We start from the raw sequence: 72,089 nt of genomic DNA, 5'->3' as shown, positions 1-72,089 counted from the left end.
CAAAGTCCTGTATTAGGTTTTAGGATTTCTATATTTGAGTTCAGAATGGACAATCTATGGAATGAGGATGACAGACCATTGCATCGTTTCTTCAGGTTGCGGATCTCTAGCCGTAAACCGCTCAGGAGGATCTGGTGTTCCTGCTGCAAAAATGCTACATTACGCTCAACGCTCTCCACCTGTTGGGTAAGTGTGGATCTATCCATAGAAGGCTCCTAGATTTTGGCGGGTAACAGCACCTGTTTACAATAAAAGTTAAAATTGTTAGTATGTCAATACAAAGTAAACCATTTCTTTACTTGGGCCTAACAATTCATTAAAGGTTGAAGCACACTCATTTTTATAACATCAAACAAGTTTCTGAATGCTTAGGTAATGTTTAGTGCTCGCCTGCATTGACTGAATTCTGCACTCTTGCGTATTCTGTCATTATAAACAACAAAGTGCATAAATAAAATTCATTTCGTAGTGTAGACAGCTTCCGCAATTTTGAGAGTGCTTACTCATGCTAGACTGAAGTCAATGATGGGAAATAATAATTTTATGCTACTATAAAGTCTTGATATACTAAAGCGGAAAAAGACAAAACAAAAATGTGGTTCTTAGTTTTTGTCTATGTAACCAGAATTTGACCAAACACTAAAATGTTTTGTATGTATTCTAGTAAACATTATTTTCAATATTAACAATCATTATGACTATATCCAGAGCGATAATCAGCAATAATGTAATTTTTGTCATAATATTGCAGCCCTGTAATCAACTCCTGTTTCTCTTCAATAATTTATATTTTTATAATAATGTGTATATACTGTAGGCTTTTTACATTGTTGTGTAAATACATTTATGGCACATCTGAGCAGCATTAGACAGCTTGTACAAGTAAACATAAATGCCATATCAGGTGTTTCGGTTCTTTGCAGTGTAAAGATGGCTGTTGTTGATGTTGATAAAATTTTATTAGTAATAGTCTATGGTATTGTATTCTTACTGATTGAAGAAATTATTTAAATTGAAGTATTTAACATAAAAGACAACACAGATACATTTATTGAGGCAATTATAAAATATCCCCTCATGAGTAAAAAAAAAAAAAAATCAATTCCTACAAAAAGCAGTGCAAATGACACAACTGAATTGAAAATGATGGAGAAATATAAAATTACAACAGATATTTAAGCAATTTGAAATAATGTTCCAAACGAAAGTGGACAACAGAATTCCTTTACGAAGGGCCCTTGCAGAAGTCTGTTAGCAAAGGGAACATGCGATCCATTTGTGATCACTAGATCTTGAATTCACCCACATTTTTTTCTCTGGTGGCGATTTCTCTGCAGAATCATGAGTAATGCAGGGACTCCAACATTGAACATGTTTATTCAGAATATAAACTGACATAATGCAGGCTGATGGCTTTAACAATAGCATCGATTAACAACCTTGTAGCTCACATTAGGCCCGTCTTCAAAATCAGTTCCCCTATGGAGAAAATGAATGGGGATTTTACTTCCAGAACCTGACTGTTGCAATGCCACTTGCTTTGATGAGCTATTTTGTGCCAAAACATACATTTTTATACATTTAAAAAAAATACTCTTTATGGCCACCAATAACAATATTTCAGATGGCTCACTATGGATCTTAAAATGCCTCGTTTGTTACAAAATTCAGCATCAGCAGATTCAGGTTAAAATCAGCATGATGTCATTGGTTCATCCGGGACCTTCAGACCAAGGAAATGCGTACCGGCGACAGGCCCATGTAAACATCGCAATCTATCGTCTTTAAGGCGAATATATATATATATATAGGCAAATCAAGGTGTTTTCTTCATAAAAAAAAAAACACATAATCCTCATGTCGATGTCTTAATTAATCCTTGACTATGTTTATGCCGTTTTCACAGCGATTTCAACAATAACTACCCACCCATCAAACTTCACGCACTGATTCATGGAATATGTCAACAAATGATGGATTAACTAAGTGTAATGTTATACGATACACTGATTATGTATGAACGTATGAAAATAGCATCGTAACGGTTCATTTTTAATCCTTACAGCGCTGACAATCTCGACTATTTCTTTAAACCAACCAAATACACCATTATTACGATGTCTTGAAATCACCGCACCGTTTTGACCGTTTCAAGGTCAGAAATCTCAAGGACATAAACATGCTGGTGATATACATCACGCTTTGTAATGCTACTTACGGTTTGACTGAACAGATGAATGATGCAGGACACCTCCAGTGCAAAGCATCGCCACCAAAGCAGTGCGTCAGGGACACGAAAGGGTTAGTTAGCCATCTGCCATATCCATCCCAACATCTCGTTCATATAACCAGTGAAGTTGACTGAAGTGAGAAGAAGTCCTTAAGTTTTGTGTGATTTATAGCGCAGTGACGACAAAGCATGTGATCAGGTTTTGTATGGAATCTTAAAAAACACTGCCACTATAGGCAATTAAATTATTAATACAAAAAAAATACAACATGTTTATTATATGGCAAGAGTTGTGGAAATACATAAAAGTTTAACTGCACATGGATCCATATTTATGTAAAAACGTGGTGATATATTTTTGCTGGCCAACCTGGAAGTTATCAGCACCCTCAAAAGATAAAAACCATGCCATCCCTGCAGCACTCTATTAGCAGTTTTGAGCACAGAAGCACACACATTTATTAATGCCTCTAACGCCACTGTGTGTGATTCTTCAGTGATCCGTTTATAAGTAGCTTCTGTTAAGTTGATTTATTTAATCTTTTTCATCACAAGTTTTAATTTTGCAGTCCTGTAGAGACTCAAGCTTTATATGATTCCTGTAGCTGATGTGATTACAACAAATTAATGCTATCACCTTCATTGAGATGGCAGCATGATATGGATGACGTCACAAGCAGAAATCCTATAGCCATAGAATTCTCATTTGTGCAGGACTGAACAAAAAGAGTGAGGACATTCACACTCTAGAGAGTGTTTTCTCTCCACTTAATCAAATGTGCTTGAATTGTTTATAGCACCCCATCCAGTCCTGGCCTCCATTTAGATTTGTAATTGTTAATCACTGTTAATGCCTTCTATACACACACACACACACACACACAAAATAATAAGGAATGTAAAACAGTGTGTTATCTTACAAAGCACATAATCAATGACACACACACACACACATAATTATTTGATCCCCTGCTGATTTTGTACGTTTGCCCACTGACAAAGAAATGATCATTCTATAATTTTAATGGTAGGTTTATTTGAACAGTGAGAGACACAATAACAACAAAGAAATCCAGAAAAACACATTTCAAAACAGTTATAAATTTATTTGCATTTTAATGAGTCAAATAAGTATTTGATCCCCTATCAATTAGCAAGATTTCTGGCTCCCATGTGTCTTTTATACAGGTAAGGAGCTGAAATTAGTAATCTCAGTTTGTTACCTGTATAAAAGACACCTGCCCACAGAAGCAATCAATCAGATTCCAAACTCTCCACCATGGCCAAGACCAAAGAGCTGTCCAAGGATGTCAGGGACAAGATTGTAGCCCTACACAAGGCTGGAATGGGCTATAAAACCATCGTCAAGCAGCTTGGTGAGAAGGTGACAACAGTTGGTGCGATTATTCGCAAATGGAAGAAACATAAAATAACTGTCAATCTCCCTCGTACTGCGGCTCCATGCAAGATCGGTGAGGAATCAGCTTAGAACTACATGTGAGGATCTTGTCAGTGATCTCAAGGCAGCTGGGACCATAGTCACCAAGAAAACAATTGGTAACACACTACGCCGTGAAGGCCTGAAATCCTGCAGCGCCCGCAAGGTCCCCCTGCTCAAGAAAGCACATGTACAGGCCCGTCTGAAGTTTGCCAATGATTCAGAGGAGAACTGGGTGAAAATATTGAGGTCAGATGAGACCAAGTCCAAGTTCTTTGGCATCAACTCAACGTGTTTGGAGGAGGAGGAATGCTGCCTATGACCCCAAGAACACCATCCCCACCGTCAGGTGGAAACATTATGCTTTGGGGGTGTTTTTCTGCTAAGGAGAGTGGAAGCTACAGCGTGCTCTGCAGGACATGGAGGCACCAGCCCAAACACCTGCATTGTTTTCAGTGAAAACAAATTAAAATAGCCTACGCCGTCATTTTATTATTTTTTTTTGATAAAGGTAAGAGTAATACATCATCCAGAACTGTAAAGGGTCTACTTGTATTTGTGTGCACTCACAATACCAACAAAAGGTAGTTCTTTTATAAAACAAAGAAAACAAACACGATGCGCTTTCTGCCGTCTTGAACAGGAGCGCTTCATAAAAAGGAACCGAAGCTGAGCGAATACATGCCTCACAGACATGATAAATATATCTATAGAAAGCTTTAAATTATTAAATTAAATTATTACTTAACGGAGAAAAAAAAAAAAAAAAAACTCTTTTATTATAACCTTAATCATATAATCAATAAAGATGCATTTCTCTCTAAAGGCGCGTCTAATGAGGAGTCGGCGAGTCAGGATCAGCAACTTCATCCTTGCGACACAGACTCAGAAAACATTAGTTTATTAGTAAATAATTCAAATATCTCCTTACTATTTCCCGCAGATACTCATGGTTATGTTTGCTGGGGTTTTGCAGCAAGCTTTAGTCTATTGCGTGCATTTGAACGCAGAACTATTCAGCTGCGCTGAAGTCACTTGCGCACCTGATGCTGCTGCTGCGGGACACTAAACACCATCGAGCTGCTCTCAGTCGCGGCACAGTCTCGTGTTGTTTCCACCAGCGCGGCAATTTTTTTCCTTCACTAATCGATGGATGTCTACAATATAAAAATAAGGAGAAACCCAAAACAGGCCCGAGGCCCGGCCTGTGCCTGAACTATGACGTGAAAATTGGCCCGAAGCCCGGCCCTAGAGGCGTAAAAAAGTCGGGGCCCGTTGGGCCCGGGCTGAAATGCAGGGCTCTATCTGTGATTGCCAACAAGGGTTTTGCCACCAAGTACTAAGTCATGTTTTGCGAAGAGGTCAAATACTTATTTGACTCATTAAAATGCAAATCAATTTATAACTTTTTTGAAATGCGTTTTTCTGGATTTTTTCGTTGTTATTCTGTCTCTCACTGTTCAAATAAACCTACCATTAAAATTATAGTCTGATCATTTCTTTGTCAGTGGGCAAATGTACAAAATCAGCAGGGGATCAAACTATTTTTTCCCCCACTGTATATATGTATATTAGGGCTGTCAGTCTGTTAAAATTTTTAATCTGTTTGGACCAAGCAGACACACGATTTTGTATTTGATTTAACAAATCAATTAGTTATTAGATTAACAAATAATCACAGACCCCTCACCCAATACACATATTTCTGTGATGACTCCAGGCCCCCGGTTCCATGGCAACCAATCTGATAACACCAGTTTTATGCATGCTTATGATAGATCACTAGTTAATATCACTTTAACTGTATCATGTTTGGTCTCTATCAATTCATCTTCGGATGATCTAATTGAGAGTGTATTATATATCGATACCTATGCAACATACAAGTGTTCTAGGAATCTTTAATAGTTTATATATCAAATTCCAATCCAGTTCATATGCAAATTACCATGCATGGAGACAAAGAGTCGTAAACTTTCCCTCCAAAAGTTCAAGTCACCATAGGCTCTTTGACTCCCCAGAGGTGTGACCTCTATAACAGATAAAGCTCTCACATTTAGTGACGCCTCTGGCAGTCTGCGGTTCTGTTAGATTCTGAGAAGATGAGGATGTGAGCTAGAACTCTTCTACACCTCTTAAGTTTTGTGCCAGGGCTTGCGGCCTTGTCTTTCCATTCAACCAAAGCTCCTCAGACCTCAGCAGATCTCTTTCTTAGCTCTTTTTCCACTCTCTACCTGGAAGAACATCTCTACCTCAGAACATCTTTGGAATTCATCACTCTTCAACCTGGAAGAATGTGATCGGGAGTCCAAAACCTTGAAACCATTTAGACTTTCATCTGAGACTGCATTCCGGACACTCATCACGACCAAACGCATTGCAAGTATTGTACATTTAACTAAACGAAACAGAGGTTATTATTACAAGTTATAGACCCTGTTATAAATGGCGCTGATGGTTTTACTCAGGAGGTTAAATGACTTTTTCCATAACTGCATTCTCTGGTTTTCCTGATGGTTTCATCCATCAACTCTCATTTGCCCTTTCCCCATGTATGAGTGATTGTACATATGTTTGTTTGTTTGAGTAGTTTGCGTTAGTGTTAGTCGTGTGCACAAATTACACGAGTTTCTGATTCTGCCTTGCAAATTAATGTCCCTTTACGATTTTTGATACTTACTACATGCTCTAATGTATTAATACTTAGGAAAGTATTTTCTGTGGCCAAGGAAATATCCTTTCTGTTGATATGAACTTGCACTGAATGTTCCCTGGACGGACAGATCAGTTGATGGCAATTTAATTCTGCTACAGTTATTACTGTCAGCCGATATAAATAATTGTAATTATTTATAGGGCTGTGCAATTCATCGAATTCGATTATTATCGATTATTATATATTATCTAGTCAGTAAAACCGGTTTCTTGGTTGGTAGTTAATCGCCATCACCTGCTTTCAAATGGAGCGGGAATTACTACATAGAACCGTAATTCACTGACAAGCTAGCCAATTTCGTGTTCATAATCGAAGGCGATTCGTCTGTGATTATGAACGCGATATTGTCGGTGAACTACGGCTCTGTAATTCCTGCTCCATTTGAAAGCAGGTGATGACGATTTACTGCCAATCACTGAACCGGCTTTACTGACGAGATGAGCATGATAATCGAATTCGATTTAATTGCACAGCGCTATTTATTTATATACAATTCCATTTTAAGCTAAAGATTATTACAAATCTAATTAATTACATGATGTTTCAATTTATGAATCTAATTAATCGCAAAATAAATTTGACTGTGAAAATACCCACAAAAGATTATTTAAACAGCTATTTTGTGTTAAATGAGAAAGTATCAAGTAGACATTGCAAATTGTAGATTTAGAAATATTTTATTTGATTCAACATAAAATTTATTACACATAAACATTTAGGCTACAATGGCCTAGACTATGGAACATAAAAGAAGATAATTTGAGAAACATCTCAGTATTTTTTTGGTCATACAATGAAAGTCATTGGTAACCAAAACAGCTTTGTTGCCAACAATCTTTAAAATACCTTCTTTTATGTTCCACAGAAGAAAAGTCACTGAGGTTTGAGTAAATGATGACAGAATTAAATATTTTGGGGCGAACTATCCCTTTAATGTTGTATTATTACTATTATTATTATTTTAATTAAATTATTACATTTTAATTAAATGATACTCTAAATAAGAAACTAAATCTGCCAGCACGTGGCGGTAAATGTCATTCATTCGAACGGCTGATTCATTCAGGAATGAAGTAAACTGCTCTTTTATGAAAGGTCTTTGAATCATCAGTTCACACGTTTCGTTCAAAACGCGGATTCATTCAGAAAATAAACACCCCTGTGTTGCTCGGAGACGCACAACAGTTCTGCTATGGTTTTAAAGGTAGTTATGGTCTCTGCAAAATTCAGCAAAAACACATAATATCCTGTTTAAAATATAACACAATAACAGCTTCTTATTTACTGAACTGTTGTATAAAATCACATTTGCACTCACATTTTGCAAATCAGGACAAAAGCGCCACTCATGTGATTGCTCTCGCTGCTCGTGTGATATCGCTTATATGGTATGAATATGAGACAAAAAGATATAAGAGATTTGGGACAGGGGCATTTTTTGCCCCAATATCTTGAATTTTAGGGCATAACTGCATTTATGTAGTTGTTGCCCTGCATCATATTTGTCAACAGTCAACTGTATGAAATGTAAGATGATGTACAGGTCTGGGGGCAGGGCCAGTGCGTTAACTGCGTTAAAATATTTTTATTGCGCTATTTTTTCATAACTAATTATTACAATTAATGGCTAAATGAATTTTTGGAAATGTAAACTGATATTTCCTACTGACACACAACAGCAAAAGATAGAAGTAACTGACTTAAAACCATTTTTTTTAGCTGGTGAAAATACTAGTGGCCTAAAACATTTGCACAGTACTGTATATGATATAAAGAGTATGATAGTATGATATCAGAATCATATCAGAATACCTTCATATCAGAATGAGCTTTATTGGCCAAGTATGTTTACACATACAAGGAATTTGTTTTAGTGACAGGACACAGATAATAAAGGAATAACAACAATTAACCAAAAGGCAATGTACAAAGCAGCAAAAACACAATATATAATATAAACAACTATGTATGTACAGGTCAAGTATGTGTAAATAAGTATTTGACCCCTCGCAATCACAGAGGTCAGACGTTTCTTGTAGTTGGCCACCAGGTTTGCACACATCTCAGGAGGGATTTTGTCCCACTCCTCTTTGCAGATCCTCTCCAAGTCATTAAGGTTGCAAGACTGACATTTGGCAACTCGAACCTTCAGCTCCCTCCACAGATTTTCTATGGGATTAAGGTCTGGAGACTGGCTAGGCCACTCCAGGACCTTAATGTGCTTCTTCTTGAGCCACTCCTTTGTTGCCTTGGCCGTGTGTTTTGGGTCACTGTCATGCTGGAATACATATCCACAATCTATTTCCCTATTTTGCCCCATCCATTGTCCCTTTGATTAAATAATTTTTCCCCACTGTATAAGCGGGCATTTCACCATAGGATCCTCAGATTTCTTCTCCTTCGGCGACGACTCTAAATCTTCACTCTACGAGACTCAAGCCTTCTCCGTGAACAAGCCTCGCAGCGGATCAAGACCACTTCCTGCTTGGCTGACTTCGCCGCTTCCCACCGCCTTCAGCATCTGCAGCAGCTGAGGCCTTTCCGGTCCCCTACCGCCATCCGGTGATTCTAAAAGAGCAAATTTCCACGGCGTTGTTCCAAATGCCACACCGTTTATGTGACTCGTGCAGGGATCCCCTGCACACCGCTGAGGGTCACGGCGAGTGTGCTTGGGCATCATTGCGAGGATATGAGTCTGGCCTCTTTGCACTCGCGGATAGCTTTCTCTTCAGAGAGCGACTCCGCCCCTCACGCTGTCCCGCTTTCTTCCTCCCAGGAGCCTGTGAGGAAAATGCAGTGGAGCAGAGGAACTCGGCGCTCATTGATGAGTGATCCCATGCCAGCTGAGCCCCGCACGTGCTTCACACTCTCCGCCTAGAGAGGCTTCCCCCGTCCTGCTCTCCCACCCTGACCAGCGTCCCTCTGTGGCTGCGAGCGATCTGGTCTCTTTCGGTGGGAGTGAGTGTGACGCCATGGACGATGCCAAATTATTCCACATCCTGTCTAAAGCTGTGGAGGAGTTGGGTTTGGAGTGATCTCCGCCTGAGGAGCCCACCCGCAGCCGCCTGGATGAGTGGTTCTTGCCGGGGTGCCGTTAGCCCCCTCATCAATGAGCTTTGCCATTCTTCCCTATGGTCCATGATGAGATCACCAGGTCATGGCACGCCCCCTACTCGGCCCGCCTGCGTTCCTCCTCTTCGTCTGCCCTCACATCTGTCGACAGCGCCGAAGAAAAGGGGTACGAAAAGCTGCCTCCCCTGGATGAGTCGGTGGCTGCGCATCTCTGCCCGCCCACTGTCATCGGTTGGAAGGCAAAGGCCATCTAAGCCATGTAGGACGACTTCAGCCCTCGCTGGATGAGCCTATTTGTTGGCTGGACAAGCGGTCTCGGCGCTTCACTCCATGGTGGTCCTCCAGGTCTTCCAGGCCAAACTCCTCCTGACGAGTTCCACCTGTTATGTCTCCAAGCATCCCGTTCGGTTCCGGGTGCCGAGAGCAATATGTTTGTGATAAGCACCATTGTGAACCCTGGGTCCTCTCATATAGTGCCCACACAACAGATCACTGTTATAGCGAGAAAAATAAAACACAAACATTCTCAAAAAGAGAGCAAATTTCCTCTTCCACATATCACAAGCATCGGGTCCCCACAAGGCGGCCCGTTGCTCAAACCAATTAAACCCCTTGCCACACGGACCGAAGCCTGGCAGGCCATCCCCGAAGTGTCACGCCGGTTTCACACTGCAAGCGTAAGCAGGGCGTACGCAGCGCGCAAGCAGGACGGAAGCAGAGCAGAAGCAGCGCGTTTCCATTTTGCATTCACACCGGCAGCGTTTGCAGCGCGCACCTGAACCGCGGATTTTGTACAGATTTCTCAATAAAGGGTAATACGTTAGCTTTTGAGGTTGTCATTAACCTTGCATAGTAATTGCTTTTACATATTTTATATATGTGTAGAATAATTTAAATGCTAATATTTTGGTATATGAATTATGGTATAAATTACCTATTTCATTACAAAAAAAACATTACTAAGAAAATCATTTGTAGTTTTTATCTATCTTATAAACAGAAAATTTACATACATTACCCATCAAAAACATAGAAAATCCAAAAAATGTCTATAATAAGTAACCTTAAACTTCTTAATAGACACGTTTTTTAATGATCAATTTATGGAGAATTAAGTCTAAAATAGACATACAGTAGTCTACAGCTTAGATGTATGTAGCATGTGTGACCTTATTCTGTCTATTGTATTTAGTTAATTAGCTATTAATTTGTTCGTACGTGGGCATGCTAAAAATTGAAAACAAAAAAGTAAGAAAGGTTACTTTCTGCACCGAGTGCTGATGCAACTTCCTCCCATGCTTTTCCCTTCGCCTGCAAGTCTTTATGTAGTAAATTATGAGGATCATAAATAACTGTATGCTTCTCAACCTCCACGATTAGACAAGTGTCGTCCATGATTGTCTTCTTTGCATAAGCACTAGTAGCCTACCGTCATCATGATGTCAACATGACACCTGTTCTTACGGCAACTTACTATATAGTTATAACACATATAGGCTAACATAATTAATACAATTAACTAGTGACTTAAGCTGAAATAACAGTATAAATTATTTAAACAAATTTTAGTGATTAGAGCAAAAACTTTATTTTATTTAGTTTTTTTGTAATATAGGCCTATAGTATTATTTTTATTTTTTTTTACTGAAGTTTATACTCTGTTTACAACATAGTAGATGTCATTAATTTACATTCTGGGGAACAATTTCACTTTTTCATGTGTATTTTGTCCATAATCAATGCTTTGTCACTTTAATTGAGCGTAAGCAGCACAGCAAAAATAGACTCGGCGCCGAAACGATCGCGGCACTGCCGCTCCTGCTCTGCTCCTGCTACGCGCTGCCGCGCCGCCCCTGCGTGCTGTGTGAACGCTCTCATCCGTTAACATGGGCGCCAAAAAAAATACGCGCTGCTTACGCCCTGCTTACGCTTGCAGTGTGAAACCGGCGTCAGACTGGGTTTTAGGGATAATAAAACGAGGCTATACACGTCAATTTGCTCGAAGACCCCCTCGTTTCAGCTGCGTGGTCTCCACCTCGGGTTTAGAGCAAGGACGCACACGTCTTGCGCACCAAGGTGATGAATCTCATCACGTCTCAGCAGATCTTCCAGAATCTCTTCACGTCTCCACTGGCCATCCAGAGTCTCATCACGTCTCCGCTGACCATCCAGAGTCTTGTTACGTTCTGTCTGCGACACCCAGATATTCAAGGTCAGTTCTTCGATTTCCCAGTCTGGTATCCAGTGTGAGTGATGCACCACTGGTGTCTGCACGTGCAGCTGGTATACCCAAACCAGCTCACTTTAACCCTCCTGTTCCTGCACCTTTTCCCCTGTCCGAAGCGCTTCCCATGATGGGGATCGTTTTATGTTGCATTTGGGCTGCGTGCACCACTTCAGAACTTCCCCAGGCGATGACACTCACTGCAGCTTCTCCAGAGGTGGTGGCACATGCTGCAGAACCTCCCGAAGCGGTGGTGGTCGCTTCAGCTCCTTGTATGGTGGTGGCGCCCAGCAATGTACTCTCAGCCTGTCGTGTCGCAGTCAAAGAGACTGTTACCACTGTAGAACCTCCAGAGGTGGCGGCAACCGCTGCAGAACCTTCGGAGGTGTCGGTAGTATCCACTCACCAAATCTTTGTCTTTCCTGTCACAGCTAGAAGGGCTGTCCCTGAACTACTGTCCTGCCCTGTCACGGCTATGGAGGCCGTCTATGAATCCTCGTCCTGCCCTGTCACGGCTATGGAGGCCGTCTATGAATCCTCATCCTGCCCTGTCACGGCTATGGAGGCCGTCTATGAATCCTTGTCCTGTCCTGTCACAGATAAGGAGGCCCCCTGCGAACTCTTGCTTTGCTCTGGGCTGGCCGATGGGCCCATCTTCGAACTCTCGTCCTGTTTTGAATTAGCCTTGAAGGCTGATTGTGATCTGTTTGTCTGTCTGGATGCAGGTTTTGAACTCTCTGTCCTGCCCGTTTCTGTCAATCTGTCCGATCATGAACTGTCAGTCTGCCCAGGATCAACCTATGAATCTAGTTGTTGAATTGTCTGTCTGTCCCAATTCCCCTCATGAGTCTAATGTTGAACCACCTGTCTGTCCAGTTCCTAATAAGAGACCTGTTATCTGCCCCATTAGTCCAGTTGTGAGCCCAGAAACCGTAGATGCACTACATGGTCCCGTCTGCTCCGCCTTGGTGCCCTGCTCTGCCGGCTTTGCCTCAGTTCCGGGTCTCTTCACTTCCTCACGAACCTGGCCCTCCGTCCCTCTCCCTCCCTTTTACAGAGGGAGATGCTCCTTGGGTGGTGGTGGTGGGGGAGGGGGTGCTCTGTCACGAATCTGGTCTGTGGACTTCTGTTTACTCACCACCAGAGGTCACTCTTCCATCACATTGACTCTTGCCCCACAGTACTGTTGCACTTCACCCACGAACTACAATTCCCATCATCCATTGCACTGACGACACATATACAGCTGATTGCACTAATCACGCTCACACCTGAGAATTATCACACAATCACACACCCTACTTAAACCACGGACTTCCTCTTCCTCTCTGCCGAGTATTGTTCTGCATTTCCAAAATTCCAAGATGGCTTTGTTCGGACCGCTAAGATTGTGTTTTTATCTACTTTTTTACTTTGTTTTACTTTCTCTTTTTACACATCTCACGTCGGCACTGATCACCTATAACAAAGAAACACTTTTGGACATTGGAAACCGCTACACCAAACCTGTTTCAGGACACTTTATCCAGGAATCCAGCATGGCCTCTGGAGATTCTTCGGAACGCAGAGATGAACAATAACCCCCCGAGGCGAAGGATCAAGAAACACCGTGGGAAACGCACTGGGATTCGAGATAGACTCAGGAAAAGGGCTCACAGTCCTCCTCTTCCGAGCATTCTGCTCGCAAATGTCCAATCCTTGGAGAATAAGATGGACGATCTTAGAGCCAGGATCAGTTTCCAACGGGACATAAGGGACTGTAACATCCTTTGATTGCCAGAAGCAGAGCAGAAGCAGCGCGTTTCCATTTTGCATTCACACCGGCAGCGTTTGCAGCGCGCACCTGAACCGCGGATTTTGTACAGATTTCTCAATAAAGGGTAATACGTTAGCTTTTGAGGTTGTCATTAACCTTGCATAGTAATTGCTTTTACATATTTTATATATGTGTAGAATAATTTAAATGCTAATATTTTGGTATATGAATTATGGTATAAATTACCTATTTCATTACAAAAAAAACATTACTAAGAAAATCATTTGTAGTTTTTATCTATCTTATAAACAGAAAATTTACATACATTACCCATCAAAAACATAGAAAATCCAAAAAATGTCTATAATAAGTAACCTTAAACTTCTTAATAGACACGTTTTTTAATGATCAATTTATGGAGAATTAAGTCTAAAATAGACATACAGTAGTCTACAGCTTAGATGTATGTAGCATGTGTGACCTTATTCTGTCTATTGTATTTAGTTAATTAGCTATTAATTTGTTCGTACGTGGGCATGCTAAAAATTGAAAACAAAAAAGTAAGAAAGGTTACTTTCTGCACCGAGTGCTGATGCAACTTCCTCCCATGCTTTTCCCTTCGCCTGCAAGTCTTTATGTAGTAAATTATGAGGATCATAAATAACTGTATGCTTCTCAACCTCCACGATTAGACAAGTGTCGTCCATGATTGTCTTCTTTGCATAAGCACTAGTAGCCTACCGTCATCATGATGTCAACATGACACCTGTTCTTACGGCAACTTACTATATAGTTATAACACATATAGGCTAACATAATTAATACAATTAACTAGTGACTTAAGCTGAAATAACAGTATAAATTATTTAAACTAATTTTAGTGATTAGAGCAAAAACTTTATTTTATTTAGTTTTTTTGTAATATAGGCCTATAGTATTATTTTTATTTTTTTTTACTGAAGTTTATACTCTGTTTACAACATAGTAGATGTCATTAATTTACATTCTGGGGAACAATTTCACTTTTTCATGTGTATTTTGTCCATAATCAATGCTTTGTCACTTTAATTGAGCGTAAGCAGCACAGCAAAAATAGACTCGGCGCCGAAACGATCGCGGCACTGCCGCTCCTGCTCTGCTCCTGCTACGCGCTGCCGCGCCGCCCCTGCGTGCTGTGTGAACGCTCTCATCCGTTAACATGGGCGCCAAAAAAAATACGCGCTGCTTACGCCCTGCTTACGCTTGCAGTGTGAAACCGGCGTCAGACTGGGTTTTAGGGATAATAAAACGAGGCTATACACGTCAATTTGCTCGAAGACCCCCTCGTTTCAGCTGCGTGGTCTCCACCTCGGGTTTAGAGCAAGGACGCACACGTCTTGCGCACCAAGGTGATGAATCTCATCACGTCTCAGCAGATCTTCCAGAATCTCTTCACGTCTCCACTGGCCATCCAGAGTCTCATCACGTCTCCGCTGACCATCCAGAGTCTTGTTACGTTCTGTCTGCGACACCCAGATATTCAAGGTCAGTTCTTCGATTTCCCAGTCTGGTATCCAGTGTGAGTGATGCACCACTGGTGTCTGCACGTGCAGCTGGTATACCCAAACCAGCTCACTTTAACCCTCCTGTTCCTGCACCTTTTCCCCTGTCCGAAGCGCTTCCCATGATGGGGATCGTTTTATGTTGCATTTGGGCTGCGTGCACCACTTCAGAACTTCCCCAGGCGATGACACTCACTGCAGCTTCTCCAGAGGTGGTGGCACATGCTGCAGAACCTCCCGAAGCGGTGGTGGTCGCTTCAGCTCCTTGTATGGTGGTGGCGCCCAGCAATGTACTCTCAGCCTGTCGTGTCGCAGTCAAAGAGACTGTTACCACTGTAGAACCTCCAGAGGTGGCGGCAACCGCTGCAGAACCTTCGGAGGTGTCGGTAGTATCCACTCACCAAATCTTTGTCTTTCCTGTCACAGCTAGAAGGGCTGTCCCTGAACTACTGTCCTGCCCTGTCACGGCTATGGAGGCCGTCTATGAATCCTCGTCCTGCCCTGTCACGGCTATGGAGGCCGTCTATGAATCCTCATCCTGCCCTGTCACGGCTATGGAGGCCGTCTATGAATCCTTGTCCTGTCCTGTCACAGATAAGGAGGCCCCCTGCGAACTCTTGCTTTGCTCTGGGCTGGCCGATGGGCCCATCTTCGAACTCTCGTCCTGTTTTGAATTAGCCTTGAAGGCTGATTGTGATCTGTTTGTCTGTCTGGATGCAGGTTTTGAACTCTCTGTCCTGCCCGTTTCTGTCAATCTGTCCGATCATGAACTGTCAGTCTGCCCAGGATCAACCTATGAATCTAGTTGTTGAATTGTCTGTCTGTCCCAATTCCCCTCATGAGTCTAATGTTGAACCACCTGTCTGTCCAGTTCCTAATAAGAGACCTGTTATCTGCCCCATTAGTCCAGTTGTGAGCCCAGAAACCGTAGATGCACTACATGGTCCCGTCTGCTCCGCCTTGGTGCCCTGCTCTGCCGGCTTTGCCTCAGTTCCGGGTCTCTTCACTTCCTCACGAACCTGGCCCTCCGTCCCTCTCCCTCCCTTTTACAGAGGGAGATGCTCCTTGGGTGGTGGTGGTGGGGGAGGGGGTGCTCTGTCACGAATCTGGTCTGTGGACTTCTGTTTACTCACCACCAGAGGTCACTCTTCCATCACATTGACTCTTGCCCCACAGTACTGTTGCACTTCACCCACGAACTACAATTCCCATCATCCATTGCACTGACGACACATATACAGCTGATTGCACTAATCACGCTCACACCTGAGAATTATCACACAATCACACACCCTACTTAAACCACGGACTTCCTCTTCCTCTCTGCCGAGTATTGTTCTGCATTTCCAAAATTCCAAGATGGCTTTGTTCGGACCGCTAAGATTGTGTTTTTATCTACTTTTTTACTTTGTTTTACTTTCTCTTTTTACACATCTCACGTCGGCACTGATCACCTATAACAAAGAAACACTTTTGGACATTGGAAACCGCTACACCAAACCTGTTTCAGGACACTTTATCCAGGAATCCAGCATGGCCTCTGGAGATTCTTCGGAACGCAGAGATGAACAATAACCCCCCGAGGCGAAGGATCAAGAAACACCGTGGGAAACGCACTGGGATTCGAGATAGACTCAGGAAAAGGGCTCACAGTCCTCCTCTTCCGAGCATTCTGCTCGCAAATGTCCAATCCTTGGAGAATAAGATGGACGATCTTAGAGCCAGGATCAGTTTCCAACGGGACATAAGGGACTGTAACATCCTTTGATTGCCAGAAACGTGGCTTTCGTCCATGGTCCCGGACACTGATGTAATGCCAAGTGATAACGTCTCTGTTTTTCGGACGGACAGAACAGCAGAGGCCGGTAAATCCAGGGGTGGAGGAGTGTGTTTCATGATTAACAAGAAATGGTGTGATCCCAGGAATATCTCCATTCTGTCGCGTTTCTGCTCGCCTCATCTCCATTATTTGCCGCCCATTTTATCTGCCCCGGGAATTTTCATCGATCATAGTGTAATGCCTGATCAGGATACCACACACCTAGTTTCAACACATTCCTGATGCAAGGATGGATCAAAGCTCGCATTCCAGCGGAACCCATCGCTCCCCTTTTCCTCCTGGGACCATAAAACCAGGATCCAGCTCAGGAAATTCACGTTTTGTCATTTTGAAAGAAAACAGAACTCATATTCCCGGAGCCTAACTTTACTGGCGCCAGAGACTCCCCTGAAACTGCCGTAATTCAAAAAGAAAAGAAATGTCTGGAAGAAGACTTTTTACGAGTAACTCTGACAACGGACAAATTCCAGAGCTCCCCAAGAACTGACTTTATGACCCGGCTATCACGCACATTCCTGAAAACACGCCTTTTCTGTGCGTCTGTATCTAACAAAGAGAAAGAGAGAGCCACACCTTTGAAATAGAAACGAATGTTTAAAAGGGGAACAAAAGTTATACTGGTTTCTGCTATTTGAAGCAAAATATACTCGAGAAAAGAAACACTATATACAATATATCTATACATGTATTAAGAAGTTTGTATTTGTGACAGTTATAAGCTTGTTTTGTTATTATTGAAACTCATGGTATTGTTGCAATCCTTCAATGCATAAAGGGTACCTGATGACGAGATGTCACATGCTCGATGCGATATGATTATGTAGAACTCAGGAGCATTTAATCAATGCCTTAACTACGAAATTGGATATAGAATCGATATATGTGTTTTGGTTATGCAAAATTATGTACTGTTTGGTTTCTTTAGAAAGCTAACCTTATGAAGAATATTATGGTTGAATGAAAATGATCCGTTACATCAATGCATGATTACAATAACGGATAGAAACTTGCTTTCAATAAGTTGTTTCATGTGACGAATGACTGAACAAGATAATGTATGCAAAACACGCAACTGTGCAGGGCGGGGCTCCGCCCACAGAAACACTTGCGATTGGATCAAACGCCCCACAGAAACACTTGCGATTGGATCAAACGCCCCGGAGGCGGATCCCAAATCGGCCCGTTAAAACGGATGCACAACCATGAAAGTTGTGTTGGAGTTGAAACTGAAAACGAGGCTCACGCACGTCTCGCTCGTCTCTCGTTCTGCTCACGCTGCAAAGCGCTTCTGGCCTCTAACATCACGGCGAAGGCATTGTATAGCGATCAAAGTTAAACTTCTAAGAGCGGACACAGACTTCCTGAAAGCTTCATCACGTCAGAACGAGACCCTCCAACCACTGAAGAGTAACCGCGTCACACGACCTACCGAGCAGCCAATCCACACGCGGTCCGTCTCGACCAAAGCAAAGGACGGAATTCACCTGAGGAAAAAGCCTGAATCTGAACCGAAGGAAAGACTGAGTTCGATCGGAAACAACTGAAGGCACAGTAAGGCAAAATCTCTGTCAAATGATTCTCTGTCTATGAGTTTCCTCAGGTTGAAAAGCTAGCATTAAAACCTAAGTCTCTCTCTCTTCAGATATAAACAACTCGCTCCCATCTGTGTGTATGTTAAATCGTCTGTTTGTGTTGTCTAGTTAATATTGTGTTAGAGTAGTGAATAAAACTTTGACTTTATTAAGAAATCTCTTGTCTGTGCTATGGATTTTGCATCTCGTAATTATTTGCCAAAAAGATCGCGTTTTACCTACGCTCATGAGTCTGAGAACTAAGTTAACTATTTGGTTATTTTAATCGTTGGCCACGAATTAAATAAACAAAGTGTTAATAGATAACTTGCTGATATCAATGCTTGCTGGACAAGTCGTTGATAAGGTATAAGTTGGACATTCTGATTAATATCAATTAATCATTGATAATCATCACTCCACAAGTCTCTGAAGCCCAAGTCAAGTCTCAAGTCTTTGTTCTATTTATTAGCAACAGTTCTTTCAGCTAGTTATTGAGGCTAAATCGGTTTTGAAATACTGATTTCATGATATGATTTTCTCATCAAAAAAACAACAACTTAGAAATGAAAAGGTGTCTATTTATTAATTAGCATACAAAATGCTGCACATCTAATTTCCATTCTAAAAATCAAAACAATTAATATAATACGGTATCTAGAATTATTCACGTATTTTGAAGTGTCCATGATAACACTGTGCATGACACCGACACTGTTGTTACACTGTCACAGCGTCTTCAAAGCGTTCACGAATGGCCAAATTCGACAAAACGCAATGCCGCAACCACCATTTCAACATCATTTTTTAAAAATCCATCACTTACCCTTATCTTGCTCACTTTCTTTCCTATTTTTACTCTTCTCTGCACCAGACTGATAGTGCCGCACTGCTTTGACATTTGCGGGGCCCTATGCAATTTGCAGTGTTGGGCTAGATACTCAAAGAATGTAATATATTACTCATTACTAGTTACTCCTTTCAAAAGTAATATTGTTACTTTACTTATTACTTTCTGGCAAAAGTAATTAGTTACACTACTAGTTACTACTAGCGCTGGAGGGAATGTCCAGCGCTCTCTCCACCCTCAATACCACGACTGAGGTGCCCTTGAGCAAGGCACCGAACCCCCAATTGCTCCCCGGGCGCTGCAGCATGGCTGCCCACTGCTCCGGGTGTGTGTTCACGGTGTGTGTGTGTGTGTGTGTGTGTGTGTGCATTTGTTCACTACTCACTGCTGTGTGTGTGCACTTGGATGGGTTAAACGCAGAGCACCAATTTCGAGTATGGGTCACCATACTTGACAATACGTCACGACTTTACTTTACTTTACATTGCGTTTTCTTTATGCCCCACGGAAGTTGTAACTGTAACTTCCACATAAAATTCTTCTATAATGTTACTGACAACATATTTCTGCCTCATCATTTGACCAAAATCTACATTGGATCGCAGTCAGAAGTTATTACAAACACTCAATAGTGATTGATAGTGACATTCAAGTAGAAGTGTTGTTTTAATCTCATTAACTGTAATGTGTAGCTTGAAGCTAATTGTAATTTCTCCGTTACCCATATACGATTATATTTCATTATGCATTTTATCAAATCACATAAGTTTGTAAGAAACTCTTTAATTTTCCAAAAAGATTTTTAATTATAGTAATATAATGTACCACATGCTGATCCCAGGGATGTGGGTGGGATGTAATGCCAGAGTAATGTAAAGCCACAGCTTAAACTACAGCATTCAGATCATCTTTTTCCTCACAAAATCAATATAATTTAATATTTCTATCTGCTGAATGTAAGCTTTTCCATATTCCAAGCTTGCCTGCTTCACTGAGGACATCACATGCATGTGCAAGTCGTGAAAATTATGAAAATAAATTGTTAGATTTTAAATCAGCGGGGTTGAGGCATCAAAAGTAACTAAGCTGTTTTATGGATGGTAACTGTAATTATTACTTAAATCTTATTAGTAATTAGTTACACTACTAGTTACTGCAAAAGTAATATTATTACTGTAACTAAATTATTAGTAACTAGTTACTGCCCAAAACTGTCAATTTGCGTAGTGAGCGCAGAGGCAGACAAAGTACACAACTCCATTACTTGAGTGAAAGTACAGATCCTGCTGGTCAAATATTACTCCATTACAAGTAAAAGTTGTAAAGACAGATTTTCACGTAAGTAAAAGTACAGAAGTTCTTGCTTTTAAACGTACTTAAGTACAAAAAGTAAATTTCCTTTTGTATGTCAATGCACTGTTTTATTATTGTTGTATGTAATACTTGCAATACCTCTGAAGCAACTTACAATACATTACACCTACTGAATAAACTGACTAGCTTGTAGTATCTTTGGAATAAAGAGCTTTTAGAATGTTAAAAACCTATGGGGAAAGATATATATAGTTAATACCCCTACCCACCCTTACAAAAGCAGGATGGTAGTGATCTCACACAGCTCTGACAGTGTGTGCACACATCTATGTGTAGCCATTTATCCACATTTGAACAGAGTGGACAGTGAAATTGTTGTAAATACAGAGTGATAAGGAAGAAAAAAAATAATCAAACCTGCTTTAAAACCCAGCAACACAACTGTAGCTGTATAACTTTAAAACAGCAACACTGCTTTAACAAAAAAGCAAAACAGCAAGACTTATTTGACATCAAAACAAAAATGTCAAAAATGCTGTGTAATCGCTCTCGCAGTACTTTGATGTCATACACAGAACGGTCTATGCAGTGCTGCTTCAAGTCCAACACCTGTTTTATTAGGAGACACACAACAGTTCTGTGGCTTTATAGGTAATATTTTCACTAACACAATTTAGTAAAAGAGTACAATATTTGTCTTTCAAATGTAATGAAGTTAAAGTCATAAGTTTCCAGAAAAAATTATACTCAAGTAAAGTACAGATGCTCAAAAAGTGTACTACAATACTCAAGTAAATGTACTTAGTTACTGTCCGCCTGTGAGCGTTTAGGGTTGATCGGCTCTGGCTAGAATGTAATTCTTTTTAGGGTAAGGAAGACTGCTAATCTTTAAATGTAAAGTGTTTAATAATAAAAAATAATTATGCTTTTGTGTTTAAAAGTTCTAGGCCTATTCATTGTCATCCCTGCAGCTAGTTATGGGTTTTCCAAAGGTTAATATTCAAAACGAGTGCACTAGCCTGTGATATTGGTAAGTGAGTAAATGAGGAGCATTAGCATCTAGTAAGCGGGGCTTTCTCTGCTTCTTGTAGTCCTTTATTTTGTAGTGTACTCACTATGTTTGTGTGAATTGGACACTCGTGTACTGACAGTGTGGTTTGAAGGTCTAGTTTTGTGTTGGATGTTTCATTACTTCAAATTTTGTGCTCCTTTATTCAGGAGGGGACATATTCATATCGACATGTTCTAAGTCGCTACATAGACCTCTTGAAAGACACAGAAGACACAGATTATTTTAAATGCCTTTATTAAAGTATAAAGGGTGAGATGTTAAGGTCTTGGGAGGCATTTCTCTTTGTTGTCTTCACTTGCCATTACAACAGAACTGGTCTGATGGAGGGTTTCACCTCTAGAGAGAAGAACTGTCACCTGCAGAAGACAAAACCAGTCTATTAATATACAAAGAAGCTAGTCATTCAGTTTTGGAGTGGAAGCAGTAAAGCATGTAAACCTACCAGGTGTTGTTTGTTCATGGTGAATGTCTCCTGGTCATTTATTATCACTGCACCCGATCCTTTAGGGTTTTCCACACACTGGACAGGGATCTAAATATACCACTGCATTTGTTAATGTCATGAATTACTTTTAAAAATGTACAAATATATATGTATATTAATGTCATTATTGATTATATTGGTAATCAATCTCTTGATATTTTAATCATCTAATCTGATGTCATATCAAGAGTATGATAAGTATGATATAAAAATATGCAATTTTAGTTTATTTTACCATTAATGTTATTTTTAAAAGTAAATTACTTAGGATTTAATTGTGAACTATCCATTGGGGTTAACACAATGCCAGAACTTATGCAGTAAGCATTATTAAAAAATGGTAACGAGTCAGCCATTTTTCTGACTTCATATGGAAATACGAAACATTTCACAAACAAACACAAATACCTTAATTTGACCCACTGAGGGTTGATGAGGGAGGCAGTATAATGTACCCTGAAAACAAACAAATGCAAATAAAACAGTAGTTAGAAGGACCTCAATCCAGAGTGTGAATTATAAGGAAGTTTGACCCTCGTAATGAAGATCTGAACTCCTCAAAAGAAGTCATATAGGTTTAAACTACTTGTTTTATTATGACTCTGCCCTGAAGGCACTGAAAATCCACTTTTCAACTGAACAAAAAATGTATTATTCAGTTTATCATATGCAATGACGATAGCTTATGGATCGGCCTTGTAGGTACATTCGGTTAGGGATGGGTGGATCAATCCTCACATAAAAAAAATTGATTCTAAAGTGCATTAATCTTATTTTTTTTAGCAAGAAATTCAGTGCATAAAATAAGCTTCTAAGTGGAAAAATAGACTATATTAGTGAATAATTGTGTAGGATAGAACTATTTTTCCTGCTCATTGGAACATACGCAAATGCTGAAAGGCAGAAACAATCAATCACAGTGCTTGTTCAAATAGGGCTGCATTTCCCAAAAGCATCAGAAGCATAAGTAGATCTTAAGAAACCATTGTCACCATTGGTCTCTGCATTTGGGAAACAAAGCCCAGATCAATGCTTATTTTATGCACCGATCAATTATAAAATATATATAAAATATATTTAAAATATAAAAAAATTTTATTCATTATATTTCATATTTGTTATATTGCTGTTATTACTGTATTGTTATTCAGATAAATGCAGCCTTGGTAGCATGGTTAGAGCTTTCACAAAAAACTAAATCTTACTGACTCCAAACTTTTGAGCAGTATAGTATACATGTAATATTTATTTTAAAGGGATACTCCGCCACAAAATGAAAATTTTGTCATTTATCACTTACCCCCATGTCGTTCCAAACCTGTAAAAGCTTCGTTAGTCTTCGGAACACAATTTAAGATATTTTGGATGAAAGCCGGGAGGCTTGTGACTGTCCCATTGACTGCCAAGTGAATTACACTGTCAAGGTCCAGAAATGTATGAAACACATCGCCAGGATACTCCATCTGCCATCAGTGGTTCAATCGTAACGTTATGAAGCGATGAGAATACCTTTTGTACGGAAAATAAAACAAAAATAACGACTTTATTCAACAATTAGGCACCTTAACGTCTCCTCAGTGTCAACGTAGCGCCGATGTGGAGATTAACGTTATGATTGAACCACTGATGGCAGATGGAGTATTCTGGCGATGTGTTTCATACTTTTCTGGACCTTGACAGTGTAATTTACAATGCCTCGCAAATGTATTCATACCCCTTCATTTTTTCACATTTTGTTATGTTTCTCGCCTTATGTTAAACTGCTTTAAATTCCTTTATTCCCCTACATTAATCTACACTCCATACACCATATTGACAAAGCAAAAACAGAATTGTCACAACTTTATGAAAAATAAAAAACTCAAATAAGTACATTGCATAAGTATTCATACCCTTAACTAAGTATTTAGCTGAAGTACCTTTACAGCCTCAAGTCTTTTTTGTTTGATGCGACAAGCTTTGCTCATCAACATTTGGCAATTATCTGCCATTTGTCTCCTCACCTCTTTACCTCTCAAGTTCTGTCAGGTTGAATGGGGGCAGATGCACATTTTCAGGTTTCTCCAGAAATATTGGATTGGTTTCAAGCCCAGGCTGTGGCTGAGCCACTCAAGGACATTCACAGCATTGTGTATAAGCCACTCTTGCTGTGTGTTTAGGGTGACTGTCCTGTTGGAAGGTAAACCTTCTTCCCAGTCTGAGGTTCTGAATGCTCTGGACTGGGTTTTCATTAAGGCTATCTCAATATTTTGGTGCATTGAGCTTTTCTTCTATTCTGATGAGTCCCTCAATTCCTGTCACTGAAAAACAGCCCCACAGCTTGAGGCTGCTACCAGCACACTTTACTTTTGGGACGGTACTCTGCAGGTGATGAGCAGAGCTGGTTCCCTTCAAACATAATGCTTAGAATTGAGGTTCATCAGACCGGAGAATCTTGTTTCTCAGAGTCTGAGGCTCCTTTAGGTGCTTTTTTGTAAATTCCAAGTGTGTCTTCCCTGAGGAGAGGATTGCTCAGTTTGGCCAGGAGGCCAGCTCTAAGAAGAATCCTGGTTGTTTCAAACTTCTTCCATTAAGGGTAACAGAGACTACATGCTTCTGTGACCCTTCAATGAAGCAGAATTTTTTTCTGAACTCTTCCCCAGATGTGTGGCTTGATGCAAACCCGTTTCTGAGCTCTACAGACAGTTATTTTGACCCCAGGGCTTGGTTTTTGCTCTGATATGCATTATTAGCTGTTGGACCTTTTATTAAGACGTGTGTGCCTTTCCAAATAATACCCATTCAATTGAATTTGCCACAGGTTACCTTCACTCAAAGTCTAGTAACACCTACAAGCAATATGAATTATGCTCCTAAACTAAATTCTAACTGTCCCAGATAAGGGTATAAGAGTAAGAGAACTAGAGTAAGAGTAGTATAAGAGTACTTATGCAATGAAATCATTTAAGTTTTTTATTTTTAATAAATTTGCAAAGATGTTAAAAAACAGTTTTTTCTTTGTTTTTTTTTTGCTTTACCAGTAAGCAGTTTAACATAAAACATGAAAAAAATTAAGGGGTATGAATTCTTTCGCAAGGCACTGTACTTGGCAGTCAATGGGACAGTCACAAGCCTCCCGGTTTTCATCCAAAATATATTAAATTGTGTTCCGAAGATGAATGAAGCTTTTACGGGATTGGAACAACATGGGGGTAAGTGATAAATGACAAAATTTTCATTCTGGGGTGGAGTATCCCTTTAATTAGGCTAGTTTGTGCAAGTAAACTTATTTAAACCGGTTGCTAAAAATTCAAATGGATTGCGTTATGTTCTGTAATTGCTGTTAATAAATCTGTCAGAAAAATATGTGCTAAGGTTTCACCTTTAGGAGTACAGAAGCCTTGCAGCCTTTTACAAAAATTAACCATGGTTTCACTACAGTAAACACAGTTTACCACAGTATTTGTAGTAAAACTGCAGTAACTACAAATTTACCATGGTTGCACCAACAGGAACATTAACAAAACTTTTTGTTAACAAAATTAACAAAACGGCAACAAAAAAGGCCCAAATTAACTAAAACTTTTTAAAAAACATGGTTTTCAAATATTATGCTAAGTGAGTATAATTACTGATTTTATTCTTTTAATAATTGAAAAGATCAGATTAGTTTAGAGGTATCAGTATCGATATCGACTACACTGGACTTGAAAATATTGGTATTGGATCGAAAATAAGAGGTATCGCCCATCCCTTCCTTCGGTTTCCAGACAAGAACTTTAACCACTACACCGCAAGCTGTACATAAAGCATGTTTGATACTGTATGTGCTACAAAGTAATATTCAAAACTGTAATATTCAAAAGGCTTCATTATAGGCCTCAATTTAAGCTGTTAAGCAATTTGATGATCTTGACGGATGAACAAGTACCCAAAACACAAAGCCAACAAAAATAAAAGTAAATTTAAGACTTTAGCTATTTATGGATTCTATAGACTAACCACAGATGCAACATGCAACAATTTACAAAAAAAAGGCTAATAGGCTAACAGCCTGATCTTTTATAGCCACCAAAACGTAACACTGCTGTCATTGTTACATGCTATTAAAGCTTCAGTAGTTACTCAATATTATCAATATCTTCTTTAATAGTTATGATAGAGTAATAAAACAGGTTTTGATGGAAATATGAACATATCATTCAATATGATTTAATAATGCAATATGTATGCTTACCATAACATCCGGGATTTTCCTTTGACAAGAAGATGGCGCACCATCTAACAACAGGTCCTTCAAAGACTAGAACAAAAATAAAATAATTACGAATAAAAAATATATGGCTATCAAAATAAAATTGGAATATAAATAAATAATAATTATAACACTTTATAAATTAAACACATATTACGTATATAATAAATGTATATTATATGATAATTATTTCTAGACAGAATCAGTATGAGTGACAAGATATTTAATTTTAACAACTAATATTGTCTAAGATTGTAATAGCACATTTATTACATGCCTATTACAGGCTTTATAAATAAATAAATAGCCATAAATGCAGATCAAGCAATTTGTTTCATTAAAACAAACTTATCTGTCACTTCCAGTCACAGCCACATGTTGCTGCTGTCTTCATGTTAACTTATAGAGAATAGAGGTTTCTATCCTTTAGTTGCTCTTCAAGGGTCTTCCGAAGGCTCTTCCATGAGCTTTAGTCTCAAAATCAACATGACAAATGTGAACATAGTTAATAAAAAAAGAACAACCCTGATTGATTGATTCATCAAATGAGGTGTGGTGGTTTCAGCTAAATGAAACTATTTACAAGAATGCAAAAACAGGATGCAGCAGTGATGACCAGAAACCAAACCCAACTGCACAACCCACTGAGCATGCAAATAACATGTCAGAAGTTACCTCTCTGATAGGTTCCTGAAAAATAAGAGTTAATGTTTTGAAATGCATGATTAACTATGGGTTTATTACATTATAATTATTTCATTTAAACAGCTCAATTAGCCATTTTCAACAGTTAAACAAGACTCTTTAAGCAAAGGCTGAAACTGAAATTTTACTTTTGTATAATTTCCTTGAATTCAGACTCTGAGTAGATATTGTATTGTCTTACATGAAAAAATAATAATCCAAACATGTCAAAATGCTTTTGTAACAAAGTTTTTTGGGGGAATTTTGTTGTTGTTGTTCGTTTTTGTTTTTTTTTGTGCATGATTGCTTGACTGTTTCTTTTCTCAAACTTTGTCTTTATCGAAGTTCAATACAGAAGTGAAACTTCAAAGACCTGATTCATAATGAAAACTCATCGGTCTAAAACTCCCTTCAACATCCAGTATATTCAGGTTGGCTGTTCTGCGATCACCTCACATGGCATTGAGGTGAGAACACAAAAAACTACTTGATGCTTGAAACTCAACATACCTTGAAGTCAAGTCACCTTTATTTATATGGTGCTTTTAATAATAATAATAATAATAATATATTTTATTTGTAAAGCACTTTTCATAGTTTAAAAACAATCCCAAAGTGCTACAGAGTATAAACAAAGTTAAAAACCGGGAAAAAGTCAGCAAAAAGTAAAAAATGCTTGCTTAAAAAGATTCTTAAAAGAGTCTATGGCTTGAGGAGCCCTTAGGTTTTTTGGAAGGGAATTCCAAAGGCGCGGTGCGGCTGAGCAGAAGGCTTGATCCCCCATAGTGCGGAGCTTAGTTCTGGGTGGTTGAAGAAGGGCTTCGTTTCCAGAGCGGAGGTTGCGTGAAGAGTTTTGTTTTGTGAGTAGTTCCTTTCAGTAGGGGGGTGCGTTGCCGTGAATGCATTGATGGGTAAGTAGGATGATTTTATAGTTAATCCTGTATGAGACAGGAAGCCAGTGGAGTGAGTGAAGGATGGGAGTGATATGGTCATATTTCCTTATCCTCATTAGGATCCTTGCAGCACTGTTCTGAATGTATTGTAGTTTTTGAAGGCTTTTGCCAGGAATCCCAAAGAGGAGAGCGTTGCTGTAGTCCAGCCTCGAGGATATAAAAGCATGGACGAGTTTTTCAGCATCTGACAGACCAGGGACGGAGTTTGGCAATATTCCTTAGGTGATAGAAGGAGGTCTTACACAGATGTTTTATGTGGGCGTCAAATGTGAGTTGAGCATCAAATCTTACGCCCAGGTTGGTGACTGTCGTTGATAGTGGAATTTTTTGACCAGAGAAACAGATGTGGGTTATAAGTGATGACTGGACCTGGTGTGGTGTACCAACTAAAATAGCTTCTGTTTTGGAGCTATTTAGCTGTAAGAAGTTTACCTTCATCCATGCCTCAATCTCCTCAAGGCAGGAGCTCAATGATGACAGAGTGGCTGTAGATGGGATGGAGTTGGTTTTTATATACAGCTGAGTGTCATCGGCATAGCAATGAAATGATATTCCATGCCTGTTGATTATGTGGCCAAGGGGAAGAGTATAGATGGTGAACAGAATCGGGCCGAGAACCGACCCTTGAGGGACACCGCATGTGACTGTATGTGTCTGAGACTTTGCACCTCCCAAAGAAACATACTCTGTTCTTCCAGACAAGTAGGACTGGAACCAGCTCAAAGCAGTGTCAGAGAGTCGGATAGTATGATGGAGGCGCTGAAGGAGGATATTGTGATCAACCGTGTCAAAAGCTGTAGATAGATCCAGTAGGATGAGGAGCGATGGTGTGCCGGTGTCAGCCGCCATCAACAGGTCATTTGTGACCCTGATCAGGGCTGTTTCGGAACTGTGAGCAGAACGGAAACCGGACTGAAATTTTTCAAAAAGGGAATTTGAATTTAGGTGATCCTGAAGATGGGCAGCAACAACTTTTTCTAGAACTTTGGACAAGAATGGAAGGTTGGAAACAGGCCTGTAGTTTGCAAGAACTTCAGGGTCTGAAGTGTTTTTTTTTTTAAGGGGTTTGATAACAGCAGTTTTTAGAGCAGATGGAACATGACCAGTGCGTAAAGAATGGTTGATGACTTTGGTTATTAAGGGACTAAGAGATCTGATGTGTGTTTTCACCAGGACTGTGGGAAAAGGGTCCAGCATACAGGTGGAAGCTTTCATCCTGCCGATGATGTCCTCAACTTGTTGCTTAGAGATTTCAGAAAAACAACAGAGAGGCTGAAAAATCCCAGGCTGTGGGTTGGCAGTAGGGACAGACAGAGCAGGGGTGCTGGAGAGGAAAGAACGGATGGTCTCAGCTTTTTTCCTGAAGAAAGTGATGAAACTGTTGCATTTCTCTTCTGATGTGTCATTGTGTGAAATAGTTTGTGGCTTGGTGAGATGGTTTATGGTAGAGAAAAGCTGCTTGGAGTTTCCCTGATTTTTACTGATGATGTTTGAGTAGAACTGTGTCCGTGCTTTTTTTAGTGACACTGAGTAGGCCTTTTGATGTTCTTGATAGGCTATTTTGTGAACAGTAAGTCCAGTTTTTGAAACACGCCGCTCAAGTACACACCCTGCTGTTTTCATTTTCCGTAGTTCTGGAGTGAACCAGGGAGATGTACATGAGAAAGTGACTGTTCGTGTTTTTACAGGTGCGTGAAGGTCCAAAATACTGCTCAGGGTGCTGTTATAGAAATCCATTGATTCATTTACTGATGTGAAAGTTGCTGATGGGATTTGCAGGAGGTCCAAAGCCAAATTGTCTGGGTTGATATTTTTTATGGTTCCGAATTGGATTTGGCGTTTTGATTTGATGTAGTGAGAAAAGTTCACCTCCATTGAGATGACTTTGTGATCGGACACTCCAAGATCGTATACCAGCAGATTTTCAATGGTATTGTATTTTAACAATACAAATGATGTCAAAGCAACTTCACAATATCAAAATAGGAAAATAGTGTGTCAATAATGTAAAATGACAAGATTAAACACTCAATTTTCAATTAAAGGCATTTCATTATTGAATTTAATGATGTCATCGTCCATCTCAGTTTAATTAGTATCTGTGCAATCAAGTCGACGATAAAAAAATAAATAAAAATCGCTGGAAATGAAGTGTCCCCAACTAAGCAAGCCAGAGGCGACAGGGCAAGGAACCAAAACTCCATTGGTGATAGAATGGAGAAAAAACCTTGGGAGAAACCAGGCTCAGTCGGGAGGCCAGTTCTCCTCTGACCAGACGAACCAGCAATTTGTTCCAACTGCAGCAAAGTCAAATTGTGTAAAGGACTCATCTGGTTCCCATTGTTACGGAGCCAATGAGATGTGAGGCGAGCGGATCCAAGTGCAAGCTTTTATTAGTAAACATAGTCAAAGCACAGGCAGGGTCAAACAACAGCAAACGGGTATGGCATGGGCAAGGCACAAGAGTAATCCTAGGGCAAGCGTGGATCTTCGATCGGTGAACAATATCCAGAGGGCTTGACAAGAGAGGTAATCCGATAACACGAGCAATAGTCCAGATGTGGTGCAAACAGCAGGCAAAGGGTTAATCCAAGATACAGAGGCAGAAGGAAACAGACAACACAAAATGACTAGACTTAGACTAGAACTGGAACTACAAACTACGACTGGAAACGTGATATACGCAAAAGAATGATATACGCTAGACAATACGCGGCCATCTGAAAGAGGAAGTCCAAGGCCTAGGCTGGGTACACACTAAACGATTTTTAAAATCTTATAAGATCTTCAAAATGTGAAAAACCACAAACATGAGGACAAACAAAATCCTAGATTGAACCGTTTTGCTCCTATAGTGTATTGTGCCGCAATGTGACAAAGACAGCACACCACACACACCAACAGATTTTCAACCAGAGTCCATACTGTGAACATGGGGAATCTCGCAAAATCTCTGGAGACTTGACAATAAACAAGATTTTTTTAAATAGCAATTTTAGAATAAAGAACATACAAGGGCAATAACATAGAAATTACATCAAATACAATAACAAACAAACAAAACAAAAAAAACTAAATAAAATAAAAAAAGTCAGCCGCAAGCCAGAAGGAGCCTACACCTGAGTATTAGTCAGTTGCTATTCGGACTCCATTTCCAATCATCCCTCATACCTGGGATTGATCACGCCACACACCTGCACCTCATTTACCTGCACCTCATTAACACACACACACATATAAGCCACACGATCACTCAGACTCTTTGCGAAGTCTTGATTTGCCCCGGCCATCATTTCGGAGCGTTCTACCCGTGTTTGTTTTCTTGGTTTTGATCTTGGACTGTTCTGTTTGCTGCCTGCCCCGACCCGGATTGTTTATACTGGACTGTGATTGTTTGCCGCCTGCCTCGATTCCCCGCCTGTTATTTGACTCTGTCTCTGTTTTGCCTCTACCGTTCGATCTGCTGGTGTTTGACCCTGGACTGCCTGACTACTCTTAATAAAAGCTGCAAATGGATCCCAACCTCTCTGTCGTTTCACAACAGAATGGATATACTCTACCCTTGGGGAGTTTATGTCCAGGCGGCAAGTTGATGATGCAGTCCCATGGCCGATGAGGTGGTAGTCGAGTGGCTGCCTGCTTACTGAAGACATCCTGGAACGCCCTGTAATCAGATGGGACGGAAGGAGACACACTGGATTTGGGACTCTCAATGAGAGTGGAGACAATCAGAACGGGTGATGACTTATGGGGTGGACGTGGAAGATCTGTGAGACAGTGTTGATGACAGAATTCGCTCCAGCGTATAACCTCACAGCTGTCCCATCTGATTTCTGGGGAATGTAGGATGAGCCAGGGACGTCCCAAGATGATGTCCACTGTGGGTCCCTCCAGTACCAGAAACGTGATCTCCTCTTCATGCAAATTACCAATCTTGAGCTTCAACGGAGGTGATTCAAAGTTCACGTGCCCACGTCCGAGCGGCTTTCCTTGGATAGTCTCGACTCGGAGCTCCCGGGCATGCCATCAGCAGGGCAGATGGAGACGGCTCAGGAGGTCTTTCGATATGAAGTTGCCTGAGGAGTCCGACTCGACAAGGGCGGAGGCTGTAATGGAACAGGCTGGAGTGAATAGTTGTACTGAAAGCAGGGGCAAGGTGGCAATGACTGGGTCTAACTGAAGGGTACTCACCGCAGGACGTGGGGGTCTGATGGGGCAGGATCTAATGAAATGATCGGCAGCGGCACACTCTTCTTATGATCAGTAGGACCCCTGTGGAGAGGGTGAGTAGCTTCAAGTACCTCGGTGTAAACATCTCCGAGAACCTGACTTGGACTACACACATCCAAACACAGGTTAAGAAAGCCAGGCAAAGACTGTACCATCTGCGACAGCTGAGGAAATTCAGGGTCTCACCAGCAATCCTGAAAACTTTCTATTCAGGGCCCATAGAAATTGTATTGACAGTGTGGTATGGAAACAGCTCCAATCAGGACTGCAAAGCACTACAGAGAGTTGTGCGCTTAGCTGAGCACATCTCAGGGTCTGCTCTCCCCTCTATGCATCTACCTCAAACACAAAGAAAGTAGAGCAAAGAAAGAAAGTACAAAGAACTGTACTTGTACTCTATACAAAGAAAGTAGAGCTGTAAAAATCATCAAGGACTCAAATCACCCTGGTAACCGTCTATTCACTTTGCTACCATCTGGTAAGCACTTCCGTAGCCTGATGGCAAAAACTGAGAGACTTAGGAGGAGCTTCTTCCCCCAGGCCATCAGGCTCCTAAACTCTAACTCCATGTAAATATCACTACATGTAAATATCACTATATCAATAAACTAGTCATAATTTTTTCTACCTCGTATTGCTGCTATGTTAATACCCTGTACAACTTTTTTGCACATTCCTTCTTATATTACTATTTAAGTCAACAAACATACTGACCTGCACATTTATATTTTTTTATCTTTTATTTTATTCTTATTATTTTTTTTCTACTTTTCTTAATATTTATGTACATTCAGTGTTTTGTATTCTATATAATTGCACTGTCCTTGGAGTGGACCTGACTTACATTTCACTGCTGGTTATATTCTGTATAATTGTGTATGTGACAAATAAAAATCTTGAATCAATAGAGGCAGAGTCCTGCCGCCAGTCGGCGAGCACGCTCTTGATCAGACAGCCGTGTAGAATCCACTTGCATAGGTTCTGGGGAAACCTCATTCCATCCACTAATCGCGGCCAGAGTACGGAACTGCAGGGTGTACTCGTGGGTGGAAAAAGAGCCCTGGCGCAGGTGCAGTAGCTGATCCGAGACCGAGAGCGCTCCGGTAGCTGAGCCAAACACCTCCTTAAAGTGGTTAGTGAAATCTTCATAGGAGTTAATTATGACACTTTTGGCGTTCCATATTGCTCTTGCCCATAACAGAGTGCAGCCCGAAAGGAGGGAAATCAGAAAGGCTACCTTGCAATGCTCAGTGGGAAACTTCTGCGGCTGCATTTCGATATACAGCGCCATCTGGAGGAGAAAGCCGCCACACTCAGCCGAGTCACCCGCGTAAGCAGAAGGCATGGCCATGGGACTGGCAGAGGCAGATCGAGGGACAGCTTTGGCATCAACGAAGCCCGAAGGGTGGTGACCAGCTCCTCCAGGATATCGGTGGGTGAGAAAGGCTGGGGATCCATGGAAGTGTCTGTGTTGGTCCGGTCTTCTGTCACAAACAGAGGCGGAAAAAACAGGTGAATGAAACAACAGGATTATTTATTGAACAGAGGATGTTGATCGTGCGGAGACACTAGCAGGTAAGAAATCCGGAGAGAGAAACAGTTCAAATGGGTCTTAGCTGTAAACTGATCAGAGTCCTTTCTTTGCCGGAACAACGGAGAGCGGGAATCAGGATCAAACCAGGAACGAAGACGGGGAAACTCAGGATGATCGCAGGAGAATCTGGAAAGTAAGTAGCACAGGTAAGTATAGCTGGGTCTGGTGACTGTTCAAGGTCGTGAATGGTAGACCGGACGGTGAGTGTCTGTGGGAAGCATGTACAGGTCCTTCTCAAAAAATTAGCATATTGTGATAAAGTTAATTATTTTCTGTAATGTACTGATAAACATTAGACTTTCATATATTTTAGATTCATTACAACACAACTGAAGTAGTTCAAGTCTTTTATTGTTTTAATATTGATGATTTTGGCATACAGCTCATGAAAACCCAAAATTCCTATCTCAAAAAATTAGCATATTTCATCCGACCAATAAAAGAATGGCCATTATGTTCATTTATGCACTCAATACTTGGTCGGGAATCCTTTTGCAGAAATGACTGCTTCAATGCGGCGTGGCATGGAAGCAATCAGCCTGTGGCACTGCTGAGGTGTTATGGAGGCCCAGGATGCTTCGATAGCGGCCTTAAGCTCATCCAGAGTGTTGGGTCTTGCGTCTCTCAACTTTCTCTTCACAATATCCCACAGATTCTCTATGGGGTTCAGGTCAGGAGAGTTGGCAGGCCAATTGAGCACAGTAATACCATGGTCAGTAAACCATTTACCAGTGGTTTTGGCACTGTGAGCAGGTGCCAGGTCGTGCTGAAAAATGAAATCTTCATCTCCATAAAGCTTTTCAGCAGATGGAAGCATGAAGTGCTCCAAAATCTCCTGATAGCTAGCTGCATTGACCCTGCCCTTGATAAAACACAGTGGACCAACACCAGCAGCTGACATGGCACCCCAGACCATCACTGACTGTGGGTACTTGACACTGGACTTCAGGCATTTTGGCATTTCCCTCTCCCCAGTCTTCCTCCAGACTCTGGCACCTTGATTTCCGAATGACATGCAAAATTTGCTTTCATCCGAAAAAAGTACTTTGGACCACTGAGCAACAGTCCAGTGCTGCTTCTCTGTAGCCCAGGTCAAGCGCTTCTGCCGCTGTTTCTGGTTCAAAAGTGGCTTGACCTGGGGAATGCGGCACCTGTAGCCCATTTCCTGCACACGCCTGTACACGGTGGCTCTGGATGTTTCTACTCCAGACTCAGTCCACTGCTTCCGCAGGTCCCCCAAGGTCTGGAATCGGTCCTTCTCCACAATCTTCCTCAGGGTCCGGTCACCTCTTCTCGTTGTGCTGCGTTTTCTGCCACACTTTTTCCTTCCCACAGACTTCCCACTGAGGTGCCTTGATACAGCACTCTGGGAACAGCCTATTCGTTCAGAGATTTCTTTCTGTGTCTTACCCTCTTGCTTGAGGGTGTCAATGATGGCCTTCTGGACAGCAGTCAGGTTGGCAGTCTTACCCATGATTGCGGTTTTGAGTAATGAACCAGGCTGGGAGTTTTTAAAAGCCTCAGGAATCTTTTGCAGGTGTTTAGAGTTAATTAGTTGATTCAGATGATTAGGTTAATAGCTCGTTTAGAGAACCTTTTCATGATATGCTAATTTTTTGAGATAGGAATTTTGGGTTTTCATGAGCTGTATGCCAAAATCATCAATATTAAAACAATAAAAGGCTTGAACTACTTCAGTTGTGTTGTAATGAATCTAAAATATATGAAAGTCTAATGTTTATCAGTACATTACAGAAAATAATGAACTTTATCACAATATGCAAATTTTTTGAGAAGGACCTGTATTTAAAGGGGAGCTGATGAGTGCTGATGAGTGACTGCAGGTGCGGGTGATCAGTGATCTGGTGATTGTTGTGGCCGGTGACTGGGGTGGCTGTGAATCCCTGGCACCTGCGATGATAGTGTCCAAATCCTTTTGTGCTGCGAAATGACTGCGTTTGTTATTCTTCCATCTTCTGTCAGCTCGCTTTCTGATTGGATATTGTTTAGTTTCACATGATAATCTCAACATTATATGCGCGTTTGTCCTCGGGGTCCCGTGGATTCGTGATCGGGGTGCCTCCGATGTTCTTCTGAGCAGATTCAGTCGCTCTTAACACACCTCACACCACAGGAAAATCTGATAAAATAATCTTTAGATCCACCAAGATAATCGGGACATTACCTAGGATTATCGGAAGGGGAAAAATCGGCCCAAAATGAGCCTGATTATCTTGTGGTGTGTACCCAGCATTATAAAGCATGTATGATTGGATTAAGCTGTGTATGTGTAATCAGTGCATTCAGCTGTGTGTGTAATCAGTGCAATGGATGATGGGAACTGTAGTCCGGAGTGACATGTAACAGTCTGTGTGGTGTTAGAGTCAATATGATGGAGAGGCGACCTCTTGTGGCAGTCGGACGGAAGGCCACGAACCGGATTCGTGACACCCATAGTCTTGTCCCGATGACTGACGAGGTCCTCACTGGGGACCTGTGAATATAATACAATGACAAGATTCAGAAATGAAAGCATCAGTTTGTGTCAAGTATATAAACCAGAGTTTGACATTATGAGTCTCAGGGGGGTTTTTTGCACCAGTTTTTAAAAGTTAAAACACTGGTCTCAAATGAAAAATCTCAAATAATGTGATTCTGGTCCTGGGCCCGTATTCTTAAAGCTTCTAAGAATCCTTTTCGAGAGCTCTTAATTTAGCTTAAAAATTTCTAACTAGAAATCTTAAAAATCTTCATCTTAGTGAGGAGGCAGGGCTGACACCATTGCTACTGCATTGGTATGACACATTCTTTTGAAGGCTATGATTTGTTGTCCATGAAGACAAACACACACACAAATATGTATACACTTAAAAATAAAGGTGCTTCAAAATGTTCTTCACAGCAGTGCCATAGAAGAAACATTTTCAGTTCCACAAAGAACCGTTCCGTCAATGGTTCTAAAGAACCATCTCTTTTTTACCTTTTATAATCTGAAGAACCTTCTTTTTTCACAAAAGTTTCTTTGTGATGAAAGAAGGTTCTTCAGATTATAAAAGGTAAAAAAGAGATGGTTCTTCAGATGTTTAAGGTTCTTTATGGAACCATTTAGACAAAAGGTTTCTTCTACGGCATCATGAGGCACCTTTATTTTTAAGAGTGTATATGTAGTCATTTGGGTAAATAACAAACCAAAACAACTAAATAGTCTTCATTCACACATAATAATAAAACAAAACTTATATCTTCATTAGGCTGTGATAAGAGCTTGCATTCTTGCTGACATTATTTGTATGTACTTTTCTGTTGTTAATGATGTCCAAATAGTTTCTAGTTGTTCCCAAAGACTTGCTTTTGATGAAAATTTTGTATGATCTATCTTTCAATCTATTAAATCCCAACAATAATTATATAATTAATCAAGTCAACGTGTTAAACTGACAGCCCTAATATATATATATGTATGTATATACAGTGTTGGGCAGTAGCGTCGCTACAAGTAGTTTACTAGTTTAACTACATTTCTCAGCAGCGTCGCTGCTTTCTGAATCAAATAGCTTTTCAGTAGCTAAGCTCTTTTTTTGATCAAGTAACGTTACATTATCCAAAGAAAGCATTCTGAAACTCGAGCTCAAATCGGAAATATAACTGCTATGATCACTGATCCTGGATCAGTAAGTGCCGCCACAGACACTAAAGCTCGTAACGCCATTGGCTCCTCAAACTGTCAGTCAAACAAAATGTTTAATATTACTAATATAATGACACATGCAACGATAATAAACGTAGCCTATCTGTAGGCCTATACAAATGGTAACTCTATACAATACGATTTCATTTATGTTAGCTAATGTATTATCTAACATAAATCCGGCCCTGTATTTGATACTGAATACGTTGCCAAATTGGTTTGGAACAGCTGTTGAATAAACAATTGAACTGAACATGCCTGTCTACCTGCTTGACTGACAGTTTTATTGTATATGTATATATTAACATATAGCATAGGCCATATGTTATACAGGCATGTAAAAAATGTTAATGACAACATTTGTTAGCATTTAAAAAAAAGGTATATTTTATTAGGCTATATAGCAGTTATCTCTGTAATTTTTATTATAATACTTTAAATGGTTTAACTGTGTATACAGATGGTATAAATATTAAGAGTTAATTTATTTTTGGATAGTAGAATAATTTGCCTTTTTAACTGATCCAGAATGTCTCAAAATGACATAAGCTTTTAAGATATTTTATGATAACAGTGCATAGTTACGTTTCCCATAGGCCATATCTTGATTATTATTAGCTGCAGCTTAAGCTTAAGCATTTTTTATTGAATTTTTTTTTTTTTTCATTCATCCAGCAGCCCTAAGTAAGGTTATTTCTGCCCTCTAGTGGGACATTGCTAAAGCTTATCAGTAAATGATTTTTCATGGCTGCAAAATATTTGTCAAAATTATTATTATTTTTTTTTAACTAAGTCAAAGTTTATTTCTAAACTAAACTTGTGCATGTTCCATTTAGGTCAATAAAAGCTTTGATGTCTGAAGACAAAATCAGGAGAAAAGTTACATTGATGATGCAGCATGTAGCATAAGATACATATATGCATATATGGCTTCTCATGATCATCATTAGAACTAAGTACAGAATAATGGCATCATTTAAGACTTTAATTAGGGTTTATTTCAATCTGGCACCATGAATCTGGAAAAAGTTGTGCCTGATTTGTGTGACAAATTAAAACGTTTGTTTTTATGTAATATTTTGTTGAATATTTATTAGTTTTTTATTATCTATATGGTATTTAGCTTTATGCAACTCAAATGATTCTTTGTCTGATATAATACAACAGATTTAAACAAAACTACAAAACAAATGAAATACTGTACTAACCGGAGAATACAAAAGGTTGCTTAAGAGGAAAGTTCATGACAGGGTCACTAAAATCCTGAAATTATTACATTCAAGCTTTTTTTATCCATTGTAGATGGCAAGAAGCATACAGATGGAAAATGATGATTTGTGCAACTGTAGATTTATTTGCATTTTATTTCGTATTTTGTTTAGATTCGTATACATGTAGATTCTTAATGCAAAGAGAAATACTATAACTTTTTCTGTTTTGTGTAATATTTTTGTCTGACTTCTGTGGGTGCTGACCAGTCAGGTTGTCCAAGGTGTGACATTATGATGCTTATTTGCTTTTGTTGTATTTTTATTAGTTTTATTTCACTGTCTTTTCACCTTCACTCATTTAAGAATCAGTTTGCTTGTTTAAAGAGTCAGCAATCAAATTTCGGTGCCAAAACATCAAGTTGCCATTTGTTTTCCCTTTTTCTGTTCTTTTACTTGGTGCTCCTTTGGTTAGTTTCTGGATGGTTCAAAATGGTTTCTGCACCCTCATCAGAACCATCTAGAAAGGAACTAAATGTCCTTAACTAACCATAACCAGGAGTTGTCCTCTCTGCATAACTAAATCTAAAATACTAAGTTTAAACAAACATTGGTCCACTTGCGCTGAAAGTTTCATGATTCATCCAACTAGTGAAGAAGAACAAATACAGAACCAAGAACATAAAAATAAAAAGGTAGAAAAAATTTAAAATTAAAAATAAAAAACACATTCGCATGTGTACAGTTCAGTGTCACTTAATGGTCACATTGACAAACAAATAAACAAATGAAATATTTCTGTTTTTAATGTTGGTGTTTTTAATAATTTAATCCATTATTAGCTTCATATCAACTCACAAATTCGCTGGAGTTCTTAGCCCAGTTTGGGGAAACCCTGTAATGTTTAATGCATTTCATGATGTTGATATCAAAACATGGAATATACATTCTTTCTCTTTGCTTTTTTATATCAATATGACACATTTAATGGTGAGTTTAAAACAAGTTAGACAAAAAGTCATTTAAAAAGTAGTCAGAATACATTAAATAAAACGAGTAACCTAGATTACGTTAATAACTACAGTTTTCATCATGTAATCTGTAATCAGTAATGGACTACAATGTGTATAGTGTAGTATAACCTACTGTATTATTTATAGTAAATTCTTTATGTCAGTATAAAGTCTTTAAGGTCAGTTTAGATCAATTGTATCTTGAAAGGAGCATATGAACAGTGTCAGTGTTTTAGAGAGAGGTGCAGAGTCACACACTTTGCCCTGTGCACACGTCTATTGTTGTATACTGCTTGCTCAGCCGTTCTCTCTTCTGTTGTTTTACCACAACAAATGGCATGGCTCTTCAACTAAATGCCCTCTTTACACTTTCCGCAATCTGATTGGCTTTTGGAAGCTCCATTTCCTTTTTTCTCCCCAAAACACTAAATTTGACCACCCCTTTTTGGAGTAACCAAATTCATGAGTGAGTCTGAGCATCTGAATGATGAAATGCCTGAAGGTCAGGTCTGGTCTCCTGGATTAGGGACTTGTGAACTGCTCATTACGGTCATGACAGCCGTCCCGAGAGTTTGATTGTATGACAGCAGTCCACAGAAAGGATAGTTTTTCAAAAACATTTACTGGAGAAAATCCTCTCTTACTGATCAATTTGTGATGTCTGAGGTACAATCAGGTAAGCATCCAATCATTTGTTATATCATTATTTTCTCTTGTTAGTGCTGGGCAATGATTAATCGTGATTAATCGCATCTAAAATAAAAGTTTTTGTTTATATAATATATGTGTGTATACTGTGTTTATTTATTATGTATACATAAACATACACACATACAGTATATATATTTAGAAAATATTTACATGTATTTACATGTATACATTTATATTCATATAATTTATATTATATATAAATATATTTAATATATAAACATAACATATTTTTCTTAAATATATACTGTATATGTGTGCATTTATATATACATAATAAATATACACAGTACACACACACAGATGTGTATATATATTAGTGCCGTCAAACGATTAATCGCATCCAAAATAAAAGTTTTTGTTTACATAATATGTGTGTCAGTCATCTGTCGTGTGTCATGTGTTCCGCCTCTTGTGTCCATATTTGGTTTATTTCCTGTCCTCGTCTAGTGTCAAGTCAAGTCAAGTCACCTTTACTTATATAGCGCTTTTTACAATGCAAATTGTGTCAAAGCACTGCACAATATAAAAAAAAAGGAAAATAAAGTGTCAATAAGTTTGAATAGTGTCTTTGCAATAAGGTCGGCGATATCGCTGGAAATGAAGCGTCCCCAACTAAGCAAGCCAGAGGCGACAGCGGCAAGGAACCAAAACTCCATCGGTGACAGAATAGAGAAAAAAACCTTGGGAGAAACCAGGCTCAGTCGGGGGGCCAATTCTCCTCTGGCCAAACAAACCAGCAGTTCAGTTCCAAACTGCAGCAAGTCAGGTTGAATGGGCTCAGCTGGTTCCAGTGGTCTTTTCCGATGGCTGTCTAAGTGGCGGGGTCCTCAATGGGGATCTGTCTCTGGCGTTCATCCAGGTGTTTGGCCTCTGCCTACGATCAGGGACACATACGTCATCTCCCGGCGCTGATCCTCCATCTCAGGTGTTCGGTCATCTCAGATCATGTAATGGTTAGATCCAGACTGAAGTTCTGTAATTCCTGGCTACCACGGGATGTTAATCCCGTGGCAGAAACGTAGAGACAAGCAGAGACATGATTAGCGTAGCTGCTGTTCCATCTAAGCAAAAATAAATTGTTCAACCCAAGCTAAAGAATAATAATAATGTACATTTGATCAGATATAACTGCAGTACAAGATTATAAAATGCATTATGTGTATGCTTGGCTAAAGAGATGTGTCTTTAATCTAGATTTAAACAGAGAGAGTGTGTCTGAACCCCGAATGTTATCAGGAAGGCTATTCCAGAGTTTGGGAGCCAAATGTGAAAAAGCTCTACCTCCTTTAGTGGACTTTGCTATCCTAGGTACTACCAAAAGTCCAGAGTTTTGCGACCTTAGGGAGCGGGTTGGATTATAGCGTGGTAGAAGACAAGTTAGATACGCAGGTGCTAAACCATTTAGGGCCTTATAGGCAAGTAATAATAATTTGTAAATGATACGGAACTGAATAGGTAGCCAATGCAGAGACTGTAAAATTGGAGTAATATGATCATATTTTCTTGATCTGGTAAGAACTCTAGCCGCTGCATTTTGGACTATCTGTAGCTTGTTTATTGAAGATGCAGGACAACCAGCTAACAGTGCATTACAATAGTCCAGTCTAGAGGTCATGAATGCATGAACTAGCTTTTCTGCATCAGAAACAGCTAGCATGCTTCGAAGAACGTCTGCGTGTTCCTTGTTCCTCCCTGCTGTGTGCACCATGACAGAAGACCAGACCCTACAGTAAGCGGCGCCCCTTCACTCTGTTTTGTTTTTTCGTTTTCAAAAGTCTTTTGTTTTGTTCCTGTGTGTCTGTCCTGTGGCAAGGAAGTCGCCACTCGTAATCCCGCCATAGCCCACTGCAAATCGGCGTGGGAGTTCGGCGGGATCACCACGAGTCCGCTGGCCGTGAGCCCTCCAGCCCGCAGATCGCGGGAGTTATCCACCGCCGCCCGCGGCTATCCCAAGCCAGCCGCTCACTCCAGCCCGCCGTTCGCGGTCTTCATGTCGGTCTTGTCCATGGAGACTCATTTGGCCTGCCCCCTTGTCGTGGAAGTGGAGGCGGTTGCTGAGGGACCCTGTGAGGGCCCCTGACTCCTTGTCATGCCCAGGTGAAGCCTCAGCTTCCGAGCTAGCCCAGGAGGGCTTCCTGTTCCTGTGGGCGGTCCTGTCCAGTCCTGTTCCTGTTTGTCTAGCCCCAGAGGGCTTCCTGTTCCTGTGTGGACTGTCCTGTCATTTCATGTCCTGTCCTGTTTGTTTAGCCCTGGAGGGCTCCTGATACCCCCGAGCTACCCCATGGAAATTTTTTGGGGGGGTAGAAGGGTTCCGACTGGAGTGGCCGGGTCGAGGGGCGAGGCCACAGCCACGAAGTCCACCTGCCATGGCCTCCTGAGCCCCTTGCTCCGCCTTGGCCTCCGTCTGTCTGTTCCACTCTGGAGGTCCCCGTCCTGTATTCCTGTCCGTGTCTGTCCTGAGGGGCCTCCAGAGCGCACAAAGTAACGAGTAGACCAGACGACACGAAACTGAACAGGCAGGAACATAAATACACAGGCTAATTACTAAAACACAGCTGAACGGAATAAACTAATAATCACACTAAACAAGTACAGGAAACAAACCAAATATGGACACAAGAGGCGGGAACACATGACACACACGACAGAGGACTGACGTAACTCCCCTCTCCCGGAAAGTGCGTCTCACACCTTAACAGTTCCACATTTCCTGCTGGGAGCTAAAAAGGCCATGGCGGAGCAAGGGGCTCAGGAGGCCATGGCAGGTCGCTCCAGCTGGATCCCCCCCCCCCAAAAGAAATTTCCATGGGGCAGCTAGGGGGTATCAGGTGCCCTCCGTGGCTAAACAAACAGGACAGGACAGCCCACAGGGGCTGTTCTCAGAAGCTGAGGCTTCTTCTGGGCATGACAAGGAGTTAGGGGCCCTCACAGGGTCCCTCGGCAAACGCTTGCATTTTCGTGACAAGGAGGCAGGTGGCTGGGAATGGCCTCTGCGGCCACAACAAGAGGAGCCGCCTGCCCCAGACGAGTCTCCGTGGACATGACCGACAAGACTGATAAGATAAATTAAAACTGTTCCTGAGGGCAAGACAAGATTTAAAAACAGCACTCCTGGCCGTGACAGGTGGACTGGATCCAGGGGATCTGGGAACGGCACTCCTGGCCATGATTAGGAAACTGGATCCACGTGAATCGGGGCTTGAGTCAGCGGCAGGCTTGCCACAAGACCTGCAGGCAGGCTAGGGTGAGCCGCGGACGGCGGGCTTGAGGGCTCGCGGTGATCCCGCAGACTTGCAGTGGGCTAAGGCGGGATGACAAGCGGCGACTTCCATGCAGCGGAAAACAAACACAGGAACATAATAAAAACTAGAAAAAAACTAACAAAACAAAACGGTGAAATTATATAAATAATTTTATATATGTTAATGTTCATATATATAATGAACATTAACATATATAAAATTATTTAAAAATGCGTTTTATGGTGACTGCAGATGCAATGGACAGTAGGCTAATCATGTGACGCAGCATTCTGGCATCCGGGACGGCTCGCGCCTCATGTTTGCGGCTTAAAGAAATGATCATAATTGATGGACAGCTATGCCGTGAAAAGACATCAGCAATCCAGCGCCGAGAAAAGAATAAAACAAAAACAAGATGAAACCCGTGCATCATTTTTTGGTAGGCTACATTCATAATCCTGTGAAAGGTTTCTGGCTGTTGACGTTAATAACGTGTTTTAATGTTGGTAATAATTTAACCACCAACAACGCATATAATATTCTCTCTGACTTTCCATGTTTCCTTACGAAAACTATCCATGGTTTTACTACGAATAAAACCAAAAATCATGGTCCTTGTAGCCAACCGCAAATTAAACATGGTTTTGTTACTTCAAATACTAATTTACAAAGAAGTATTAAGATTTTATATATATATATATATATATATATATATATATATATATATATGTTTATATATATATATATATATTGTGGTTATAAAAACAGACCTAAGCCAACAACAGCCTTTAAAATGACTTAAAATACATTATATAAAAACAATGAGGCAATAATGGTTGCTTCATTAATAATTATATGGTTTCATTGAAAAACACTGTTAAAATACATAATTTAAAACAAAATAAACAATTTAGATATTTACATAACATATTTTTACAAATGCCTGTAAAGGGAGCCAAAGGCCTGGTAATACATTACAGAATGATCAAGTCATTTAATATTGACCAAACATTTAGGCTTATTCAAATGTCCACTTAATATTTAATTTTTGTCCACCAACTGCTCAGTTTTCTTTTGTGTGATTTTTGAATGCTTGAGACTAAAAAAATCAATCAGACAACTGTATTGATAAAATAATAGCCAAAGGTAACTGTATATAGAGCTAAAATTGTAATTTGTAAATAATGCAATTTAATGACAATTTATTTATTTACGTTTATATTTTATTAAAGTTCTATTTTTTTTTTTTTACATCCATAATATTTTGGGGAGGGGGCACAAGAATGCAATTCTGCTTAGGGCACCCATTTGGCCAGCAGTGGCCCTGCATATATATATATATATATATATATATATATATATATATAATATTGATTTTGTTTATTTAATGGAGTATTCTTAATGTTCACTTCTCTGACAGTGCGATTATGCTTGTAACATTTGATTATGTAATTACAATTATTGTGATATTATGTTTTTCTCCATGGCATTGTTCTTACTATGAGTGATATCATTTATTATTTTATCCGGGCTGTTATGGTTATAGGTTTAGTGGCTGGTTTGGAGGTGGAGGAGGAAGAGGTGACAGATGTCGTATGTGACAAGACAGAACTCAAAGATGGAGAGTAGGTTCTATATAAATACCTGTCATTTTAATAATAATAATTTTAATAATATGTATTATATTTTTAATATACATATTTATGAACAATTTCAATATTTTATCAATGAAAACACAGAAAAGAATAATTCAGAAATCAATTTGAATTTTGCATATGGAAACTGGATTGCAAATAGTTGCATCATGTTTGAAACAGTTCTGATCTTTTGTTTTATGGCTGTAAATTTCTTCAAAGTCATACTGTATGTTTTAAACCGTAACAATTTAATTTAGGGACAAATTCTCACTATTGGCTTGTTGCTTAGTAGCAGGCACATTGCTTGCATACTGGCTGTTTATTAATACCTATAAAGCACATATTAATGCCTTATTCTGCATATTTTAGATACCTTAATCCTACCCTGTACCTAAAACTACCTTACAAGCTATTAATGAACAGCAAATTAGGAGTTTACTGAGGCAAATTTGTAGTTAATAGTTAGTTAATTGTTAGAATTTGTCCCCAAATTAAAGTGTGACCATTCTGTGCATATAAAGATGTTGAAGGACACTCCCACTGTGTAAAACTCAAGATGTCTGCGTGTGTGGTTCTTGTGATCTAGAATGATGGAGGTGGAGGTTGGTGAGCACAATGTTCTGCTGGTACGCTGTGATGGGGTGTACAGTGCCATCAGTAACCAGTGCACACACTATGGTGCTCCACTGAGCAAAGGTAGCTCATTACCAATCTGTTTTATCAAAAGAAATCGAGTTTGGTGCTACTGGCTTTCATCTTCTTAGATAAATAACATGGGAGAAGTAAAGTATTACAAGGAAAGTCATGTGAGCTTGTAGTATTACAGTGTGTTTGCGGTTCCTCTGCAGGGGTGCTGTCAGGTCACAGGGTCCGCTGTCCCTGGCATGGTTCCTGTTTCAATGTGAAGACTGGTGACTTGGAGGAGTATCCTGGAATTGACTGTTTGCCCTGCCACAAGGCATGTATTACCATATATTTCTTGACTGATTAACGTAAAGTCTTTAAGAATTAAATGTACATTAAATTATATTATAGATTTTATATAATATTTTATTTATATAGTATATAAAGTATAATATTTTATGTATACATATTAGACTATTTATTATAAATTAAACATATAAAATTAGCTTGGTAAGAAGTTTTCATACACTACTAGCAAAAACTTATGGAATAATTAAGATTATTTAATGTGTTTGATAGAAGTCTCTTGTTCTCACCAAGGTTGCATTTATTTGATCAAATGCAGTAAAAACAGTAATATTGCGATATACTATTATACAATTTAGATCTGTTTTCTATTTGAATATAAAGTGTAATTTATTTCTATTATGCCAAGCTGAATTTTCAGTAGCCATTACTCCAGTCTTCAGTGTCATTACAATATGCTGATGCTCAAGGAACATTTCTTTTTATTATCAATATTGAAAACAGTTGTGCTGGTTAATATACATTCAATAATTTGGGGTCATTAAAGGTGGGGTAATTTCGATTTCTGGAAGCCAATGTTGATATTTGAAAACCAAAACAAAAACGCCCCTACCCCAAAAGGGTCTCGCCCCTATTTCGATAGCTCCGCCCCACACATACGTAGCGTACGCAACCCAGGAAATGTACGCCCAGGAAATTTTCTAAAGCGTTTTTGAACAATTACATACCCCACCTTTAAGAAAAACAAATAAATAAATACTTTTATTCAGCAAGCAAAGGGACAGTAAAGACATTCATAAAGTTACAAAAGATTTATATTTGAAATCAATACTAACATAATACTAACATTTAACATTGATAATAATAGGAAACATTATTAATAAATGAGGACTAATAACATTTACTAATAACTGAGCAAAAAATCAGCATGATTTCAGAAGGATCATGCTGAGAATTTAGCTTTGCCAAATAAGATATAAATACGGTGGCCGAGAGAGCTCAAAGCGCTGTAACTTCAGAAAACTCATGCAAATAGAAAAAACACCAGCAAATCAAGAAAACATCTTCATCAATTTGACAGCAGGTGCTGCAAATGCTCACAACACAAACAAATAAAGAAACACACTTCAAATGCTCACAACACAACCAAATAAATAATTTTATTTGCAGCGCTCTTCTTTTTTTGGTTGTGTTGTGAGTATTTGCAGTGCTTTTCTTTATTTGTTGGTGTTGTGAGCATTTGCAGTGCATGTGTTGTCAAATTGACGAAGTTGTTTTCTTAATTTGCAGGTGTTTTTTTCTGTTTGCAGTGCTTTTCTTTATTTGTTGGTGTTGTAAGCATTTGCAGCGCATGCGTTGTAAAATTGAGGAAGTTGTTTTCTTAATTTGCAGGTGTTTTTTTCTGTTTGCAGCGCATTGAGCTCTCTTGGCCACCGTATATAAAGGCCGATTGCACACTGAGTCTGAAATTTTCGTCCAAATTTTCGCACATTAAATAAATACAACCTCACATTGTGTCAGTCACGTTTACACACTGCCTCTGAAACTTTCGTCCATCTTAAAAAAATCGAATCAGGTTCGATTTTCTGCGTTTTCGCATCCGTAGCAAGCATTTTGATAAGAAAGGATAACAAATATGAAAAATACAAAAAACGCATATGAAAATTTTGGAATCAGTGTGCAAGGACCTTAAATGGCATTTTATATTAAAATAGAAAACAGATGTTCTAAATCCAATAATATTTCACAATATTACTGTTTTTACTGTATTTTTTAACAAATAAATGCAGCCTTGAGACTTTCAAAAACATTACAAATATTGTAATTATTCCAAACTTTTGATGGTAGTGTACAGGCTAACATATTTAACTGATTTAATGTTATTTTTCTTGACAGGTGAAAGTCGAAAACAACAAAGTTTATGTGTCTGTAAAGAAAAGGGTAAAGTACCTTCATATGGACATTTTATCTTCTGCATTAAATGTATGAAACCAAAATCATAACTAGGACAATTCTGAGAGTAAAATGTTAAAAACCTTTTCTGTGCAGATCCAGGGTCAGCCTAAACGTATCAAATGGATGGGAGCCAGAGATCAAGCGGTGCTACATACTGTCATGCTCCTAGGAGGAGGTGAGAGAAAAATGTCTGATATTCCCTGTATTTGCTGATTTATGTGGACAGTTTTAATGTTGCTGTGTATTGTTGAGTGCAGGCGCAGCCTCTTTAATGTGTGCTGAGACACTACGGCAAGAAAACTACAGTGGCAGGATTATTATGGTATCTAGAGATGACCTCCTTCCATACGACAAAACCAGACTTAGCAAGGTGAGACGCGAGATCTGTGAAAACTGGTGCTAGAACTGTTTTTGCAGGAAAAAGATGTTAAAGTTGCTGTTAACAGCTGTTAACACTTTTGCAACTGAGACTACATTTTGAATGATTGGATAATTAATTCACACAAGTGATTGATTCTGCTTCACTTGAAAATATTATAGTGATTGATTCTGCTTCAATTGAAAATATTATTATACTGGTTACATCTTGGTTGGTGAATATTGTAAAAATGTTTAAACTTATCTTTTAATCTAATATTCCTAAATGAATATAAAACATCTACAAAATCCATTTTGAATGCATTTCACATGTGGTTTGAGATTAATTATTTAATTTCAGAACAACCCAAACTGGTTTGGATCCTAGCAAGCAATGTAAAAGTCTACATAAATATATTTCAATAACTCTAGACTGTATTAAGTTACAATATATACTTATATGATATTTACGATATACTTATGGTTTAGGCCTACTGAAACATTACTGTTACAAATGAACTCTCTCTGTTATTTTTATACACTGGAAAACACTGGCTTTGAAACTACAGTATTTTCACTCAGAAATTTATGGTCAATTTAAAAAATAATCGTAAGTAAAAGGCAAGTAACATCAAATAAATCATTACATTTTTAAGCAGAGAGACTGACTTCTATTTCTTGTAAAATGTACTCCAATGATCCTTGTTTTATTTTTAAAAAATTTACTGTATGTTTTTTTTCTTTCCAACTTTCCAGGATTAAATAAGAATACGCTATATTTGTTTTTAAAAAGTATCAGGGTTTCCACAAATATATTAAGCATCACAAGTATTTTCAACATTGATAATAACAAGAAATGTTTCTTGAGCACCAAATCAGCATTAGAATGATTTCTGAGGGATCATGTGACACTGATGAATGGAGTAATGAAAAATTCAGCATGGCCACCACAGCATATCTGTTTCACATTTTAATGAAGTGATGTGAAGGCCAAGTGTGGTAACCCATACTCAGAATTTGTCCTCTACATTTAACCCATCCAAGTTAGTGTACACACATTAGGAGCAGAGTAGTGAACACACACACTGTGAACACACACCCGGAGCATTTTTGCTGTGGCACCCCCGGAGCAATTGGGGGTTCGGTGCCTCGCTTAAGGGCACCTCATTTGTGGGTAATGCGGGTGGAAAAGAGTGCTGTTTATTCACTCCCCTACTTACATTTCACTGAGAATTAAACCTGTTTGAGATTTAAACCATTAAGCTATAACTGTCCCAAAATCATGGTTCCACTGAGGCTCGAACCCAGGACCGTCTGTGCATAAAACAGACATGATAAATGCTTTGCAACCTGTTATTATTAACATTTAACCCAATCTTGTTTTAGATAATGAATGCTGAGAGCGAAAGTCTCTTAATGAGAAGAATGGAATTTTTCCACAAGTATGATATTGAGGTCTGGCTGAAAAAAGAGGTGAGAGTTAATCTTGTGTCTCTGTCGTTTATACTGATATTTATACCAAGAATCACATGACAATATCTGAGTTGTACTTTGTGCAGGCTTTATCAATAGATACAAACAAGAAAACAGTGACATTTGATGATGGATTAATCCAGTGCTATGACCAGATCCTTATTGCAACAGGATGCAGGTAAGTGTCTGATGATAATTACTGATATAAACTATTATTTAATTGTACTTTTTATTGTAAATGTCTAGATACAGCATTATTTTTCATCTTTTACTCAACTTCGGTCCATCCAGATTCCAGAACTTACACACTACTTGATATTTGTTCTTCAGAGCAAAAAATCTAGATTGCCCTGGTGTGGACCTGGAAAACGTGCTAATGCTGGAAACACCAGAGGATGCCCGGTGCATTCACTACGCCTGCATGGGCTGCAGGACAGTCGTTGTGGGCACTTCCTTTGTTGGTACACACACACACACACACACACACGTTTGGTTTTGTGAAAAGTGGGGACATCCCATAGGCGTAATGGTTTTTATACTGTACAAACTCTATGTGCTATTGCCCTACACCTAAACTTAGCCCTCACAGGAGACTGTGCATTTCAACTTTCCCCCCCAAAAAACTCACTCTGATGATATCACTCTGCTTTTTGAAAAGTGGGAACATGGGTCAATGTCCTAAAAAGTCACCTTCACCTTGTAATACCTGTGTCATTATACAAATTTATAACTCACCACCCTCTGTCTTCTTTCAATATGCAAACAGTAGATAGATATAGAAACAACAGAGAGATATATTTATAATATGCAAGTCTTTAAATGTCAAAATGTTTTATAAGGTGGTTTTTCATTAAAAATTATTAATAAAAATATTTCTTAATATATATTAACCATTGTTCACAAGCTTTTTTAAAATAAATAATTAATAAAAAATAATTAAAAGAAATTAAAATACATTTTTCACATTTACCACAAAATATCAAGCTGTTTAATAAACTGTTATTTAAAAAATTACACTGTTTTCAACATTGATAATAATAAAAACAAAATGTTTCTTAAGCAGCAGACCAGCACATTAGAATGAATCAATTTCTGAAGGATCATATGACACTGAAAACTGGAGTAATGATGCTGAAAATTCAAAATTGCTGTCACAGGAATATATTACATTTTAAAATGATAATAGAAAAATAATATTTAAATTGTAATAACTTTTTTTTATTTTTGGTCACTGTCTACTTTCAATGTACAATCCGAATTCCAGAAATGTTGGGACGTTTTTTAAATTTGAATAAAATGAAAACTAAAAGACTTTCAAATCACATGAGCCAATATTTTATTCACAATAGAACATAGAGAACATAACAAATGTTTAAACTGAGAAATTTTACAATTTTAGGCACAAAATGAGCTCATTTCAAATTTGATGCTTGCTACAGGTCTCAAAATAGTTGGGACTGGGGCATGTTTACCATGGTGTAGCATCTCCTCTTCTTTTCAAAACAGTTTGAAGACGTCTGGGCATCGAGGTTATGAGTTTCTGGAGTTTTGGTGTTGGAATTTGGTCCCATTCTTGCCTGATATAGGTTTCCAGCTGCTGAAGAGTTTGTGGTCGTCTTTGACGTATTTTTCGTTTAATGATGCGCCAAATGTTCTCTATGGGTGAAAGATCTGGTCTGCAGGCAGGCCAATTCAGCACCCGGACTCTTCTACTACTAAGCCATGCTGTTGTAATAGCTGCAGTATGTGATTTTGCATTGTCCTGCTGAAATACACAAGGCCTTCCCTGAAATAGACCTTCTCTGGAGGGGAGTATATGTTGCTCTAAAACCTTTATATACCTTTCAGCATTCATAGTGCCTTCCGAAACATGCAAGCTGCCTATACCGTGTGCACTTATGCACCCCCATACCACCAGAGATGCTGGCTTTTGAACTGAACGCTGATAACACACTGGGAGGTCTCTCTCTTTAGCATGGAGGACACGGCGTCCATGATTTCCAACAAGAATGTCAAATTTGAACTTGTCTGACCATAGAACACTTTTCCACTTTGAAACAGTCCATTTTAAATGAGCCTTGGCCTACAAGACACGGCGGCGCTTCTGGACCATGTTCACATATGGCTTCCTTTTTGCATGATAGAGTTTTAGTTGGCATCTGCAGATGGCACGGCAGATTGTGTTTACCAACAGTGTTTTCTGGAAGTATTCCTGGGCCCATTAATAATGTCAATGAAAGAATCATGCTGATGAGTGATGCAGTGTCGTCTGAGGGCCCGAAGACCACGGGCATCCAATAAAGGTCTTCGGCCTTGTCTGGAAAGGTGTTCGGCCTTACGCACACAGAGATTTCTCCAGTTTCTCTGAATCTTTTGATGATGTTATGCACTGTAGATGATGAGATTTGCAAAGTCTTTGCAATTTGATGTTGAGGAACATTGTTGTTAAAGTATTCCACAATCTTTTTACGCACTCTTTCACAGATTGGAGAGCCTTTGCCCATCTTTACAGAGACTCTGCCTCTCTAATACATCCCTTTTATAGCTAATCATGTTACAGACCTGATGTTAATTAACTTAATTAGTTGCTAGATGTTCTCCCAGCTGAATCTTTTAAAAATGTATTGCTTTTTCAGCCCCTTTGTTGGCCCCGTGCCAACTTTTTTGAGACCTGTAGCAGGCATCAAATTTGAAATGAGCTCATTTATTGGACAAAAGTGTAAAATTTCTCAGTTTCAACATTTGTTATGCTCTCTATGTTCTATTGTGAATAAATTAGTGGCTCATGTGATTTGAAAGTCTTTTAGTTTTAATTTTATTCAAATTTAAAAAAAACGTCCCAACATTTCCTTAATTCAGGTTGTATATGGACAGAGCATGATGACAAAATATTATGTGAATTTTTCTTTTAACATGTTTTTTCCCTCCATAATAACTAATCTATTGTGTTTGGCATTGAAGGCATGGAAGTGGCCGCCTATATGATAGATATGGCCAGTAGTATCACGATCATTGGAAGCAGTGAACTCCCCTATCAGAAGACTCTCGGCCCAGAGATAGGAAAGGTCACCATGATGGTATGTTATCAAGGCCAATACAACCATCTCAGTTATACTGTTATCAAATATGTGCTTAATGATTATCTTCTTACTTTGCTTTGTTTGTTATTTAAGATGCTGGAAGAGAGAGGGGTGACATTCTACATGAATGACGCCGTTGCAGAGGTTCAAGGCGAAAATAAGAGGGTAAAATCAACAGGGTCACTTGTTCTAAAAATAAATGTATTTCTTTTTTTTCCAAAAACAACACATCAGTACTTTCTTATGGTAGTTAATTGACTGAAATACATTATCAAGAACACTTAACTGGACGATGGCCTCTTTTTCATTTGGTTCATTAAGACATTAAGGTTAAAAGAATAACCTGTTTTTTTACAGGTTAAGGCTGTGAAATTGAAGAGCGGTATCACTATTGAAGCCGATTTGTTAATCGTTGGAATTGGTATGTACAGTCATAGAACTGAGAACAAAGTGCTTCTTGAATTTAAATCTGAACAACAGGTTTGTGCTCTCTTCTCCCCAATTATCTCCATATAAGGTGTCAACCCCAATTCAGAGTTTTTGAAAGGGAGTCCAGTGAGGATGGACTCTAAGAGCTATGTAATTGTGGATAAGGTAAGCGTTATGACCAATTTCCTTGAGCTCAAACCTTACACTTCCAAAATCTTTAATCGTGTCCCTATCTGTCTAGTACATGAGGACCAACATAACAGACGTCTACTGTGCAGGAGATCTGACCTCCTTTCCTCTCAAAATGGCAAAAGGCCAGAATGTGAACATCGGCCACTGGCAGACAGCGCAGGCACATGGTAATCAAATCTGCTAATTTTGCCAACTTTTAGGAGTATATTAACATATAGACGCCATAAAGATAATAGATGTGAACTAAAAGACTTAAAATATGGGGTGATACACCAACTATTGGCAAAATATGTAGCTGAAAACATGATTTTAAAAAAATGCTTCTGTTTGCATTCAATTATTTATTTTTCCTCACAAAACCATTTGTCCAAAAACTGAAAATTCATGTTTTGACTGTATATTTTTGGTTCATTGATGAAACTTGTTATGTGTTTTTACTGTCTCAGCATCTATTTTGTGCATGCAACTTGGGAAATGTGCAACAGGTAAACATGCCAGCAGTGTGGATGCACTTCATTGAAACCCAAAATTATGTTTGAGTAGCAATTTGTAAAATTAGCTCAACTGAAGTATTAAGAGGCGTCTCTTTCCTGAAAAATTTTACTGGTGCAAAAAAATTTGGTGCATCACTGGTCTTTAAATATATAATTGTGTAGTGATAAAATGTCTTTAATTTCATTGCAATAACTTTTGCCTTATTAGGAAGGATTGCGGCCTTAAACATGTTGCGCAGGGAGGTGGAGCTAAACATAGTGCCATTCTATTGGACCGTCCTGCTGGGGAGAACTATTCGATATGCTGGTGCAGCCTTTTAACGTACATGCCTATCACGCTTTACGGATTGTAAAATACAGGTATTTGTATGTAATTATGTCCCTATTCTTCATTATTTGCAGGGTACGGGGAGGGATACACTGAGATGGTGCTGAAAGGAAGATTTGAGAACATGAAGTTTTTGGCACTTTATCTCAAGTAAGAAGCTGTAGGTTTGTGGCATCCATTCTTTAAACTTGTTTTCCATTTAAAGCTTGAAAGATTGGCTGTGTACTTTTAACTGCAGGGATGATGAGGTGGTGGCTGCTGCAGGATTGAATGTTGAACCGGCCGTCTCTGTAGTGGCAGAAAGGTTGGCAGAAGGAACAGTGATTACAAAGGCAGAAGCAGAGTGAGTGAGAACTCAACATCAGTTACGGTATAAGTGAAAATGCAGATATTCCTGCAAGTTGAAGGTTCACTGAATCATTTCTTCCTCATTGTTTATATTCATCTTTCTTAACAACTGATACAACCAAGGAGTCAAAGTTTGGTTGGTTAACTAATGAAGATGTTATTTTCCTGCGACCCCAAATCGATTATAAGTTTATACTAAAAATATGCATACTTTGCTCAGTATACATACTACATATGACGTATGTATAGTAGTATGGTATACTCTCAAAAAAAAAAAAGGGTAGAAAAGCTGTCAGTGGGGTGGTTCCCTTTCAAAAGCTACATCTTTGGACCTTTTTACCCCTAACAGGAGCATATTGGGATCTTTAAGGCATGTATTGGTACCTAAAGTGTGCATATTAGCACCTAAATGGTACACAGTGGTAGAGGTCGACTGATTTTGGAGTTTACCGATACAGATAGCTAGGTTGGACCATATTGGGCGATACTGATTAATCAACTGATTTTTAAAATGGATACTGACTGAAAACTAAAATAGTGCTTTACTATTTAAAAAAAATTGTAACTGAATAAATGTATAAAAATTAGACATCAGTGATTCGCCTGTAGATGACGCTCTCATACTGTATTATGACATTGGATTTCTCAGCGGCTCCAGCAATGGACGCAAACCCCAAAAAAATCTTCATGGACTTTTGGCAATAGCCGATAGTTCCAGCAATTGACTATCGGTGCCGATTAATTGGCAAAAATGTCATATTCTATTTTGAACAATGGCTGCATCTGAAATCACATACATACTACTGTGTATAGTAGACGTAGACAAAAAAACAGTATGTGAAAAGAGCAGTACGTCAGAGGCTATGTGGAAGTATACAAATTACTTACTACTTCCGCATCTAATTGACACTTACTTTACTATCCCATGAAGCCACAGGGAAAGGATTTGTGAATAGCAGTGAAGTGACTCTGGTAGGTCACATGACAGTGACAATATGACAAATGCAGTACATCCAGATTTCATTCACACTACACACATTCATTCTACATAATGCTCACAGAGCGATTACTTATTCAAGAAAAGTACCTACACAGGGAGTATGTGATTTCGGATGCAGCCAATGAAAAGGAAAAAGACAGTCATTTGATCTCAATATGGCTGCCACCATGAAGGAGGTACCTCCCTTATGGAGAAAAAACATTTTTCTATGAAACTGATATGGATTCTTCTTCTGATGTGAGTGTACATAATTTTAAACATTCGTTGAAATACTGTTAAAATACACAATTCATGTAGTCATTTATGTAGTAAAATGCTAGGTGCTCCTTTAAAGAGGCTAAAAGCAACCACATACCGTCAGAGTAGTCAAGTCAAGTCACCTTTATTTTATATAGCGCTTTTAACAATGTAAATCGTGTCAAAGCAACTGCACAATATCAAAAAAAGGAAAATAGTGTGTCAATAAAGTAAAATTAAAAGATAAAAAAAAAGATTTTCAGTTAAAGGCATTTCATTATTGAATTCAGTATGTGTATTGTATTGTATTGTTAATGTTTTTACTGAGGTTTTCTTTCTTTTATAGGTCAGATGATCTTAGCTGGCTGAAGCTGCAGCCCATGTGACCACTAACAACAGTTTGAACTCCGAATCATCAGAATTCAGCCATTCTGTCCACAGTCCATCCCATCCAATCATGCCTTTACTCAGAAGACTTTTTTGTAACATTTATAAAGGCCAGTGCATTACAGTATGTCTCTTCAAGAGCTTTGTACACAGTTCACAAAGAGTTTGCCATTTTAACACTGATATTCAGAGAGGAGAACCACTACCCACATACGACTATGAAAAAATGAGAAGCTTTTATACTGTTCTTGCTGCAGTTCCCTGAGCTTCCAAAGAAAATGTGAGATTTTGCCAGTAAGCTCAGGTTGAGATCCACTTTTCTGAATATGAACACAAATATTTTAATCTATATTATTTATTAAGATAGCCTATTTATCATCTAGTTTGTATAAGCTCATTTACTCAATGTTTAGAAGGAAAAGTAGATGTAATAGAGTTAATCAATTATTACGTACAGTCACTCTGGCATACTATGTGCTTGATAGATCCAGGTGGCGTTGTTGGTCATCAAACTGTGAAATGGAGCATGGGTAGTGGAAAAATAGACAATCACTGAGTGCACATCCAATCATAGTGCTTAGGAGGATTAGATGAACACTGTGCAAAGGATGCTGAATGTGACGGTGGTCACAAAAGGGGGAGCATATAATAGAGGTGGACAAACATGTTACAAAAGACCATATTACAAAAGAAATGCTGAGCTTCTCTCTTATATCGCCTCTTATTCTCTCTCTCTTCTACCACGCAACCCAGTTTTCCATCCCAAATCCTCATAACTCACTTCTGTTCTTATCAGCAAGAATTTGTGCAGAGATATATGGGTCATATACGACAGTCCAAATCTGGAGGTGATATGTGGGCCATGAAATAGAGCTTAGACCTTAAGAAGCTATGTAGCAGAGAATCGAAAAGATTGTTACTAGATTGTTAAAGTCTATCTAACATTATCTAACATTTTCCACAATCACTTAATTAGTTAGGTGGACTGCAAGTTTTTATTAAAAACAACAACAACACATTTTAATGCTATTATTAAGATGCAAAATGCACTCTATATAGAAAGTAGAAAAGGAAGTGAGGAATAGTTTTGGTATGACTTGACATTCTGTACAGACTGATATTGCTGATAAGCAATTTTAATGTGATGACTTCCATGTTGGTCCATTTTTTCTATCAGGAAGCATGTTGCAGTACTGATGCATTATTAATGACATGCAAATGGATGAGCCCTTTAATAGGTCCAGTTTACTTACACACTACAAAAAGTGAAATCAGGTTGGCAACCGTATTTTACAGTTTCAGTTTATAATGTTATACATCACAGTTTTGATACAGCATAGTAAGGAATGTACACATGAGGCACCATTATAACAGGAAGAAGACCGTCACAAACCAGGCTGCAGAGCAAGTGTATAATTTGCACTGGTTGGGCAGTTTTAGTCACTGTTACTCATTCATGGTTCATATCTTGTTTTTTACTCAGTTTAAAAATATAGCACATCTTTGTCTTACTCATATCTGTAACCTTTAAATCAAAGCAATAAATCATGTTTTACTGGTTTGGACTTTTTGCATGAATTCATATCAACATTAATGATTTAAATTTGTTTTATATAAGAGAACGTGAATATATAAGTTTGGGGTCGCTAAGATTTTTAAAAATGTTTTTGAAAGAAGTCTCTTAAACGGTAACATTTTGTAATATTATTACTATTTAAAACAACTTTTAAACTTTTTATTTTAAAATTGAATTTATTCCTCAGATCCTTCAGAAATCATTCTATGCCGATTTGGTGCTGAAGAAACACTTCTTAATATTATTTCATTCTTAAGTAGGTTGAAAACAGTTCTATTTATGTAGAGTGTTTTTTTTTATTCTGTGATTAATAGAACTTTCAAAAGAACAGCATTTTATGAAATAATACATTATAAACATATTTGCTCACTTTTAAACAGTTTAATGCATCCTGAATAAAAGTATTAATTTATTTGAACACAAAAGGTATTTTTTGAAAGTTATGTGTATAAATGTATAATTTGTAAATGTGTGTTTGTGTGTATGCAATAATATTATTTAAATATTTTGTATTATACATGATTAGTTTAATAATTTAATTATTTAAGCAATGTACATTGATGTCATATCTAAGCTTGTGAAAAAATATATAGCACTTTTCAATGTGCTTTTTTAAATTAGTATGTGCATATTTTGAAGCCATAAATTCAATTACAGTGAACTATACCTACGTAAACAAACAAAAGGCAAATTCTTGAAGTCCTTGATAAAAAAATCAAACATGATTATTGAAGTAATAGATGAAAACAATGCTAAATAGATTCAGTAGAGGCTCAAATGGATGAACAGAATAACAAATGGGGGTAACAAAACCAGGGATCAATGTATAAGCACAAAATGTTGCTATGCTTCACAGTAAGCCTCCATGTGAGAGTATCCACATACGAGAGAAATTATATTGCACATTCAGGTCTAACATAACTTTCCCAGTACAGTTATGTTAATAACACCACACACCTCTGCACATGACAGATGACTGATTATAAGATTTCATGATATAAGTTCATGTTAAAACTCCAGGCTTGTTTCGTGTATTTAGTTTTGAAGAGTTTGAGTCTATGCTTAAACCAGTCTGAATGTTTTGTAGAAAAGCCTGTCTTGATGCCATATAACGTTTACGGCGGTTGGCTCTGTAGACCTCCAATCGTTGGGCCTCTGCAGTGGGGTCTTCAAGAGCTCCTTCCCACCTCAAGCTGTCCTGTTCAAGATCAGTCAAATCAGATTTGTCCTCCTCTGTTGGAACCACTTCTGATACACCCTTGGGATGTTTGGATTTGCTGCTCTTATGTTCTTTGGCTTTGGCCTGACCTTTGCTCAGAGCATCACTCATCTCACTGTTGGTCCACTGTTCTATCTGCAGTTTCTCTAGAGGAAGATCAGATGGGTAAATGGATTACGAGTTAATCACCCAGAACAGAGAAACTATAGAAGGTTTCAAATATATCAGAGTGCTTCTGAAACAATTCCAGCAACCCACTGGTCAGCTACTGCACTATAAGGTACCGAAGGAGGCAGCTATCAATCAACACAAAAGTAAAATACTGTTAAAGACAGACTTTGGAAATAAACGTTTCATTAATGTTATTTATTTGATGTTTATTCCTAATGAACCATGCCTTGTTTTACCATAAATTATCTAAATTGCAAATTAATAAAATTATTTTTAACTACAAACAATATTTAGACTTTTCAGATAATGTTAAGTATTTAATGTTAACATAAAATGTTAATGTAGGCCTATTTTGCTTTTTTCCCATTGGCAGATTTTTTTTTTTCAACAAAATTGAGGCATTTCTCAGAATACCTGCCACAGTATAAAGAAAGTCATAGGTTTGGAAAGATATGAGGGTGAGTAAATTTTATTTTTTGACTATTTAAGCCTTTTTTTCTCCCAACAGCTACATTTTTATTTATTATATTATAATATTAATTTATCAATGTATTTATTTTTGCCACTAGTAACCACGTAAAGCGTTCAAAAACTCACCTGAATCCTTTGACTGGTTGATTCCATTCCTCGATTTCTTTTTCTCTTTTATTGTGTCTTTCCTTTTCTTTTTGCTCTCTTTCATTGTGGCAGTCAAAGGAGGCACGTGAAACTCTTTTTTAGGTGAAATCTCCTGGCGCATGTTTGTTGTCTGAGAAACGCCTTTAATCCGTCTGTCTCTAAACGATGCCATACTTCAACACATTCAATTTTAACATTTATAATATAAACTAACTATCCTTAAATCGCTAAGGTTAGTTGGTAGCGCGCAAAACTCAGCGTTCTACCAGCGTGAAGGTCGTTTGAGCGTGATGACGCATCACCATGGAAACAGAACTCCTCCTGCAGTCTGACGTTCACACATACATAATATCTGAGATAAGTAGAGATATTTGCTACTTGCAATGCAATAACAGTAACCTAGATCATTTGATCACCCATTTTATTCAGCTGTAAACAAAATTATATTAGATTTGTACAGAACCTAGAGTTAGCCTTTAACAAGAAGTACAAATTCTACTCAAACGTGATCATACGACCTGTTTTTGGCTCAGACACTGACCCTATATTTAGAACAAGGCCATCAGTTAAAGAGAAGAACATGGTGCTGTGCAGCCAAACTTAGCAACAGCAGTAAAGGTTACATTTTCACTGACATTTTATATTACAGACCCTGCATGTGTGCTTTTTGAGACCAATATCTGTTTATAACAGCACGTGGGCTTTTTTCATACCTTTATAATGAATGTTTTATTGTGTATATACACCTGGCATGTTGAAATTATTATTTGATTGAAATTACTTTACTTTACTTTTAGTAATTTACCAGACGCTTTTATCCAAAGCGACTTAAAAATAAGAAGAAGTAACTAAAACTCAAAGTTAACACTCTGTAAATACTCTATACACACACATTTAAGAAAATACAGAAATTTAATAAAATTGACAAATGCATATACAGCAACATTTCAATAGTAAACATATAAATGAAAAAAATAAATAAAAATAAAAAGCGATACTTAAATTAAAAGAACTTTGGGGGATGGTCAGTAAACTTTCACACGTCCAGATGATTGGCTGGAAACGGATCGTCCCTGAGCAGGGAACATTTTAATTGGTTGGAACCCTTTTGTCCCGCCCCCTTTCTTGGGAGTCGTTGGCTGAAGTGGAAGTCATTCATAATCTACGGAAGACAGTCGTCATAGCGAACCCTTGACGTCGCAGATCCAGCTGTTCCTAATCGCGTCACTCCCTTCTCCAGCTGATCGCAGACGCCGGTGAACATGAGCCGAGAACGGAGGAATCACTTTAGCAGGTGAGCGTTTATGTTAGTCAACTTTTCAGACATTAACCAGCTTCGTAGTCGATCTAATCCACGGTCTGCTTCTGTCGGGTTTTAGATAGAACGGCTTTATTAGCTCCGGGGGAAGGCGAGGCAGTTCACTTCGGTGGGGCGGAAAAATATTAGATTCTTCAGAGGAACGAACACGCGTTATATTCGAGATAAAATGAACGATTATAATATTAGAACATTCCATCATCGAATACCGGGCGGAGGTCATTACATAAGTTTCATTCCATTATTCCGGCCAAACTTCCAAAGCCTTTACTCGAGGACGCAATTCGGTGTAATCTCTGTATTTAAAGTTCTCTCATGAAAAATCTAATCCATGACATGTTGAATAAACACAAGATAGTTATTTAGTGCAATCACGTCAGTCCTTTTTTATTGCTGCATAGATGCCAACGTGTCTGCTAAAGTGTGTTTCCTGATTTGGTTTGGTAAGAACATCCTTATGTAATTCATTCACCTCTGATGAAGAAATCTCTGTAGTTTTTGCTCGATGTGTGACGTTATAATCGGTTTTGCTGGTCATAGTGGAATATTACAGATTTAGGACGTGACGTAGCAAACGTTATATATACCCTGATATTTCAGCTATTTCATGTATGTGCTGTTTTACGTAATTTAATATGTAAAAAAATATATATTTAGTTGAATATGATTTACTTGCAGGTTTTTCCCCTGTGTCATGATACTATGTTACTGTAAAAACCCTTAAATGCCACTGAATATACTGGCATGGTTTATTTTCATGATTGTTGAATAAAATCTCTATAAGAACAATGTGCTGTTTAAACTATATTCTACATGTAGGTTGTCTGTGAAGAGCAGGCCTCAAATGCTCCGAGTATTTTCTAAAGACATCACTTTGTGACACTAAGACAATGCCTATCAGCAAACATCCTTGAAAAGATGCTCCTTGTGACATTCTATATCTGTATCATTGGTTTGATTCCAGCTAGCTTAGTTTTTGGTCAACACTTTTCAACCAGGCATCCAAAAATAGACAGTTCTTCTGAATTGGTGTTCAAACCGAAGTACTGCAGTTACAGCCTTTAAGAGACCGGAAGCTGACATCCTTCCTCATGTTTGAGGAGTCCATTTCTAAATTCGGACTGCACTTTACCCTGTTGTGGATCTGGAAGGTGGGTTGCATTGCTTAAAATCAACCAGCTGTAATAAAAAGCAAATGTGTTTTATAAATAACAAAACCACATTTCTTTTTATAGATGATGTCAATGGTGAGGTATGTGTGCACCGCACTTCCTTCAGTAATAATTATCATGATGCTGGCAAGAAAAAAAAACTAATCAAGTATGTTTTTAAATACAAAATGGCATATTTCTGTATTGATGCTAGTGCATTAAAATGGCCCTCCCTGCAGAATCCATGGCAAGTCAGTACTCGGTCACATCTGATTCAGCCTCAGGCTTTGCAATACAATGTTTTTTTTTTTCTTTTCTCGCCCTTAAACGGCAAAGAGCGATGGAGACATCTTCCCACCCTGTTTGCTCATAGATATCACTTTGTCAGCCCTGAGAAAAGACATCAGCACAAAGTCAGAGTTTAACTGTATGGTTTATGCTTATGGAGGCCAACTGGTCATGTTGGCTGAAGTTGAGCAGTTTAATTTTGTTCTTGTGCAAACACTTTAGATACCAAGGGTCAAACTTGTCTTGGTACGATAAGACACATTTTTTTAGTGCTAACAATGTAGGCTAGTGTGTTAGCCATTAGCAATAGCGAGCTGACCTTAACGTTTCCCTTTTCCGTTCACGCATTGCAGCTTGTGTACACCCAGACCAGATCAATAGATCGACTGGTGAGGGGGATCGAGACGAGCGTGTTCAGATATGCAAACATTGTCAATTCAGGCTAATTTGCTTGCACTGCTGCGACACCCCAGAAAATGAACATCCATTTATTTAATTTGGGTGATTTTGTATAGCACGTGATATAGTGAGTCCAAAGTTTTGAAGTAGAATAAATGCTATATAATGACTAAAGCACTAATTAACACATAAATAATAATTTATTGGTGATATTATAAAGAATATACACAAGTCCACAAATTCAACCCTTATGTGATATCATTGACGCCTTTTTTTTATCAATCAGAAATCATGAATTTTGTAACATGCTCATTGGAAAAACATGCCTCTATCAATATTTAAAAAAAAATGTAGCTATACATACAATTCGCTGCTTTTTCTTCGATTGAATTGAACAGTAGAGGCAGTAAAACACCAACTTTTACCTCTGTTCGCACAAATTATTACAATGAAAAATTGTCAGTTAATATTTTTTTCCTTGCACACTACTGTTATGAACTCAAAACACTCTTATCGTAGTGTATGGTTTGTATACTAATACATTTTGTTGTCCTCATAACATAACCAGCTCCATATGTATGATTTTTCTGAAGTTGTAAACTTGCTCGGTAGCTCGCCTGGTACAACATTACATTAGTGATGTGAAGCCCTCTGGTACGAGAAACACAGAAATAAAAGATGGCCTGGTTGCTTCAGCAAGTGAACGTTTCTCTCACACTTGCATTTAGTAACGCTATCAGTTACATTTAGTGTCGCTAATACGTTATTCTAAAATGCGATTAACTTTTTACCACCATTCACCCAACATTTAATTTCCAAACTGCTGTGATGCAACTGCCAGCATAATAAAACATTGCCCGGTTCACATTCATCAGTTTCTCTGGACATTTTACTTTGAAAGTGAACTTGCAAGAAGCAACAAAATATCATTCTGCAGAACTGTCACCACAGGCACATTTTATTCAGTGAGTCTGGGACTTTTAAAATGTTACCACTTTTAATAGTTAAGTTTAAATTTGTGTTGTTTATACACCCAATATGACCTACCTACGTCTGCGAAACACAAAAGGGAAACATTTCGAAAGTTGTTCAAGCTGCTCTGATTGAAACGAAGTAGTGGATAGGGACAAGGAGCAGAAAAGCCTCAAAGTACATGGCAGAACTGTAATTATTGTATTTTGGTGAATTATTGGCTTTAAGCTTCCCATGAGAGAATGAAACATTTGAGTCACATAATTTTCTGTTTATTGTGTTTGTGATTGTTCTATGCATCATAGATGACATTATGTCTGAATTGTGCTCTCAAGGCCTTACCTTGTCCCCTGGCCTCCACCCCCAATGCCTGCTGATTCATGTCTGCGTGTCTGCGCCGGCTTGCTGGATGGGGGAGGGTGGAATGAACGAGGGGCACGGAGTACTGAGAAAGAATGATAGATGATTACCAAACGCAGCACGGGGAGGGAAACGAGACGGAAAGTGCGAGCAACCTGAGTCTGTGTCATAGAGTTAGCATGATTCAGATGTTTTGAGACTACTTTTTCAAAACGCACTTGTAAGCAAGAAGTTTATTTCAGCATGTCTTGTTGGGATCTGAGGAATGACTGGCATTCTTGGGCCTTATTTGTGAAACTCAAACATCATGATCGGCAAATTGTTCAAATTTTTTTTTTTGTGAATGTGCAAAAAATTATACAGATATACATTCATGGTCTTGTTTTTTTTTTTTTTTTTTTTTTTTTTACATGAATTACAGATTTTATGTCCTTTTGAAACAGTGTAAAAGATATTGAAAACAACTAGTCTTATTTATCTGAAATAATGTCGTAAGGAAGAAATGATAAAGAAATATTTTTTCTTCAAAGCAATGTCTTTTCCTATTCCTTTGTTACTTGAGATGAAATTGATACATTTTAACTTCCATAAGCTTTACAATCAGTCCATAACATTAAAGAAAAAAAAATGATGAAAAATGATTTAATTTTTACATAAATTTAAATTGATTAAATGTATCATTTTTATTTTACACTTTAATCAAATATACATTTCTTACATAAACTTGAAATTATAGTTATGATTAAACAGAAACTTAATTTCATAAATTCAACTTGACAAGCAGAATTTGCCACAAAATGTCTCAGAACATCACATTTTTAAATGTGCAAAGCATAAAATTCATGTACTTGATTAAAAAATATAAGAGATTGCCAACTGGGCAAATGACAGAGAAGCAGTCTGAAACACTCACACAGACTCTGGGACAGGAGGCCATCCTTGTTGTTCAGCCCTGTATGTTTTAGTTTAAATTAATTGTCATATTTGTATTTTGATGGTACTCTGTGGAAATGGCAGAATCAATAATGGTTTTGTAATAACAGGGAGAACAAACTTGTGGTTGTGGAACATATCTTGTGTTATTTTTGAGAAATAATCGACTGTCTTGTTTTTATCTTCTAGGATTGAGGTGAAGGCTGATGAGTGAATACTGGCTGACCTACCGCAGTTCTTCTCTGGCAAACTTTATGACCCTGTCCTGACGCTAAAGCTGCCAGCTGAAGAACTGTTGTGGTCCGCTCTACCCAGCATGCACCATTTTCATCTGAGAGGGCTGTGGATCTTACTGATTCTGGATCATCTCTGTCAGAGATCTTTGATATTTTAAAATTCACTTTTTTATTATTGAAGTAGAAAATATCTTAAATGTAAAAATATATATATTTTTAGGAAAATGTAAAAATATTTTTACATTTTTGTCTTGGAATTTTCTTAGATGTATATCAAATACTTTCTAAATGCCTTTGCAATAGCTGCTGTCAAATGTTAGAGATGAATTAATTAAAATATTTATACGCCTGAACTATTATTTTACACCGTTTTAAGTGTTATGTAAAATATGACCGATAGAGGGCGTCAATGGTCAGTTGGACAGTAAGGCTAGCTGAGTTAGATCTACTGCCTGTTTATCAAGCAGAGAAATTTACTCGGACGTTTTCCACCCTTTCCATGTTTTTTCACTCTTATACAAGTGACGATAACTTTGTGTCCAATGATATATTTGAATAATTTTGGTAAGAGAATGGACTGAGAGGAAAAAAATAAATTAGTCTATTAGTCTAAAAAATAATCTAAAACAAAAATTATATATTTTTTTTGTTTTTACATATCACCCAGCAAATGCACAACGTCCCATAAGGTTATTCCAAATATGGATAATTTTGGAGGAACCAAAGCATTCTAGGAATGTTCTGGATAGTAACTGATTCCATGTACAGTAGGCTAATCTGGATTATGTAATCGGGTTTAAAAATTTAGTATTTGTAATATTAAATTACATTTGAAAATAGAGGAGAACGGGGTGATTTGAGAATGTGGGGAAGTTGAACCACCCCTTGTTTCTAGACAACAGTAAATAAAATTGGTGATATGATCACACATTTGAAGATTTAACCATTTTACTCACCCTGTGATGGAGAGAGGCCCATGGAATACTTGGTAACTACATTTATGTTCAATAAACAGCTTTTTTCTATTGTGGATGAACAATTACAGACAAATCTGACAAAATTACAGACAAAACTTTGTTTTTGGAAAACCATACTGGATTTTTGAAAGCAGTTTATCTTAGGCCCAAAGTGATTGTTCCCAAGGATGCACCACATCCTGACATTTATGTACATATCTAAATTGGACCCATTGCTGGCATGGTCTCAATTCAAACACAATAAAAATGGGCTCAACTCACCCTGCTCTCCCCTACTTGTAATCAAACTATACTATTTAATTATTGATTACGTGATATAGTATTACATATTATTTCCACAGTATCAATAAATTATTCATAATTCCCCCTAATCTTTCATCTTTTAAATCTTTTTTTTTTTTCTTAAAGAGACTCCTTATATAGACTACATTCAGAATGACTTCCAATGTTTTGTACATTCACACAAAGACCGGTCATTAGTTAGGTGGCTATACACAGAAAATTGAAATGCCACACAGAATTTGACAACTGGATTTACAAAACTCATTTCACTTTTAAGAAGGGTTTTCTCAATATTTCAACATTGCATCAACTACTGATGAACACATTTAAGTTTATTTGAATTATCGCTCAGTGGGTTAATTTGTATTATGTCTTTGTGTTTCAAACATATTAAAATTCACAAATTTATGTTGCTTGATGTAATGCAGGGATTCCCAAACAGTTTCTCTTTCACATAATTGCTTGTTCCCCCTGAGATTTTAAGGAAATAAGTAACACATTTGCATTTTTACAGCTCCAACACTGGTTAATGGTCACATGACACGCAGGCAAACTATATATATATATATATATATACACTCACCTAAAGGATTATTAGGAACACCTGTTCAATTTCTCATTAATGCAATTATCTAATCAACCAATCACATGGCAGTTGCTTCAATGCATTTAGGGGTGTGGTCCTGGTCAAGACAATCTCCTGAACTCCAAACTGAATGTCAGAATGGGAAAGAAAGGTGATTTAAGCAATTTTGAGCGTGGCATGGTTGTTGGTGCCAGACGGGCCGGTCTGAGTATTTCACAATCTGCTCAGTTACTGGGATTTTCACGCACAACCATTTCTAGGGTTTTCAAAGAATGGTGTGAAAAGGGAAAAACATCCAGTATGCGGCAGTCCTGTGGGCGAAAATGCCTTGTTGATGCTAGAGGTCAGAGGAGAATGGGCCGACTGATTCAAGCTGATAGAAGAGCAACTTTGACTGAAATAACCACTCGTTACAACCGAGGTATGCAGCAAAGCATTTGTGAAGCCACAACACGCACAACCTTGAGGCGGATGGGCTACAACAGCAGAAGACCCCACCGGGTACCACTCATCTCCACTACAAATAGGAAAAAGAGGCTACAATTTGCACGAGCTCACCAAAATTGGACGGTTGAAGACTGGAAAAATGTTGCCTGGTCTGATGAGTCTCGATTTCTGTTGAGACATTCAGATGGTAGAGTCAGAATTTGGCGTAAACAGAATGAGAACATGAATCCATCATGCCTTGTTACCACTGTGCAGGCTGGTGGTGGTGGTGTAATGGTGTGGGGGATGTTTTCTTGGCACACTTTAGGCCCCTTAGTGCCAATTGAGCATCGTTTAAATGCCACGGCCTACCTGAGCATTGTTTCTGACCATGTCCATCCCTTTATGACCACCATGTACCCATCCTCTGATGGCTACTTCCAGCAGGATAATGCACCATGTCACAAAGCTTGAATCATTTCAAATTGGTTTCTTGAACATGACAATGAGTTCACTGTACTAAAATGGCCCCCACAGTCACCAGATCTCAACCCAATAGAGCATCTTTGGGATGTGGTGGAACGGGAGCGTCGTGCCCTGGATGTGCATCCCACAAATCTCCATCAACTGCAAGATGCTATCCTATCAATATGGGCCAACATTTCTAAACAATGCTTTCAGCACCTTGTTGAATCAATGCCACGTAGAATTAAGGCAGTTCTGAAGGCGAAAGGGGGTCAAACACAGTATTAGTATGGTGTTCCTAATAATCCTTTAGGTGAGTGTGTGTGTATATATATATATATATATATATATATATATATATATATATATATATATATATATATATATATATATATATATATATATAGTGAGTCTTTTATTTTGATTGTCATTTTAAAATGATTTATTTTAGTTGTACATATTTATGATTTATTTATTTGCTTTTCTTTAAATTCACATACCCCCTGCAGTCCCTGTACAAACCCCTGTTTAGGAAACCTTGACGTAATGTTTAATTATCATGTTGTTAATAACAACAAATGGAATATTCCTTCTCTTTGTATTTTTATATAAATTTGGTACTAGATATTTAAATCTAGTCATAAACGAGCTGGGTAAAAAGCAACCTAAAAGTAATCAAAAAGTATTCTGATTATTATTTTAGATTACGTTATAATTAGGCTACATTCTTGTGTGTAATTTTGAATCAGTAACAGATTACAATTGTTAAGAAATCTACCCAGCCGGTGGTTTTTTTGTAACCAAAATTAAAACTGAGGGAACCTATAGCCTAGTCTACAAAACCTTTCCTGCCGGATATTTTTTTATTTTTATTTTTCAAAATCATGAACTATATTTTGGAGAATTAGCCTATATGACTGAAATTAGTGTAATACAGCATGCAAGAAAAATATTAACCAGGTCAGTAAAAAGCATCATATAATCTCACGGGGAGTCATTCGTGACTGAGATTAGAATCCGATTTGCACAGAAACGACTGAATTAAAGCGTCTAGATCCACGGATAAAAGATGCGTGCGTTTAGAGTCCACCAATCAGATGCCGCCGTTAAGGCGCCCTTAAATCGTGCCCAATGCAAACTGACTGATTTACGCAAAGCATCCAGATTCGGATCTCAAATGTAAGACGAGGGTGGTAGGCTAAATGTTGATGAAGTAGATGGATGTCCAATAGGTGTACGAATATCTCTGTGCAAATGGATTAAATTCAAGATTTTACGCTGATCGAGATAACTTCATAAGAGTGTATATTTGATGTTGTTCTTACTCAAAGGGATTTATTCTGTAAGAGATGGCTATTAACACGGACGCCCCTCGCGCGACGGATGCCCTGGGCGAGAGAGCCGCGCTGCAGTCCACCGATTTTGGAGATACTCAGAAACTTCTTGACATCTCAGACAAGGAGCTGAAAAGAGAATTAAACCACTCGAATTCGGATTCACACCTCGCGAAGTGTCTCGAAGCGGAACAGAATGAACAGACTGTGGTTAACGTTGGCTCGGAGCCCTGCTCTCCGTTGCAGGTCAGCCGCGCGTCGTCGCCCACGCCCGCGGAACGCGAGCCCTGCAGCTTCATGTGGGTGGCCGTGATCTCCTGCTTCTGCCCCGCTGTCCCGATAAACCTGTTTGCGCTTTATTTTGCGCATTTGGTGAGTGGTGTCACTGATGTTAAACTTAATTAGCCTACTTTTAGAATTAAACTTAATTACTATTAGAGTTCACACTTAGTAGCCTAATAAATTAGAAAGCAAATAGCCTAAAACAAAGTAAAACAAACTCTTAGTGTTTCTATTTAGGGCGGCTGGTGGGGCCCCTAATATTTAATAATGGGGCCACCATATGCATTTATAAAGCTTACTTATCCATGATTTTCTTTCTGTTCTACTTCAGGCTCGGTCCATGATACAAGCAAAAGATTATGATGGGGCCAGAAGACTTGGGCGTCTAGCTTTATTGCTTAGTATCATTTCCATTGTTGTGGGTCTGGCTATAGTCCTTTATCTGTTGATGACAGGTAAACTACATCTCTCTTTCTGTACATACACACACACACACACACACACACACGGGAATAGATATCGGCCTACATGTTGCACCCAACTCAACTCTGAAAACATGAAACTATCAGTATTATTAAAAATACAATTTATAATTTTGATTGTATTTTAATTCTATTTTACAAATACAATCAGTATTATACAAAAATTATCATATACTTAAATGTCTCTCTCATTTCCTTCTTTCTCCCAGAGACATAATTGTGAGCATTGATGTAAACGGGTATTGGAGCTATAACCAAAGAAGATGGATGATGAATGCCACAGGAAATCCTTCAAAGAAAAAAGCTTAAATATCAATTTATATTATATACAGTGTTAAGCTAAAGTTCACTGAAAAATTGTTTCTAAGCTATCTTGATGGCTTCCAGCCATTTCTGTTGCTGTCTTGGAAATTTTGCTTTATCCAACAATGCATTAGCACTAAATTCATTTTGCACTAAATCTTAAATGACTTTTAGTTTTTTAAAAATTATGATCTACATGAAATATTACAATCAGCTGTTCATATTGTTGAATTGTTTTAAAGAAAGAATTATATTATGCTAATGTATGCATTTTGCAATAAGAATGTGACTTGTTCTGAGAATGAGAATCTGTTATTATTTTTCTTTTCTTTTACGACTTATTAAACTTTTAAATACACTGTTTGCTGGGACAGTGGAGCTGGTGCATACAAAATAATATAGTTGGTTTCATTTATTTGTATTCTTGTAATATACGTTTTGTGTAATCTGTTATAGCTCAAAGGCTTAATTTACTCCAAAATCAAAATTCGATCATTATTTATTCACCATCATTTCATTCCAATCCTGTATTTTGGAAAATGTCTCTTTTTGTGCATAGCATAGAAGTCAAATGGGTTCAAAACTATCTTCTTTTGTGTCTCACAGAAGAAAAAAAAATCATAGGTTTGGAATGACAAGAGGGTGAGTGACCGAATTTACATTTGTTTGGGTAAAACTTATTTTTTACATTTCTTTTTAGAAAAGTAATTTTATTCTGATTCATAGCCTTCTGGAAGTGTGCAATAGGATCATAAGGATGCAATGCAGTGTGAGATGGGTCGAATTCTGGGAGTAGCAAAAATATTGTACTGAATATATGTTTTGAACTCGTAAGAGATGAACAAGGGCTATATTCAACCAAAAGCACATGCATGTCTAAAATGAAAACTACAAGATTATATTTGAATTATGCAAATCTGTCTTTTGTTAATACGGTGCCATATTTTTGCATGTAAAAAATTAAACCAAACTTACCTAATGGTTTAGTTTAAGTGTGTTTTTTGCAGATTGTTTGGAAAAGTTCCATTGGCACAGGAATTACTTGTGAATGTTAGACTGAAACAAAGCTACAGTACATCCTGTTCTACTATCAGCCGTCCAGCCTCCAGAGCAACGGAGATCAGAGGAAGCACGTCTGGTAATTTATATCCTGTTCACATAAGTGCATTCCTTTCATCTTTACATTGCCATTATCTGC

The 72,089-nt window shown here is 38.5% G+C and overlaps 3 protein-coding genes, 1 long non-coding RNA gene and 1 pseudogene across 5 annotated transcripts in view; 2 read left to right on the top strand and 3 right to left on the bottom strand.

Annotated features, from left to right (window-relative positions):
- LOC306862607 (coiled-coil domain-containing 92B-like) overlaps positions 1-206 on the bottom strand; it is a 1,626-nt pseudogene extending 1,420 nt beyond the window's left edge. Inside the window, exon 1 of the transcript XR_013786081.1 lies at positions 77-206. The product of XR_013786081.1 is annotated as a coiled-coil domain-containing 92B-like (transcript). The remainder of the gene's footprint in view (positions 1-76) is intronic.
- Positions 207-21,848: 21,642 nt separating this feature from the next.
- Positions 21,849-26,925, bottom strand: LOC306862218. Its single transcript, XR_013783553.1, has 4 exons — positions 26,325-26,925; positions 22,517-22,564; positions 22,067-22,156; positions 21,849-21,980 (listed from the first exon to the last, which is right to left on the bottom strand). It is a non-coding gene; the product is annotated as an uncharacterized lncRNA (long non-coding RNA).
- An 18,276-nt stretch (positions 26,926-45,201) lies between these two features.
- Positions 45,202-56,512, top strand: LOC306862258 (apoptosis-inducing factor 3-like; the record flags this gene model as incomplete). The annotated part of the gene is made up of 18 exons (XM_079405008.1): positions 45,202-45,290; positions 45,889-45,998; positions 46,151-46,260; positions 48,129-48,173; positions 48,282-48,363; positions 48,446-48,558; positions 49,932-50,018; positions 50,105-50,196; positions 50,349-50,479; positions 52,980-53,095; positions 53,192-53,263; positions 53,456-53,519; positions 53,616-53,692; positions 53,769-53,886; positions 54,422-54,520; positions 54,616-54,691; positions 54,780-54,884; positions 56,473-56,512. 18 exons carry the CDS (start codon positions 45,202-45,204, stop codon positions 56,510-56,512), a joined length of 1,626 nt encoding a protein of 541 aa, XP_079261134.1.
- A 1,857-nt stretch (positions 56,513-58,369) lies between these two features.
- LOC306862941 (uncharacterized protein) lies at positions 58,370-60,386 on the bottom strand. The gene is made up of 2 exons (XM_079406050.1): positions 60,077-60,386; positions 58,370-59,454 (listed from the first exon to the last, which is right to left on the bottom strand). Exons 1-2 carry the CDS (start codon positions 60,267-60,269, stop codon positions 59,093-59,095), a joined length of 555 nt encoding a protein of 184 aa, XP_079262176.1. The 5' UTR covers positions 60,270-60,386; the 3' UTR covers positions 58,370-59,092.
- Positions 60,387-69,652: 9,266 nt separating this feature from the next.
- On the top strand, positions 69,653-71,868 carry LOC306862486 (trafficking regulator of GLUT4 1-like). The gene is made up of 3 exons (XM_079405301.1): positions 69,653-70,196; positions 70,438-70,561; positions 70,798-71,868. Exons 1-3 carry the CDS (start codon positions 69,840-69,842, stop codon positions 70,803-70,805), a joined length of 489 nt encoding a protein of 162 aa, XP_079261427.1. The 5' UTR covers positions 69,653-69,839; the 3' UTR covers positions 70,806-71,868.
- The last annotated feature ends 221 nt before the right edge of the window (positions 71,869-72,089 follow it).

Source organism: Barbus barbus (assembly GCF_936440315.1).
Source record: "Barbus barbus genome assembly, chromosome: 43".
Lineage (NCBI taxonomy): Eukaryota > Metazoa > Chordata > Actinopteri > Cypriniformes > Cyprinidae > Barbus > Barbus barbus.
This window is presented reverse-complemented; position numbering and strand designations above follow the sequence as displayed.

What these genes read in the sequence shown, in the direction of transcription:
- LOC306862941 (XM_079406050.1), bottom strand. Translation starts at nt 60,269, where the DNA reads ATGGCATCGTTTAGAGACAGACGGATTAAAGGCGTTTCTCAGACAACA. An exon ending in CAACCAGTCAAAGGATTCAG is followed by an intron (nt 59,455 to 60,076) that starts GTGAGTTTTTGA and finishes ATCTTCCTCTAG; the next exon opens with AGAAACTGCAGATAGAACAG.
- LOC306862486 (XM_079405301.1), top strand. Translation starts at nt 69,840, where the DNA reads ATGGCTATTAACACGGACGCCCCTCGCGCGACGGATGCCCTGGGCGAG. An exon ending in CGCTTTATTTTGCGCATTTG is followed by an intron (nt 70,197 to 70,437) that starts GTGAGTGGTGTC and finishes GTTCTACTTCAG; the next exon opens with GCTCGGTCCATGATACAAGC.